Raw genomic sequence first — 71,549 nt, forward strand, 5'->3', positions numbered from 1 at the left:
TGAGTGTCTGCCTTTGGCTCAGGGTACGATCCCGGGGTCCTGGGATTGAATCCCACATCAGACTCCTTGCTGGGAGTCTGCTTCTCCCTCTGCATGTGTCTCTGCTTATCTCTCTGTGTCTCTCATAAAAACAAACAAACAAACAAACAAACAAACAAACAAAAACATCTGGCCCTACTTGTGTGGCTTTATTTCTGTATTCTCTATTCTGTTACATTCTCTTCTCTGTTTGTTACATTTGATTCTCTATTTGTTACATTCTGTCCTCTATACTGTTACATTGGTCTACATGCCTTTCCTTCCCCCCCATGCCACACACTGTCTTAGTCTTTGTAACTATACAGTAAGTCTTAAAGTCAAGTAGTGTTATTCCTGTAACTATCTTCCTTTTCAAGATTGCTGCGACTATTGTAGTTAACCTTTCTTTATAATTTTTTAGAATCAGCTTGTCTGAATCAACAAAGAATCCTGCTGGGATTTTGATGGAACTTTCTCTTTCATTGTAGATCAGGGTGAGAGAATAGACATCTTAGCTATGTTGAGTTTTCCAATCCATGAACATTGTGTATCTCTCTATTTTTATAGATCTTTTTTGGTTTCCTTCATTAGTATTTTGTAGTTTTCAGCACACTGTGTCTATATATTTTTTTGTTACACTTTGCCTATACATTTCATTTTTTGGAGTAACTGTAAATGATATTGTGCTTTAAATTTGGTTTCCAGGTGTTTATTGCTATCAAATAGACATATGGTTGATTTTTTTGTGTTGACCTTGTATCTCATGACTTTACTAGACTCAAAACTCATTTATTGACTCCAAGGGTTTTTTGTTTTGTTTGTAGATTCCTTAGAATTTTTTACTTTTTAGAGTTTTCCTGAGATCCTGAATCCTAATCTTAATCTTTAACTTTTATGCCTTTCTTTCATTCTTTTTCTTTTTCTTTTTCTTTCTTTTCTTTTCTTTTCTTTTCTTTTTTATTTTTTTATTTTTTTTTTAATTTTATTTATTTATGATAGGCACACAGTGAGAGAGAGAGAAGCAGAGACATAGGCAGAGGGAGAAGCAGGCTCCATGCACCGGGAGCCCGACGTGGGATTCGATCCCGGGTCTCCAGGATCGCGCCCCGGGCCAAGGGCAGGCGCCAAACCGCTGCGCCACCCAGGGATCCCACTTTTCTTTTCTTTTTTAAAAGATTTTATTTATTTATTAATGAGAGACTCACAGAAAGAGGCAGAGACATAGGCAGAAGGAGAAGGAGGCTCCCTGCAGGGAGCCCCACGTGGGGCTTGATCTCAGGATCCCAGGATCACGATCTGAGCTGAAGGCAGTTGCTCAACCACTGAGCCACCCAGGTGTCCCTCCTTAGGATTTTTTATACAATCACATCTTCTTGTGTGTAAAGTCCAGGAAAACTCAGCTCCCAGCTCACTGGGCTTCCTTGGAGCTACTCTCAGTCTGTGGCCTCCATGACGGTTCTGTTTCTTCTCACCTTTCATGTACCCAGATGCTCCTGCTCCCCAGGGCTCTGTCCTCAACTGCTCTTCTCTACACCCTATAATCAACCTTAAGCTGTTGCTATCTGGCCTTGCTCATTCCTGGTTTTGTTACCACTGTCATGGTTGGTAGCTTCTGGATCTGCACTCAGGCCCTGCTCATCTGACTGTACTTGGGATGTTTTGAGGTCCTATGGATTCTGTGAATGAGACCTGTCCTCATCTCCCCAAACTTGTCTTTCCTCCTGTGACAGGCAGAAGTAGAAAATGACTCTCAGTGACCCTTGTCCTTATATAACCTCCTCGTGAGTGTGGATGGAGCTGTGGTTAGGGTGAGTTATCACCTTTGTGGTTTTGTTCTGCAATATGGCAAAAGGGATGCTCACAGATGTGATCAAGGCTCCTAATTAGCCGAGTTCATCAAACAGGAGATTATGCTGGGTGGGCCTGCCCTGATCAGGGAGCTCTTAGAAGGGAAGTCTAGATGCTGGAGACAGAAGTCAGAGACGTGCCTCCTGCTGGCCTGAAAGGAACCAGAGAGCCAGGTTGTGAAGTGTATGGGGATCACAGTGCAAGGAACCGTGGGAGGTCTCTAGTGGATGAGAGTGGCCTTGGGCACACAGCTCACAAGGAAATGGGGCCTCAATCCTGCAATCACAAGGAACACTGAGTGGGCTTGGAAGTTCCAGAAGGGAACCATGTGTGGCTGACCCTCATGCTGGCCTTGTGACAGCCTGAGGAGAGGACCCAGCTTTGCTGTGCCTGGACTCTAGAACTTAGGAAATGGAGGTAATAAATGTGTATTATTTTAAGCCTCAGAGTTTATGGTAGTTCATTACACAGGAGTTGGAAACAAATATACCCTCTCTTAGCACTGAGTCTCCACTCGATTCCCCAGAGCCCCATCCTCATCCCTACGCGGCCTTTGTCTGATCCATACCCCTCAGTATCTATTTGCTCCACTGCTCTGCCTGCAAGTTTAGGCTTCCAGTGACCCCCACCCACTGAATGAACTTACAGAAATCCTAGACACTCCCTCACCTGCAATCACCTGCTGGCTCTTTAGCTTCCAGTGAAAGGATCGAGCTCCTGTGTTGGGCCTCAGCCCTCTCCCCTCTCCTGTCTGTGCCCCTTTATGAGCAGGTGTGCTGGCCAGGGTGTTTGCTGTGTACTTGGCATGGACTGAACACTCAGCCTTTACCTCAATGCTGCGAGGTATGAACTATTGACTCCTTTTTACAGATGAGGAAATCGAGGCACCAGGAGGACACATTGCTTGCCAAGGGTCACGCAGCCTCTGATGCTGACTACCAAGCCTGTGTCCTCTGTGTCCTCAGACACGCTCCCCCTGAGCCCTGCATGACTTACCAAATTCTTTTTTTAAAGATTTATTTATTTATTTATTTATTTATTTATTTATTTATTTGAGAGAGAGAGAGAGAGACAGAGAGAGAGAGAGAGACAGAGAACACGTGCAAGGAGGGGCAGGGAGAGGGACAAGCAGACTCCACTCTGAGTGCAGAGCCTGATGCCAGGCTCCATCCCAGGACCCTGAGATCATGACCTAGCCAAAATCAAAAGTTGGATGCTTAACTGTGCCACCCAGGTGCACCCTCACTGAATTCATTATCTGAGGGAACCGTTTGCCCACCTCACGACCCTGTAGTGGGTCCTACACACCCTCCCCTGCAGGGGTGAGCAGGCCAGAGCAAGATACTCCAGGGAGGGGTGATGCGGTAGAGACATAGGTGGGGCTTTCACTTGTTAGAAGGGAGCCAGAGAAAACTGCACCATGAGAAGGTGTCTTGTGCAGATGGAGTGTGTTTATTGCAGGATTTCACAATACCTGGTTTGGACCAAAAAATGCAACAAAAATGGCAGAAGTGACCAAGGACTTGCAGGTGGTCAGGAGGCCTTGGTTTGAGGGGTTCCAGGAGGCTTGATTGAGCTTGAGGCTCAAATATGGGACTCACTTCCAGGTTGTGCTGGAGGATGAGAATGCCAGCTTTCCATTAGGAGGTGATGGATGTGAGGTTGATGCTGTCCCTATCTGCTGTCATCTGTAGCCCGACACTGACCACCCAGCTGAGGAGACTGAAGAAAGAATACTCCAGAGGGTATGATGGCATTACAGCTGTAGGGCTACAGCAGGCAGACCAAGATGCATCCTGGAAATCTGAAGTTGAGTGAATTACCTGAGCCTGTGGCCAGTATCTCAGACCTTGCACTGGCAGCAAACGGGGACACAGCAGCTGGACTGGGAGCAGCAGGGTTTGCAGCAGCAGGACTCACAGCAGCAGGGTTTGCAGCAGCAGGACTGGGAGCAGCAGGGTTTGCAGCAGCTGGACTCACAGCAGCAGGGTTTGCAGCAGCAGGACTGGGAGCAGCAGGGTTTGCAGCAGCAGGACTGGGAGCAGCAGGGTTTGCAGCAGCTGGACTGGCAGCAGCAGGGTTTGCAGCAGCTGGACTGGCAGCAGCAGGGTTTGCAGCAGCTGGACTGGCAGCAAGATGACCCACAGCCCCCTTTGGAGCCCCCACAGGACCCACAGCCCCCCTTGGAGCCCCCGCAGGACCCACAACCTCCCTTGGAGCCCCCGCAGGACCCACAGCTGGAGCAGGGACAGGCCGGCACACAGCAGCACACGGGCTTGCAGCAGCAGACAGGCACACAGCAGCTGGAGCCACAGCCCCCAGAGCAGCCACAGCAGGTCATGGTTCTGGTGGGTGGAGGGTGGAGCAGGTCAGAGGAGCAGGTGCAGAGGGGAGGTGTTCAGGTGTGGAGCCTCCTGGGCCGGGGGCCCTTATATACCTGCCCAGGTATCACATGGTCACTTCCTGTTGCTATTTGTACTTTCTCCAGGGAAATTCTGAATTTTTCCTTGTTTGTTTCAAATAATCACACATTTGTTTACATGCACTTTCTATGTTATCCTTTTCATTGTTTTCATCAAATACTGGCAACATCCCAAGCTGCAGTGTTTCCACACTTAAGGGCTCGGCAGCATAAGGAGAGATGTGTCAGGCAGGCTCCCATGGTGGCAAGGGAGGCTGGTCCTGTCAGGTCCTGTCTGATCCCCCGGGAGGACCATTGCCCCTTGTCCATTCATCTCTGACCCTGGGCTCTTGGTGTGGCCTCTGCTCTTCTCTTGCATCTCATCCCATTGAGCCGCTGCTCCCTCGAGCTGCCTTACCCCTTCTAGTCATGAATGGAGGGGACACTGTCTGTCCACAGGTCCAGAGACCCAGGAGCTATGCGGGAGGGGCCTACACTCTCCACGGACACAGAGGCTTCCAGGTGTGTGTGGATTGGCCTTCCAGGAAGCTAGTGTGCAGAGAGGAGGGGTGGAGGTGGTGACTGGAAGGGGTGCACCTCCTGCACCTCTTATGACAGCTGACCCAGCCCCTGCCCGGTGAAGCCCCTCCAGCTGCCCAGTGCCCTTCCAGCTTGTTTCTCCCCTGGTTGTGGCCATCAGCCACACAGGATAGCCGCCAAAGGCAGGGGATCCAGAGCCAGATTGCCCTCAGCTGGACACCAGGTCTGCTCCTTTCCAGGAGTGGGCCCTTGAGTACTTGGTTCTCTCCTGCCTTGTTCTGCTCCTTTGTACACATGGATGGTCATGGTTCCAGCCCTGCGGAGAAAGTGGGACTTGCCAAGAGCCCTGAGCATGTGTGGACAGTGCATGTGGATCCCGCCTTCCCATCCTTGGGATCTCAGTATGCTTTGGGGGCTTGAGTTGGGCTGGGTCATGCCTGACATTTACACACTCTGAGGTCCTGCCCAGGATGCCCCCCAGCTCACTGGGGTCAGGATGGACCCTCTGGAGGGTGAGAGAGAAGGGCACCCCAGGCAGAGAGCAGACCTTGAGCAAAGCAGGCAACAGGGCCGGGTTTCTGGGGCTTCAGGTGCTGAGCTTTGGTCTCAAGGATTGGCCTGTAGCTGGTGGGACCATGGGAGGGTTGGTGCAGGGAGGACAGTGGTGAGGGACAGGCAGGAGACCCGACCTTCAGGCAGGGTGTACGGTGCTTGTCCAAGCGTTGCAGGAGGCCTGATCTGGGTCCCAGCCATGAGCCATGAGCTGGGGCAGGTAGGGCAGATGCAGGTCTGGAAATGAGATCCCTGGGAAAAGGAACTATCACAGTGTCGTGTGAGTCCCTGCCACTGTTCTCATGAGCACACGCACACCCGCCCATACACTTGCCTACACACGCACATGCACTGCCTGACCTGGAGGATTAATAAGCTACAGGATGTGACACATTGAATTTTAAAAATTTATTTGGGGTGCACTTGGGTGGCTCAGTAGGCGAAGTGTCTGCCTTTGGCTTAGGTCATGCTGTTAGGGTCCTGGGCTTGAGCTCTGCATTGGGCTCCCTGCTGAGCAGGGAATCTGCTTCTCTCTCTCCCTTTGCCGCTCCCTCCAAACACACCTCTCCCCCCATGCCCAGCTTGTGCTCTCTCTCTCTCTCTCAAATAAACAAAATTTTTCAAAAAGTAAAAATGTGTTTGGAGAAAATTGGGCCAGTTTTGTTTTGTATCACATGGCTCTGTAAGGTCCTAGCACAGGAAATCTGAGACAAGACCACATCTGTGTGACAGAGAAATGTCCCACGTGCAATGTAGACGTGCAGGGCGGAAGAGTTCTTGAATCTGGCTGCTCCTGCCACCTTCTTTTCCAGTTGAGGGGAGTGAGTCAGGAAAAAGTCACCTCTTGATTGTGGCCAGCACGAGGACAAGCCCAGGGCACCGGACATCAGGAAGGTCTTCACCCCTGCCCAGGGGCGATCCCGGCTTGGCTTGTGCAGTTTGCAAGAGGATAGTCCCTCTGCACGTTTAGCTGCTCCTCTCCCCCCGCCCCCAGGCCAGGCAAGCATCCCTGGTCAAGACCACAGAGCCGCTCCCCAAGGACATTCCAGGGGCAGCTTGGAACACCCAAGCTCTGGTTGTGCACCTGCGGTTTTGTCTTTATTTTTATTTTTTTAAAGATTTATTTATTTATTCATGAGAGAGACAGACTGAGAAAGAGAGGCAGAGACACAGGCAGAGAGAGAAGCAGGCTCCCTGCAGGGAGCCCGACGCGGGACTCGATCCTGATACCAGGATCAGGACCTGTGCCGAAGGCAGGTGCTCATCCGCTGAGCCACCCAGGCGTCCCTGTGGTTTGTCTTTAAAGCACCACTGCCCACTGTGGAGGCACCTTGGTTCGCTTACCCCGAGGTGGCCCTGGGGGCTTTCCCAGGTGGGGGACACAGCCCCAGCCATGGCTCCGGCCTGTCTCTGCTGCTATTCCATGGAGAGTCGCCTGCCAGTTCCCCTCCTGCTGAAATAGGGTGCGTTTCAAGTCCAGACGTCCCCCACCTGTCAAACACGGTGGAGATGCCTCCTCATTCTCGTGGGTATGACGTCAATAGAAACAGCGTGACAGGTGTTTCAGGGGCGCAGGTGGGGACTCCGGGGGCCCCTGTGTGAGGCAGCCTGGAGAACGGGGTTGCGGCCGCTTTATCCCCTCGGAATTTGTTCTTGATAGACGTCCGCTCAGCCACAGTCATTTGTGCATGTTTGTATGAACGGTGTGGCTGCTGATCACGGGAGACCCCTGTCCCCCCGCCCTGGCTGCGGTCTGCCCACTGCCCCAGCCAGTCCCCCGGGTAGGAGGGGGGGCCCCAGGTCCTGGTCTGCAACTCGCCTCCTCCAGGGCTCCCCTGGTGGCACCCTTCGGCCACGTGATCCACGGGCGTGGGCTCCTCCACGAGCGTGGGCTCCGTCCCTCGCTCTCCCTCGGTGTCTCTCTGTCTCTGTCTCTCTCAGGAGGGACTCTACTTGTTGCCTGTTGTGTTTTATTCATTCACGTTTACCGGTTTGCAGGTGTTCTTTATGTAAAGGGGATGCCGGCCTAAGGTCTGCGGAGCGCTGGGCCTCCCCGCAAACCTTCGTCTGGCCTGTTCCCTCAGGGCTTCCTGATCTGGGCTGATGTCCCTCGAAGAGCTATTTTTCTGTGCCTTTTGCCTACAATCCATCCTCTCTGACCCCTTGAAACGTGTGAGTGTGCACTTTTGCCGCCCGCAGCAGTGGGCTGTGAGCTATGGCAACCGGTGCCGCCCCACTGCTGCCTCTCCTCGCACCGGCCCTCTGCTCCTACCTGCTTTCCTGTTCTCGCAGGGCGCCCGCTTTGTGAGGTTGTCGGGGTTTCCTGTTTGTCTCTCCAATGGGAGCGTAAGACCCATGCGGGCTGTGCCTGGGGCAGGGATGCGAGCAGAGACCCCAGACGGTGCATCTCCGTGCATCAACCAGGGCCGCGTCTCCACCTCCACCCCAGCCTGGTTTCAAGTCTCTGTGGCCTAGGAGAGTACACAACACAGCTGGCGTGTTAACAAGTGGTTACAATGGGCCCAAAAAAGTCTGATGGGACAGAGCATGGCCTTAAATTGTGTCCCCCAGAATGCATGCTTAAGTCCTGACCCCTGGCGCCTGGGAATGTGACCTTAATTGGAAAAAGTCTTTGCGGATATAATCAAATAAAGCCGACGTCACTAGGGTGGGCCCTAATCCAACAGGATGGGTGTCTGAATAGGAAGAGCAGAGACAGACACACAGGAGGCCACATGAGCACGGAGCAGAGACAGGACGATGTGGCCACCGGCACAGGGCCGCCCGGAACCCCAGGAGTGGAAGAGGCAGGAAGCGTCCTCCCCCAGAGCCTCCGGAGCTTGGCCCTGCCCACACCTTGATGTTGGATTTGGCCTCTAGTCATGGGTTGGGGTGGGGGGGAGATCACATGGTTGTCCTAAGCCAGCAGCGACAGCAGCCCCAGGAAGGGACAGCTGTCTCACTGAATGCGTGCCTGTCCTCCAAGCTGTGGCTGTGAGTGGCCCAGTAATGTGTAGTGGTGGATTGAATAGGCACCAAGGAAGATGTCCAAGCTTTGGCCGGTCGCTGCACCACTTGGTGTCTCTCTACGTCGTGATGGAGGATGGAAGACACAAGTCAATACGGAGTCAGGAAGAAAACCATGTCCAAGGGCCTGGGTGGAGCCTGCGTGGAGAGGGAGGTGACAGGTGCGTTGCCTTCAGAGGGAGGTAAGGAGGAGGGTGGAGAGGACTCAGCGAGGGGCTAGGGGAGGGATGGAGGGCTTTGTCTGGGGGAGCGTGTGAGTGGGGACACCTGGTGGGAACCGGTGCCTCTGCCCAGCATGTGGCCCTCTGCTCTCCCTGCCAAGGCCCCTTTGGGACCTGGGTTTGGGTGCATGCAACCCACAGCACTTGTCACCCCTAACTCCATAGCTACCTGCCCCTCTTCATGGATGTGGCGCCCTCTAAAATACATCAGGGATGTTATTTTAAACCTCCCTTCTAGCCAATGGGTTATAACCAGCTTACAGTGTAGTTTTGTTCGCTCAGACAGTCGCGGTACTGCTTTTCCTGGTTATTCTGTGATTCGAAGTGAGTGGACTGGTCATAGCTTTGGGGTCTCAGTCAGCTTCTCCTTGACCCAATAACCCTGTAGTGGGAGGCCATGATGCCATTCCCCAAGGTCACACACTGTCCAGGTGGTGGGCCTGATGCTCGACTCCAGGCCTCTGACTCCAGAACCCACTATCCTCACCACTGTCCTGGTGTTTCTCCAACTGGGGTCTCCAGCACCCCACCAGGGTGTCCAGAAGCCAACACTATCTTCACAATTACAACAAGACACTGGTTTCCCTTTCTCTGTGTCCTTCATGAGTGAATGGTGGAACTTTCTGGAAGCTACATGATGGGTGGTATTGGCACATAGTGACGATGACAGAAGCTGATGAGAATCCAGCTGTCCCCCATTATGCCCTTTTTACCAGGGTTTGGGTGGAGAGGAGGAGGAGGCAGTGACTTAAAAAAAAAGCATCATGTGTAAGCCCATGACACGTCATGTTATTTATTTTTTATTTTATCATTTATTTTTTATTTTTTCAGTGTTAAGCTTTTATTATCCCTGCTTGTAAAATTTAGTTTTATTTCTCCCACCATACATTGAGCTATAACTGACTTATAACATTTATAAGTTTCATAGTGTGGCAGGGTGATCTGATACGTGGATACCTTGTGAAATAATCGCCACAATGAATTTACTTCTTGCACATTTTATTCATTGCGATGAGAACTGAGAACGGTTCAGATCTACTCTCTGCAACTTTCCAACACACAGCACGGCATCGTGAGTGATTGCCACCATGCTGTGGGTCACATCCCCAGGACTTGTGGGTCTTGTAAATGGAAACCTGCGCTTTTGACCACCTTACTGATGTTTTCTTAAACGAACCTGTAAACAAATATTCCAAAACTTGGCCAGCGCCCATTTCTGGCCAGCGCCCATTTCCGCTATCCTATTACACGTGGACCCACATACACAAAAGGGTTTGGGACCCTTGATAGTGGCCAAGGGGTGATGCTATGGGCACCATGTGATTGGGGACAAGTCTTCCCTTTTTTTAAAAAAAATATTTATTTATTCATGAGACACACACACAAACACACACACACACACACACACACACACACAGAGGCAGAGTCACAGGCAGAGGAGAAGCAGGCTCCCTGCAGGGAGCCCGATGTGGGACTCGATCCCGGATCCCAGGATCACGCTCTAAGCCGAAGGCAGATGTTCAATTGCTGAGCCACCCAGGCATCCCCCAGTCTTCACTTCTTGGGGTCACAGTGCTCAGGTCCCTTGGTAGAAATGATGTCCCAATAATAGTTAAACACAAGTTTTCTGTCTTGAAACCTTCCTTTATTCAAAATAAACTCCAGACCAATACAGCAGTGCCCCCTCCATGACTATTTCTGGAGGGTCGTGAAGGGTCTCAGACGTGGTCAGGAATCCTTTGGGTCTTGTCTAGCTTCCAGGTGCTCTCACCAACCCCTGCTGCACTGTGGTGCGCCACCATCGCTTATAATCCAGGAGAGACGAGCAAGGCCACTGGCCACCTCTGCCCAGAGGGCTCCACCTGTACCCCGAGAAACACAACTGATCAGATGAGTGTCTGTGTGTAAAGAGGTTTGTGTGAAGGACTTAACTCACATGCTTGTGGGCCCTGGTGAGTCCAGAATGTATAGGGCCGGCAAGGCAAGATCTCCAAGTTACTGTCGTAAGGGGATTCCTTCCTTCTCAGGAAACCTCAGTCTTTATACTGAGTCTCAGTCTTTATACTCTTAGAGCCTTCGCCTGATTGGATGAGGCCCACCCACATTATGGAAGGTGATCAGTTTTACTTGATTTAAATGTTGATCACATTTACAAAATGTAAATGTACCTTCACAGCAATGTCTAGACCAAGGTTTGACGAAACAGATGCTGGGTACTATGGCCCACTCCCCTTCCAGGTCACTCTGACATGGGTCTGGTATCCCTCGGTAGGGTGGTCTGGACCATAAGATGATACAGGGTTTACTGGGACGGAGCTTTTTGCCCATATATTCCATCTGCCCCCTTTTCTCTCTGGTGGTTGGGTCAGGAGGATAGGGTGGTGGACCCTGACTTTGGCCGTACAGAGCAGACCCTGTCCCGCCAGGATGGCTGCTTCTCAGGGCCCCCAAGCCTCCTTGAAGATGGGGAGAAACACCAACACGGGTCCAGATCAATTTTGCAAGAGGTCCCTGAACATCATGCCTATTGGAAATAAGCAGATGCCCGGAGGAGGGGTTGGGCACACGGGAGAGGTAGTTCTCTGGAAGCTTCCCTGTGTCCACCAGAAAGAGGAGAATGAGAAGAACCATACAGAGCAGAGGGACTGGGGGGACACAGAGTCCAGATGGACGGCAGCAGATCTCAAATAGCAAGGGGACCGTGAAGGAGAGATGCCCACGGGGCGGACACCCTGAGGGCTGGGGAAAGTCGGGTCAGATGGTGGGCACATGGTCACTTCTGCTTCCTGTTTGTGCCACTCCCCCGGGTAAATTTTGTTTGTTTTCTTAAAATTTAAAAACATCCATTGTTTTTCTGGGTGGTTTTGCACTTTGACTTCGGAGCACTGCGTCTTGCCCTGACTGGCTGGTGCTGGTCTACACATCACGGGGGAGACGGGCCAGGGGTGTTGAGACTCAGCTGGAGGCCTGCATGGTTCCTGCCAGGTCCTCTCCCATGGTTGTCCTGACCCCCCTGACCGGACCCCAGGCCATCAGGGAACATCTTAGGGGAAGGAGAGTGAGACAGAGCCTGGGGGGCAGGAGTGCTTGATTGCTGCAGAGAGTGGGACCCTCTTTCCATAACTCAGCTGTGCTCAGCTGAGCTGGGCGTGTGCCAGGCCTGGACCTACTCCCCATCTTGGCTTTTGGGGGACGGGCTCCAGACATACATGCTTCTAAAGGGTTTGTAGCTCGAGCTGCAAGGGCAGGAGGGGTCAGGCTGGGAAGCCTGAGCATTCCCTCCTCTGCTGCTCTGTCCTGCCCCCGCTCCAACACCCCCCGCCCAGGTCGTGGAGTTTGCAGAGACATGAATTTGCACTTAATTGCTCCGAAGCATCAATCAATGAGCTGGCAGGATCCCTTCATTCAGGGGCATAGCACGGTCCCGCAACCTCCACCCCACCTGCCTGCCACCCCCACCCCCTCGGGAGGCACCTGCTCTGGGCCTGGGAAGAGCCTGTTTTGCTTCCTCCACCGGAGACTGTTTGGAGGAGGGGCTCCCACACCAATGGGCTAGTTCGGAAGTGCTGCTACAGCTCTGCTTTGCCTGGAGGTGGCGTTCTAGCACCGTCCATGAGGCCACAGGCTACCTTTAAAGAGGTTTAGGGAGATTTGCAGCACTTTGTTGAGATCTCATGCTCAGCCAGGGCAGCTGCCTTCCTGAGACCACCTGCCACGCCGCAGGTGGTCACTGCGGGCTCATCCCCACAGCCGTAATGCACCCCACTTTACAGATGAGGCACAGAGCTGGGGATACATAGCTGGCAAGTGGGGGGCGGGGTTGGGGGGCTGCCCCTATGTCTGTGCATCCTCAAAGGAAGGCTGGCCCCTGGGCCAGTGATGTTGTGAGGACCCTTGTGAAACCCACCCCGCTGATTGTCCCGGGACTGTGACGATTTTCTTGCCATCAGCCGCTGGGCTGGGCTGGTCTCCCTCGGACGCTGTCAACCGTGTGGAGCCAGAGCGTTTCCCTCTTTGCCCAGAGCTGGGAGCTCAAGATGTTGTTGTGGGAAAAAGAGTTGAGTGTCAAACCATTCAGCTTTGGTTTTTGATCTGGCCTGCCCTCGGAGAAGCTGGCAGATGCATCCCAGCCAGCGCAGGGCTGGATGAGGTCCGGCCGGATGAGGTGACGTGAGGTTAGGGTCGTGGGACCCACAGGGCGGTGGGCTGGGCAGGGGTGAGGGAAGGTGGCAACCAGGATGAACGTGAATTGCACCCACGTGTGAAAGCATCGGGGGCCTGGGGCCCATGGTGTTGCTGGGTCTGCACAGGGCAGGTCTTGGGGCGAGCTTTTGGTCTGAGAGGGGCTGCAGGGCCAGAGCTGCCGTGAGGACAAGGCTTGGTGGGGAGCCCCTTGCAGAGGGTGGTCTCAGGCTGGGCAGGTACATGGTGGTCAGCGTGCTCCTCATCCCAACAGGCCACCCCATGGCAGCAGCTGGCTGGGACCAGGGGGTCGACTCACTCTGGGGTTGGGAGGCTCGGCTGTGCCCTGAGGGGGCAGAGGCTGCTGCCTGGTGGCGAGGTGCCCCGTGTGACTGGCCAGAGCGCAGGACAGCAGTGAGGGCGGCTGACAGTTACAGACGAAGCTGTTTGGGGCCAGGATTGTAGTTGGGCTTCCTGGACTTCTTGCTGGTGTGGTGGGCCTGCCTTCCTGCACCCCTGATGCCCGGGGCAGCGGGCGGCTGTCTCGGGGACTGTGGACGGCGACAGAGGGGCTGACAGTCCCTGAATCGCCCGTGGCCTACATGTCTGTTTGGATGTTTGTCTCCAGCATTTTATCACATTCAATGTAATTGAAATCTTGCCACTTGCAGCAACGTGGACGGTCTTTGGGGGCATGAGGCTGAGTGGAACAGGCCAGATGGAGATGAACCCGCATGACTACCTTCCACGGGGCTGGGAAGTAAACCCGCCGACACCGAGAGAAGCTGCTGCTCGCCAGGGCTGGGGGCCGCGGTGAAGGTGCTCGGGAGGTCCCAACTCCCAGTTATGAGGTAAATAAAGGGGAAAAATCTTGCAAGTTTGTATTTGAAAGGTCAAATAATGCGGGGGGTTTAGAGGGAAAGCAAGACTTGGCCTCGCCCTCCCTCAGCCCTGGGCCCCATGCAGAGGATCTCTCTCTGTCTCTGTCTCTCTGCCTCTGTCTCTTTGTCCCTGTCTGTCTCTCTGACTCTGGCTCTGTCTGTCCTCTATCTGGATCTCCCTACCCCCACCCCTGAGGTCCAGGCTCAGACAGGACGGGTCCTCCTGAGGCCAATCTGTGTGTGTGTGGACAGCTATGCTCTCCCTGGGTCCTCACTGGGTCATCCCTCAGTGAGTGTCTGTGTCCTGATCCCCTCTTGTTGTGAGGACCCTGGTCAAACTGGATCAGGGCCACCTTGGTGACCCCATGTCACCTCTAGCACTTCTGTAAAGGCCTGATCTCCAGCCGTGGTCCCATTCTGAGGTCCAGGGTGTAGGACTCTGACTTATGAATTTGGGGGACACTGTACTTTGAACATCCCTCCTCTTGTGGTAAATTTCCTTCCTGGCTAATTCCCAGAAAGCCACACCAGCACCAGCTCTGAGGGTCTCTAGATCCTGCATTGGTGTAGAACCTGCCCTGACTTTCCGGGTGCCTCTCCAGGGAGGTCTCACCAGAGTCCCAGGGATGGGTGGATCGGCTAATCTGGCCCGAGTTATTCGCCCCTGTTTCTGGGGCTGGGGCCCTCCCTATCACAGGGGGAGCAGGCTGGCACACCCACGCAGGTTCCCAGGTGCCAAGCAGCAGCATCAGGATGCAGGCAGTTGGCTCAGGAGAAGCAGGGCCAGGGCCAGTGGCCAGAACCACGGGGGCAGGAACCCCACCTCTCTGCAGCTACAGAGTGAAGACGGGGATGTGGGTGGATGGTATACTCATCTCTGAAGCCCTGGCACCCAGTTGGGACCCTCAGAGAATCAGGCCAGTGCCATGGGCATGGTCGGTTATGGGAGAGGCCGGGTCAGCTGCTCCGTGGGTGTCCCGGAGCCTGGCGACCTCCCAGGCCTCTGAGCTGGCCTCTGCATGTGGCCTTCCTGTGACGAAGGGTGGGTGGCTGGGGAGGGGGCACAGGGGTCAGGTGGGACGTCGGCTGGGGTGGGGGTGACGGCAGGGTCTCGGCAGGGCCAGGAGGGGACGCTTGTTCCCACCGCTGCTTTCCGGGTGACCTCCTCTTGCACTTTCTACATCCTGTGAGAAGGCCCCTTGCCTGGGTTCTCATGTAAACATGTACGGCTATAAATTCTCTTCAAGTCTCTGCTACTTTGGGGCCTGTCTCCCTGGTTTTGATACAGAATCTTTTCTAAATGTTGTCTAATTGCTGGAATTACTTCTTTAATCTATGCATTATGGGGAGATATGCCTTTAAATTTCCAGAAACGTGGGGCTTTTCCAGCTATCTTTTTGATGTTGGTCTTCAAAAGTCCTGCAGGGGATGGAGAACATTCCCTGCGGCTGTGCTGAGATTAGGCTCATCGTGAGTAAGTGGACAGCTGTCCGGGCTTACGGATGCCCGTTCTTCAACCACGGGGTGCAGAGTCTGTCCACACCCAGAGTCTTTAACCTTTTAGTTGTGTGCTTCAAACTTGCCTGCCTTCCTGGCCATTTTGAATCCGACCAGGACTGAGAGAGATGTGCTGACCGTTCCCCCCTTAGGCATGCACTCACTGAATCCCCCCCGACACTCTCGGCAGCCTCCCGCCTCAGGGCCTTTGCGCTGGCTGGGCAAGAAAGCACTGCCCGGGGGACGGGACGGCTCACTGCTTTGCTGTGTCCTGGTTGACAGATGGACACCTTCCCCAGGAGGTCCACCCTTTAACACAGGCCACCTTCCCTCTGGGAAGTCCTTTCCACTTCCCTATTTTATTGTCCTCCTTGGAACACTCTCTGTCACTCAGTGGTCCCACTTGCTCTCATCCATCCCTCCCCATAGAGGGTCACTCAGTGGTTCCACTTGCTTTTGTCTGTCCCTCCCCATAGAGGGTCACTCAGTGGTCCCGCTTGGTTTCATCCATCCCTCCCCATAGAGGGTCACTCAGTGGTCCTGCTTGCTTTCGTCTGTCCCTCCCCATAGAGGGTCACTCAGTGGTCCTGCTTGGTTTTGACTGTCCCTCCACAGAGAGGGTCACTCAGTGGTCCCACTTGCTTTCATCCGTCCCTCCCCATAGAGGGTCATCTGCCCAGACTGAGATTGTTGTGTGTTTTCTTCCCATCTGCGTCACTGCTCCCAGCCGGTGCCAGAACAAAGCAGATGCCTCGTCGGGGCTGCTCAGAAGGACGGATTCTCCTCGGCTTTACTGTGCCGTGTGTGTGTGTTTCTACAGATCCTGTTTTCAACCCAGAAATCTCAGTGTTAGCATTTCTCATAAACACTCAAAAATTCTCCCACATTATCTCTTCGAACGTTGACCCCCCCGCCCCTCGCTCCCTCTGCCCCCTCCGGCAGCCCTGTGGCCTGCGGGTCCCTATGTGTCTGTATTCCCGTGTGGAAGGAGAGATAACCTATCGGTGTTTACACACCCCGGCACCCACTCTCTTTTCATCTGGCCGAGCCAGACCCGGCAAGTTGTGAAATTCAGTTAGTGTAGTTCTTGTTTGTAGAATTTCCGCGTTCGCTGTCCCGGGTGCATGGCCGTGTTTGTGGGTTCTCCTCTGCTCCCCTTCCAGAGGCTCTGGTATTTCTTTAGAGATTTCCGCAGCACCTCTTCTGTGCCATGTGTGCTCCTTGCAGAGACCGGGGCCTTTGCTGGGTGGGCTCTCCCACCAGTGGCTGCTGCCTCTCCCACCAGGCCTGTGTGTGCGGTTTGTGATTTGTGATTTGGGCTCCCGGGAACTTCATCTGTGAGGTCCATTGACATCTCCTTGCAGGTGACTTTCCTTCTGGGTTGTTTGCTCGCATCCTTGCTCACCTGGCGCGTCCCAGCCTGGGCTGCCTTGACAAGATGTCCCATGTGCCTCCAGTTTTCAGGGGACGCTTGGCAGGGCCAACCTCGAGGCTGCTCTCCCGCCACACCCCTGGCCAGCACTGGTCCCCGCGGCTTCCCTTGGCCAGGCCTGTGAAGGGCCAGCGGCACTCATTCACCTTCCCCTGTGGATCCGAAAGTCCCTCAGGCCTGGGCACTGAGGAGCCGCCTGGTGACCTTCCAAAAATCATAATGTGATCTAGCAGGTGTTTCTTGTGGGAGGGCTGTGGTTGGCGTCTTGTCGGCCTGTCTTACCCAGCAGGCTGCATACAAGTGGAACTCAGCAGAACATTTGGAAATGTGCATATTGTGGAGTTGACGGCTCCGACCATGGTGCTGTTGGGTCTGCTACCCTCAGAGCAGGCCTGGGGCCGGGCCCGGGGGCTCCAATTGTGCAGCCTGCCCCCCAGCATTGGCCTGCCTTGCCCGATGAGCCCATAACACGTGAGCTCCTGGGAGGACAGTTCTTGCACATCAAAGTCCAGAGCCTGGGGCCTCAGAGTGGGGCCTTTTGTGAAATAAGGCTGTGGCAGCCACGGCTCTGGGTCAGGGAGCCCCTGACCCAACAGGACTGGTGTCCTTATTGTGAGTGGACATCAAGACACAGAGAGACGACCCTGTGAGGACCCAGGGAGAGCATGGCTGTCCACACACAAGCTGAGAAGCTTCAGGGGGACCCTGCCTCCCCACACCTGGACCTCGGGCTTTGGCCTCCAGGACCAGGGGACAGTGAGCATCTGTGGCTCAAGCCAGGGTTTGTGGTGCTTTGTTAAGGCCACCTGAGCAAACTCATACAGTAGGGAACACAGTGGAGCTAGGGGTGTTGGTCCCACAAGTACAGGAGTAGAATTATGTAAAAGTTGTACATGTTTTTAATCATGTAGAAGCTGAAACAAAGACTCACAGAGTAAACTTCTGGGAGGTACAGATTGTATTTATTTAGAGATCCAGACTGAACACTTGTCAAAGGGGGAATCCCAGCAACTGAGCAAAGAACCTGAACCATTGACAGAGAAGGAAGGGAAGGGCTTGGAGACCCCGTTCCCTCAGGGAGGACCCCAGGGCACTGATGCCTCAGTGTCTTCCAGCTAGAGATTAGTGGCCATCCCAGTTCAGACAGCCTAGGTGGGTTGGGGAAGGAGGGACGTGGGGAAGCTAGGAGTGGGCAGGGGTGAGGAGAGGGTTGGCAAGGGTCCAGGTCAGAGGGCATCCAGCTCAGGATCCTCCCTGTGAGCTCTCTGGAGGCACCAAGTGGCTTGGTGAGCTCAGGAATGGTGGCAGAGGGGACAGGGCCCTGGGGTTGTTCATGAGTTGAGTCCTGAGGTCTGGCCACGAGGCTGCAGCAGTCCAGGGGACAATAGACCTAGGGTTGTACACCAGGAGCTCAGGACACACTGGCCATTCCAGGAGAGCTCAGATCTGCAGGAGCCAGAGCTCTGCTTTCTGGGTCTAGGATGCAGCACTTGTCACTGCCTAGGGGAGAGACGGGGGTACAAGGGCCACCTGAGGCCTGTGGCCAGCATCTCACACCTTGCACTGGCAGCAAACGGGGACACAGCAGCAGGACTGGGAGCAGCAGGGTTTGCAGCAGCTGGACTGGCAGCAGCAGGGTTTGCAGCAACAGGACTGGGAGCAACAGGGTTTGCAGCTGCAGGACTGGGAGCAGCAGGGTTTGCAGCAGCAGGGCTCACAGCAGCAGGGTTTGCAGCAGCAGGACTGGGAGCAACAGGGTTTGCAGCAACAGGACTGGGAGCAACAGGGTTTGCAGCAGCAGGACTCACAGCAGCAGGGTTTGCAGCAGCAGGACTGAGAGCAGCCACAGGAGCCACAGCCTCCCTTAGAGCCTCTGCAGGACCCACAGCCCCCCTTGGAGCCCCCGCAGGACCCACAGCCCCCCTTGGAGCCCCCACAGGACCCACAGCCCCCCTTGGAGCCCCCACAGGACCCACAGCCCCCCTTGGAGCCCCCACAGTACCCACAGCCCCCCTTGGAGCCCCCACAGGACCCACAGCCCCCCTTGGAGCCCCCACAGGACCCACAGCTGGAGCAGGGACAGGCCGGCACACAGCAGCACACGGGCTTGCAGCAGCAGACAGGCACACAGCAGCTGGAGCCACAGCCCCCAGAGCAGCCACAGCAGGTCATGGTTCTGGTGGGTGGAGGGTGGAGCAGGTCAGAGAAGCAGGTGCAAGGGGAGGGGTTCAGGTGTGGAGCCTGCTGGGCTGGGCCCCCCCTCTATATACCTACCCAAGGTGTTTATACTCAAGACATGATTACTTCCTTTTATGTGTTTACACTATTTCTTATGGACAAGTGTTATTTTTAAACTCTGCAATCCCATGAACTCCTAAGAGCTCAAGCCAGGTCAACTTTCTTTGGCTCCTAAATCTGGCTCCTTCCTCATGAGTATTTTTCTTTGTAAACAGAGACCGAGCTCCTTCCTCAGGAGAGGAGGTCAGTGGTGGGTGGGCTGGGGGGCTGCCATCCGTGGCTTTTCCACTTCTGCTCATTGATAAGGATCCTCCGTCCCCCTGACCCTGGGTGCTGGTGTTTATACTCCTGCTTAAAAATCAGTTGCTGTTCATTTTTGTAAACATAAGTGTCAAGTTGAAGGACAAGACTCTTTGCAGCCACACGGCCCCAAATGGTCAGCACAGATATTTTGTTAAATTGGTAAAACAAAATCTTGAAGTGCTTAGTTTTCATGCACCACCCATAATTCCTCTCTCTTACTCAATCAGCTCCCCAGGCCCCATCTGGCCAGCCCCCAGCACCAGCCACACCCAGAGTTCTCTTCAGGAGGCCCAGTTCACAAATTCCTGCTAGGGCACCCATGCTTTGTAAAAACCCCACACATCCGCTAACATAATTCAAATTCATTGTCTTTGAAGTCTATGCCAGTTTACCAAGTGGGTGGGCCACCATTTGATTAGCCATCCTCTCTGGCAGACTTCCATTGTCTAGAAAATTAATTTAATTTTTTTTTTTATCAAGTTAACATTCACATCCAGTGAAATGCACATATTCCAAGTCCACAGCATTGAATTTTGCTCAGCGTGTGGTGGTGCCACCACCGCGCACCTGGACAGACATCTCTGGCCTTCCAGAAGGTTCCCTCTTCTCTGCCCACTCCTGGTGTTCAGTGTCGGGTGCTGTCCCCTCTCTGCGCATGCGTCCTCATGCAGAGAACCGGCCCTCGTCCTGACCTTGATTTGCATTGCTCTGGTGACTAACGTTGTCTACCCTCTTTTCAGGTGCTTGTTGGTGACACACACATCCTTCTTGGGAAAATGTTCAAAATTTTTGTCCCTTTTTATTGTGTTTTTCTCTTGTCTCTTAGTGATTGATTTGTTGGAGCTCTTCATAGATGGTGGCTACATGAAGGGCTAAGGATGTATGTGTTATGTACAACTATATATAATTATATGTATTATCTTAACAGCGTCCTTGGAGAGGGAGACGTTTAACATCTGGCTTGAAGTGAGCCTGTTGCTCTGACCTCTCTGAAAACTCGGATTTTCTTCTTGGAGCGACGGAGGTATTTTTATGTGTATTTCTATGGTGGGCTTTGGACTGATTTTTGTTGACCATGAAAGGCCAGAGTTCATCTTCAGAGCGATTGTGTAGGTATAGACCAGACTGCAAGAGAGGCCGCACGAGGACGGGATGTGCCAGGTTGGGGGGTAGTGCACCATCAGGCAGGTGAGCTGCTCTACTGGGAAGAGATGTTAGATGTGTCAGCTCCTCTGTGACTATTTTTTCTTTTCTTTTCTTTCTTTTCTCTTCTTTCTCCTTTCCTTTCCTTTCCTTTCCTTTCCTTTCCTTTCCTTTCCTTTCCTTTCCTTTCCTTTCCTTTCCTTAGATTTTATTTATTTATTTGAGAAAGAGGGAGAGCCAGAGAGAGCAGGAGTGGAGGGGAGAGGCAGAGGGAGAAGCAGACTCCCCAGTGAGCAGGGAGCCTGATGTGGGACTTGATCCTAGGACCTAGGATCATGACCTGAGCTGAAGGCAGATGCTTCACCAACTGAGCCACCAGGGGTCCCTCATCTGTGACTGTTTTCAGGACATGATGGCCCTTCCTGGTTCCTGGGGATGTAGGGTCTGGGGTGCTGGCGTAATGAGGACCGGCCTTGACTGGACCTGGGGTCTGGGCTAGGAAGTGGGCTGGATGCTGAACAAGGGTCTTGGTTGTTGAGGAAATTTCCGAGTGGTGGAGGAGCCACTCCTGAAAGCAGAGGGTGATGCAGGGATGGAGCCAGGGCAGCTGCCACCAACTGCCATTGGTTCTGCTTTGGAGGCCCATGTGGGCTCTGATGGGTACCACCTTCACCACCACCACTGACCATGTAGGGCGCTTTCTGTGCACCAGTCACTCAGTTGTGCTCTTTGGAAACGGTGCCTTTGGGAGTCAGAGGATCCCCATTGTAGCTTCTTATTTGGGGAAAACTGTAGGTTCCCAGCCTGTGGACTCACCAAGGGACACCATCAAGGCCAGATATGTTTTAATCTGAATTTTAACCATTCGTGGCTGCTCAGGACCTTCTAAGGATTATCAGTGAGCAGTTGGGGTCGAGAATTCTGTAGTTCCTCACATTTCTGGGCTGATCCCACCCCTATCCTTCTGGCCTGCACAGAGGCCCGTTCTTTGAGTTCACCTCTTTCTCATAATGCTCTGCAAAATGTGGCCACAGTGCACTACGTAGAGGCAGCCCTGAGTTTCCTGAGTTTCCCCCCCAGAGATACATGATCTGGGACTGTGATACCAAACCCATAATAGCCATCTTTCCAGCCTCTGAAAACAATTTCCTTTCCACTCCCGCCCTGGCCACTGAACCAAGGCCACCACTCTCTGCTTTCGTTATATTACCTTTCTGGGTCAAGCAGGATGGGTCAACCAATTATGCTGCTGAGCTAGCTGCCCCCACGGTTCAGTGCTTATTTCGGGCTCGTGCTACACGCCACCGCAGGCCAGCTCCCGGCTCACTGCACTTCCTCCCTTGGGACTCAGGCTGGAGCAGCCGCCGCGCTGGGAATGCTAGTGGTCTGGAGGAAGGAAAAGCGTACGTGGGAAACTGCACTGGGGTCTCTGCTCACGGGCTCATGCAAATCACATGGTCACGTCCAGCTGCCGGGGGACCTCGGGGGCCACTTGCCACCTGCCATCTGACCCTGTCCCCAGGAAAGGAGGAACAAGGGGGCCTGTAAATAGCCTGGATTCAGTGTTCCGTGTGGCAGCCCTGTCAGCACTTTAGATGGTTTTAGCTAATGATCTTAAGCCTGTCTTCTCAACTCACTTATGCATTTAAAGCCAGAAGTTTCCACTACGCCCAACTGGGTTGTGTTCAGTAAATTTAATAGGTAATGATTCACCATCATCACCTACACCCGTCCTTTTGCTGGGGTTACAAAGCGGTGGGTTTCTAATTCTGCGGTTCCTCACTGATGGGCTGGGGTACGTCCTCTCGCCATCTGCTTGCCATACGGTGGAGTTTGTGTATTGAAAACAGGAAAAAGCACGATTCTTTTCCTTATCTCCTCTTGTTCAGAATAACGAATTGATTCCCAACATCCTCCAAGGGCAACTGAAGGCCTTGCATATTTTTCCCAGCTTCACTGAGGGGTGGTTGATAAATGAGGAATGCATAAACTTAGTCTGCACCATGTGATGTTTTGATGCCTGTACACACTGTGATTACCACCATCTAGGTAACAATCCAGCACCTCGCACACTGACCCGTCCCCCCACTTTTCTGTAGTGAGAACATTTAGGATCTGCTCCTTTTGCCACTTTCAAGTGTACACCACACTATAGTCAACTATAGTCCCCGTGGTGTGCCTTACATCCTGGGAACAGTTTGCCCTACAATGGGAAGTTGGTACCCCTTGACTGACGTCTCCTCCCCTTCCCCCAGCCCACCCCGTGGCTGCCACCATTCTGTAATTTATTACTGTGAGTTCTATGCTGTTAGATCCCATCTATAAGTGAGATTATGCAGTATTTGTCCTTCTGGGTCTGGCTCATTTCACTGAGCATAATGTCCTCCAGCTTCATCCATGTTGTCACAAATGGCAGGATTTCCTTCTTTTTAAATATTGTGTAATGGTTCATTGTATATGTAAACTATACCTTCTTTATCCATTCATCTGTTGACAGACACTGAGGTTGCTTCCATATCTCGACCATTGTGAAGAACGCTGTAGTCACCATGGGGGTGCATGCATCCCTTCAAGCTAGTGACTTCATTTCCTTTGGGTAAATACCCAGAAGTGCAATTACTAGATCATAGGGTAGCTCTATTTTTAACTTTTTGAGGACCTCCATACTGTTTTCCAGAGTGGCTGCACCAGCTTGCATTCCCACTAACCGTGCGCAAGGTTCCCCTTTCTCCGCATCCTCACCAGTGCCTGTTGTTTCTTGCCTTTTTGGTACCAGCCATTCTGACAGGTGTGAGGCGGTATCTCACTGTGGTTTTGGTTTGCAGTTCCCTGATGAGTGAGGTTGAGCACTTTTTCATGTACTCATTGGCCATTTGTATGTTTTCTTTGGAAAAATGTCTATCTATTTGGGCCCTTTGCCTATTTTTTAATAGAGTTATTTGTTTTTTGGCAATTGAGTTATATGAGTTCCTTATATGTTTTGGATATTAACCCCTTATCAGATAATATGGTTTACAAATATTCTCTCCCATCCTGTAGGTTGCGTGTTCACTCTGTTGATTGTTTTTTGTTTTGGTTTTCGTTTTTTTTGTTGTTGTTGTTGTTTTTGTTTTTACCCTGTGCAGAATCTATTTAGTTTGATGTGGCCCCACTGTTTATTTTGCTTTTGTTTTCTGTGAAAGCAATCTGTCTTGGATTTTCCTTTGCTGGGAGATTTTAATTCAGTCTCCTGACTGGTTATTGGTCTGTTCATGTTCATATTCTTTCTTTCTTTCTTTCTTTCTTTCTTTCTTTCTTTCTTTCTTTCTTTCTTTCTTTTCTTCCTTCCTTTCCTTTCCTTCCTTCCTTCCTTCTTTCCTTCCTTCCTTCCTTCCTTCCTTCCTTCCTTCCTTCCTTCCTCCCTCTTTTCCTTCCTTCCTTCGAAGGAGAGTACACATGAGCAGGGATGGTGGGAAGGGCAGAGAGAGAGAGAGAGAATCTCAAGCTGACTCCCCACCTACTGCAGAGCCTGACATGGGGGCTTGATCTCACAACCTTGAGACCATGACCTGAGCCAAAATCAAGAGTCAGATGCTTAAAACCGACTGGGCCACCCAGGCTCCCCCAGATTTTCTATTTCTTAATGATTCAGTCTTGGTCGGTTGTATGTTTCTAGGAATTCATTCCTTTCTTCTAGGTTGTTGTGGTATGATAAAAAATATATATATGGTCTTTGTCTCCGGTTTCTGGTAAGAAGCTCCTAAAAACCTTAGGACTTCCTGAGAGGTAAGAATGTCTTTTGTCACTTATTAGAAGTCTCTTTTGAGCACACCTGAGTGAATGCTGATGAGGTGACTCAGGGTGGGGCCCCTAGATAGCCCCAGGGTGGGGCTAGTCTCCAGAAAGACCTTAGAACTTTCAGCCCCACCCACCTGCCTTTGGAAAGGGGAGAGGGTGCCCTACAGATTAGGTTCTATAAAAACTCTTAAACATCAAGACTTGAGGAGATTTCAGGTTAGTGAACATGGGTTCACTATGGTTTGGGAGAGGGTGGTATGCTCGACAGCATGGAAACTGCGCCCTTTCCCCGAACCTTGCTTCCTACATCTCTTCCATCTGCCTGTACCTGAGTTTATCCTTTTATAATCCACCCTTAATCTAGTATAGGTGACATGTTTCTTTGAGTTCTGTGAGCAACTCCAGCAAATCAGTCAAACCCAAGGAAGGTTGTTGGAACCTTAGATCTCTCACTGGTTGGTTAGAAGCACAGGTGACTCTGGGCTTGCGATTGGCATCAGAAGTTGTTGAGGGGTGGCGTTCCCATGGGACTGTGCCCTTCACCTGTGAGATCTGATGCTAGTGCCAGATGGTGGATCATGTCAGAACAGGTTTAACTGAACTTTGTGGGACACTCAGTCTGTGACTGCAGAGAACTGGAGGGGTTTTGGTGGTGTTGAAAAAACACATGCTGGAGGGCTCTGATCTGTTGGTGTGTAATTGCTCACGGTAATCTCTTAGGATAAATTGTGTTTTTGTGGAATCTGATATAATGTCCCCTCTTTCATTTCGGGTTTTATTTGAGTCTAAATTAATCTAGTTAAGGTTTTGTCAACTTTTTTTTTTTTATATTTTCCAAAGCCTAACTCAGTTTCACAGATCTTTTTAGTTGTTTTTCTATAGTCTCTTTCATTTATTTCCACCCTGAACTTTATTATTTACTTCATTCTACTAACCTTGGGCTTGGTTTGCTCTTTTGCTCCCTAGTTCCTTGAGATGTAACATTAGTTGTTTATTTGACATCTTTCTTTTTTCTTAATCTAGGTATTTGTCATGTAAACTTCTGTCTTAGTCTGTTGAGCTGCTGTCGCAAAATATCACAGCCTGGGTGGCTCTTAAACAACAGAGCTTATTTGTTATAGTGGTGGGACTGAGTCCAAGATCATGGTGCTAGCAGATTGGGTGTGGTGGATGGTGAGGGCCCCCCTCCTGGCTCATAGATGATGCCTCCACCTGTGTTCTCCCTGTGGGAGAAGGCGCTGGGGAGCTCAGTGATGTCTCTTGGAAGAACACCAATCCCATTCAGGAGGGCTCCACTCTGATGACCTGGGCCCCTCCCAGAGGTCCGACCTATTAAAACCATCATCTTTGGGAATTAAGATTTTAATATGAATTTTGAGAGGATGGAAACATTCAAGCCATGGCAAGTAACCTCTTATGCTGGATCCCATATATTTTGGTATGACGTGCTTCCATTTTCTTTTGTCTCCAGATATATATTTTTTAAAGATTCTACTTATTTATTCTGAGAGACACAGAGAGAGAGGCAGAGACACAGGCAGAGAGAGAAGCAGGCTCTCTGCAGGGAGCCCGATGCAGGACTCGATCCCAGGACCCCAGGATCACTCTCTGAGCTGAAGGCAGATGCTCAAGGACCCAGGTGTCCCTCAAGATATTTTTTGGTGCTTCTTTTGATTTCCTCTTTGACTCAGTGGTTGTTCAGGAGTGTGTTGCTCACTTTCCATGTACATGTGAACGTTTCCATTTTCTTCCCATGACTGTCCTCTACTTTCCTGCCATTGGCTGTCAGAGAAAATGCTCCATACAATTTCAATCCTCCTGTGTTCAAGATCTGTTTTGTAACCTAACATGTGATCTATCCTGAAGAATGTCCCATGTCACTTGAGAAGCATGTGTTTGCTGTTCTGTAGGTGTCTGTTAGGTCCATTTGCTGTAAAACAGTTCAAGCTCAGTGATGTTCTGTGCGAGTGATCTGTCCATTGATGAAAGGGGGCACTGAGGTTCCCTGCTACTCTTGTGTCTGTCACTACTTTCTGATCTGTTACTATTTGCTCCATACATTTAGGTGTTGTGACGCTGGGTGGGTAAATATTCGTAATTGTTATAGCCTCCTTGTCATCTTCTTTATCATTTATTATTATTATTATTTTAATTAATTTATTTATTCATGAGAGATACCAAGAGAGAAAAAGAGAGAGAGAGAGAGAGAGAGAGTCCCCTGATGTGGGACTCAATCCCGGGATTCCAAGATCATGCCCTGAGCCAAAGGCAGATGCTCAACTGCTGAGCCACCCAGGCATCCCTCCTCTTTGTCATTAATAATGACCTTCCTTGTGTCTTGTTACCATTTTGACTTGAGTCTCTTCTCTGATGGGAGTACAGCTTCCCCGACTCTCTTGCTTTCCATTTGCTGGAAATATCTTTTTCCACCCATTTACTTTCAGCCTATGTGTGATCTGGAAGGTGAAGTGAATCCCTTGTAGGCAGCATAGAGTTGGGTCTTTTTTGTTTTTTTCTTTAAATCTAGTAACTCTGTGTCTTTTGAAGAATTTAATCCATTTATGCTTAAAGTAATTATTGATAGGTAAGAACTTACTATTGTCATCTAATTAATTATTTCCTGACCATTTTGTAGTTCCTTTGTTCCTTTCTTGCTGTCTTCCTCTGGGATTTGATAATTTTCTGTAATGATATACTTTGAACCTCTTTATTTTGTGTATATCTACTGTAAGGTTTTTCTTGTGTGTTTACCTCATGGTACCATGTACCCTGGTTACATGAAACACCTTATAGTTATGACACTATGCATTTTGCATATTATTTGTATTATTATTTGTGCATTATGTGCTCATAGATTTAAGCATACTTTTAAAAAAATATTTTATTTATTTATTCATGAGAGACAGAGAGAGAGAGAGAGAGAGAGAGGCAGAGAGAGGGAGAAGCAGGCTCCATGCAGGGGAGTCCATTGTGGGACTCAATTCCGGGACTCCAGGATCACTCCCTGAGCCAAAGGCAGACGCTCAAGCTCAACCACTGAGCCATCCAGGCATCCCACTGATTTAAGCATACTTGATGCGTATCAGTCCTTTTGTTTTTTGTTTTTAAAGATTTATTTATTTATTTGAGAGAGAGAAAGAGAGAGAGAGAGAAGGAGAGAGAGAGAGGAAGAGAGCAGAAGGAGGAGGAGGGAGAGGGAGAATCTGAAGCAGACTCCTTGCCCAGTACAAAGCCCAATGCAGGGCTCCATCTCATGACCCTGAGATCATGACCTGAGCTGAAACCAAGAGTTGTATGCTTGAGCCACCCAGGTGCCCCTGTATCAGTCCATTTAAACATTTGGTGTTCACATTACCCAAGTTTATCTACTGGAGATCTCTTTGAATTTGACACCCTGCTTCTTTTCGTGACCTGAGTAGTCTTTGTTATCTCCTTGCTTTCTGGGATAATGAGATGTCCAGATTCATCTCGGTTCATTTCCAATCCCATTTATGCAGAGAACTGAGGTTCCACTTATGTACAAGAGATGATATTTAACAACAACAGGCTTGGCACAAGGAGTGCTCCCAGCTACCAGGTTGGCCATTTTTCTAGGTCTTTCAGTGAAATAGAAAACTAATTTTTTTCAAAAGATAGCTTACATTGTAATTTCATAGTGACATCTTTAATTCAAATTCAGCACTGTAGAGTTTTTAGTCAGTTTCATCAACCCCACACCCACAACCACATTTCTGGTACCAACCTAATTTGTTCTCCCCTGGGACACTCAAACTGTCTGAGTGATAATACCAAGCTGCCACCAATAAAACGATTACTGAAAACAGCTTAAGATTTCTGTTTTTGTGTTTTTGTATGCTAAGGGCATATCACACCAGGAGATTACTGTGTTTTCAAATGACTTGAAATAACTCATCTCTATTAATACTGCCTTTTAAGAATTTTGAAAGAATGTGGTTGGAGGTCTCAAAATAACAAGGGAGGCCTCAGAGTATGATTTCCCAAGGCCCTCCGTCTGGGAAATAGCCACTGTTTTTCTTTTTCTTGACAATCCCTTATGTATTATGCAGATTGGAACAGATAGGTTAAGGGCTGGGACGCGGATACAGAAGGTGAACTCCCTTCCTTAGGCCAGTGTGTGAGTTTCCTGTGGCAAGAGGCTGGTTGTACCACGGTCCTCAAATGTGGATGATGAGTGGCAATGTCTGGTTCCCAGGCCCCAGCCACTTGACTAAGACAGGGATTCAGCTCTGCCTGTGGTCAGAGAAGGAGGGAGGTGGCACAGGCCTGGGACAAGAGAAGTGACAGTCTAGAGCCCCAGACTGTCCCACACTGTGAGGCTTCTGTTGGCCTGGCCTTGGGGACTGTCCTGTCTCCATCACATCAATGGCTGGTAAGATGTGAGGAAGAGAGTGTCCTGAGGATAGAAAAGACAGGCCACAGAGGAGATGTGAGGCCAGGCTGACTGCCAGCCGATCCTGGGGGTGGGGTGTTAGCACCCCCCAAAAACAGATCCATCAACCTCCTCAAGTGTGGAATAGGATGAGAATGAGAACAGTAGTGACCATAGTGGAAGTAATGACCAATGATAGAAACACACAAGCCATGGGTTTCAATTTGTCAACATGATGTTTTTATTCATTTGTAACATAAGATTGAAGATAAATCAGAGTGTTTGACATGCAAAGCAGCTCCAAGGAAGTCTCTTTAACCACAACTTTGTTCCCAGTGGAACACCAACACTTACATCCTCTTGGAGTGAAAACAGGACTTCAGCTGGAGCCCATGCCTGTCAGTGGACCAATCAGGGTGAGGTCAGGGGAGAGGAGGGACATGCAGGCAGAAGGTGACTTGGGAATAGATTTGTCAGGAGACAGTGAACATTAGAATGGCTTTTCCTCAGGAACTAGAAACCAAATCTGGCTTCTTTCTACAAGGGTGATGGCCCCCAAGATGTGATTTGGAACTTATCAATGAAGCACAGGACATAGCTGGGGAAACCTGGATCAGCAGGAGTCACAGCCTCAGACCTTGCACTGGCAGCAGATGGGGGCACAACAGCTGGACTGGGAGCAGCAAGGTTTGCAGCAGCAGGACTGGGAGCAGCAAGGCTTACAGCAGCTGGACTCACAGCAGCAGGGTTTGCAGCAGCAGGGTTTGCAGCAGCAGGACTGGGAGCAGCAGGGTTTGCAGCAGCTGGACTCACAGCAGCAGGGTTTGCAGCAGCAGGACTGGGAACAGCAGGGTTTGCAGCAGCAGGACTGGGAGCAGCAGGGTTTACAGCAGCTGGACTCACAGCAGCAGGGTTTGCAGCAGCAGGACTGGGAGCAGCAGGGTTTGCAGCAGCAGGACTGGGAGCAGCAGGGTTTGCAGCAGCTGGACTGGCAGCAGGATGACCCACAGCCTCCCTTGGAGCCCCCACAAGACCCACAGCCCCCCTTGGAGCCCCCACAGGACCCACAGCCCCCCTTGGAGCCCCCACAGGACCCACAGCCCCCCTTGGAGCCCCCACAGGACCCACAGCTAGAGCAGGGACAGGCCGGCACACAGCAGCACACGGGCTTGCAGCAGCAGACAGGCACACAGCAGCTGGAGCCACAGCCCCCAGAGCAGCCACAGCAGGTCATGGTTCTGGTGGGTGGAGGGTGGAGCAGGTCAGAGAAGCAGGTACAGAGGGGAGGTGTTCAGGTGTGGAGCCTCCTGGGCCGGGGGCCCTTATATATCTGCCCAGGGTCAGGTGAGATGCTGGGCACACGGTCATTTCCTGGTTCCTGTTTGTGCCACTTCCCCAGGGAAATCACATCTGCTTGTTTGTCTTCAATCTTACAATAACCTCAGCGCTCTCACAGTTCTGTGCTTCTATAGCCCATGATTTCCTCTCACGTGTTCCCTGAAAACAAGAAAGCTTCTGTGTCTGTTGAAGGCGATGGGAGCAGGGTCCTTGGCTTTGAAGCCGTGTTCATCTTTGCTACCTGTGTTAGTTTTCTGTGGCTCCCAGAACAGATGGCCACAAAGGCAGTAGACGTTGATTGTCCCCCCGTTCTGCTGGAAGTCCACGGTGGAGTCAGCAGGGCCGTGCCCTCCCTGACGGCTCTGGGGGAGGATCCCTCTTGCCTCCTCCAGCTCCTGGGACCGCCAGCATTCTTGATGCTCCCGGCCTCCAGCTGGTGCCCAACTCTGACTTCATGTGGCCTTTCTCCTTGTGTGTCTGCACCTCACCTCTCCTCCTCTTTTCTCTTACAAGGACACCAGCCATTGAATTGGGACCTACCTCAACTTGACTCCACCTGCGAAGACCTGATTTCCAAATAAGGTTGTATTCTGCAGTTCCAGGAAGACACTGTTCAACCCACTGCACTGCCTCATCACATTCCTAATGTGATTCCTGATGCTGCCCTGGCTGTGAAAGCCCAGAAAGTGTCCTAGAAGGCAAGGTGGGATGGAGTCCAGGGAAATACTCTGGACCAGTCAGTCCCATCGTGCCTGTCACCTCTGGGAAGAACAGGACTCAAGGTCAGGACAGGATTCAGGATCAGGATAGGACTCAGGATTAGAATAGGACTTAGGATCATGATAGGACTCAGGGTCAGGACAGTCCAGGATTAGAATAGGGTTCCCGATCAGGACAGGACTCAGGTAATGAGCTGGGATTCCCCTTCTAGGCTTCTAGGATCCTGGGGTATCTTCACTCAGTTGGGCAAATTTTTTAGGGGAGGCTCCTAAAATGTTCCAGCTGAACCATAAACACAGCAGTGGACTCTGCCCTTTGGGATGAGAAACTTCTCAATAAACAGTTTTATTAAATAGCATGCATCCCTGAAATAGGTGTATTTCTGTAGTATGCATACAATCTATCTGGTCACATATTGCATATTTGCTAATTTTTTTCACATTTTTGAGGCTGAAACACAAATATGTTTTAATATGCTTTTCCGTGATCCATGTTGGAGACCATACTTGTAGGCCCATGCTTATGATTCATATACCCCTCTTTGAAATTCAAGTGAGAGGGATCCCTGTGTGGCGCAACGGTTTGGCGCCTGCTTTGGCCCAGGGCGTGATCCTGGAGACCTGGGATCAAATCCCACATCGGGCTCCCGGTGCATGGAACCTGCTTCTCTCTCTGCCTGTGTCTCTGCGCCTCTCTCTCTCTGTGACTATCATAAATAAATAAAAATTTAAAAAAAAAAGAAATTCAAGTGAGAAACTCCTTAGACAAGTCTATATATATGTGCATTTATAAACATAGAATTTTGCATAAAATTTGCAAGAATTCATAAGGTCCTGATGCCCATCCGTGGTCTGTAGCTCCAGATTAGACACCCATTGATTTGTAACATAGGATTTAAGATAAATAAAAAAAAAAAAGGATTTAAGATAAATCAGAGTGTTTTACATGCAAAGCAGAGGAGAAGGAGGAGAGGCTCCAAGGGAGAGGAGGCTCCAAGGGAGAGGAGGCATTTCCCCCAGATAATTACTGTGGGCTTCCCATGAAGCTTGCAGATTGATCACATGAGTTTTTGTGCCTCTCTCACAATAAGAGGAAAGCAAAGGTGCTGGGGCAATATTGTGTCAGTTGGTGAAGTGCTAAGTGACTTAGCAGAGCAAGGAAAGGTAGTCTGAAGCCCTAGGGCAGGGCTGCAGATGAAAATACCAACATAGTGATTCACTTGGAATGAACTGATGGTGTGTGATTTGGAGGAGAGGTCATAAAAGGCATGTAGTCTCTCTCTCGTCACTACCCTTGCTGGTGGGGGGAGTCAGATGCCATGTCACAGCCTACAGAGAGTCCCATATGATGAAGAACTGAGGCCAACAGCAGTGTTTTTTGTTTTTTGTTTTTTTGTTTTTATTTTTTTGGTTTTTTTTTGCCATCTTGGAAATGGCTCCTTCAACCCCACTCAAACCTTCAGATGATGCAGCCCCAGCCAATGCCTTGCTGAGAAGGTCAGAGGAGATCCAGAGCCAGGGCCACCCAGGAAAATGTAGAGCTTGAAAGAAAAGAATGAAAACAGGGCAAGCATTCAAATAGAGGTGCTAGGGATCCCTGGGTGGCGCAGCGGTTTGGCGCCTGCCTTTGGCCCAGGGCGCGATCCTGGAGACCCGGGATCGAATCCCACGTCGGGCTCCCGGTGCATGGAGCCTGCTTCTCCCTCTGCCTGTGTCTCTGCTTCTCTCTCTCTCACTGTGTGCCTATCATAAATAAATAAAATTAAAAAAAAATTAAAAAAAAACAAATAGAGGTGCTAGAAAAAGCACAAAATGGAACCAAAATAAGAAAAAAGTAGAACAAATATGACAGATAAGTAACAGTCAACTCTGCATCTCTGAAAAAATTAATAAGACAAATATCCATAAAACTGAGCCACAGAAGAGGAAGTAAAATGCAGATGAAATATAACTGGGCAAGATTAAATAATCCACAAGTAACAGATTTTACAAAAAGGAATTTGGGGAGCAAATTTGCTGGTAAGTTGAAATCTAAAAGAAATGGGTACATTTCTGAAAAAAAAAAAAAAGAAAACCCATCACATGGCAAACTTCACATGAAAGGATATTGAAAACTTGAACAGATTGGTAACCATCAAAGACAGTGAAATTATTACCAGAAATTTAAGCCCCATAGACCCCAGACCCAGACAGCTTTATGGACGAGTTCTAATAGACCTTCCACCCCTCTTCGAATGTTGGGAATAAAATAGAAGGGAAGGGATGCCCGGGTGGCTCAGCGGTTTGGCGCCACCTTCAGCCCAGGGCGTGATCCTGGAGACCCAGGATCGAGTCCCACGTTGGGCTCCCTGCATGGAGCCTGCTTCTCCCTCTGCCTGTGTCTGTGCCTCTGTCTCTCTCTCATGAATAAATAAATAAAATCTTTAAACAAATGGAAGGGAAGCTGAGCAGGATCTCTCATGAAGCTATTATAACTTTCATTTCAAAAATCAGGCAAGCACTGTAAAACAATAGAAAATTTGTAGATCCACACAATTTCTAAATCCAATATTAGAACAATCAGGTAGATTATTGAAAATAGCCAGTCATAGTCAAGGAGGGTTTATTCTAGGAAGACTAGGGTGGCTCACCATCAGAAAATATATCCTCATAACTCTTTGCTACGGGGCTCAGAGGAGAAAAGAATTTACGCGATCATCTCAGCAGGTGTAACAAAAGGGCCAATGAACAACTTATGACTTTTCTGCTGAAAATGGAGAGACAGAAGGATCTTCTTTAACAATTTGATAAAACCTGCCTGTCCAAACCCCACACCAAATGCGACACTTAGTGAAGGAAGTTCAGATAGGTTCCTTCTAAATTTATATGTAAGATGAAGATATGGCCCATCAAGACTATGGGAAAAAGACAAACCGGTGATTGGCAGATGATGTGGCCGTCTCTAACAGCAACCAGAATGGACAGAGAGAAAATTAGAATAAGAGGGCTGAGCTAGGCTACAGAACTCCTGCCCAGCACTCACAGGGCAAGAGTATTCTTCCTCAGGAGGTAGGAAGTGAGGGGATGGGCACAGGAATGACAAAAGTGCCAGCCACCCGGGAGTGCTCCTGATCCAGACCTGCCCTTCTCCGTGTAAACCCTTCCATGACAACGACATAGCAATGGAAAGGAGAATCTCGTTCTCTCCGAAGTGATCTGGGAAGCCTCTACAATTCCAACAATCTCAGGATGTTACAGGAAAATCATTGCTATTTCTTGAATTATGTGGAAGAAGCAGGTCTCACGGATCGCGAGGAAGGGAGAGTCCGCTCACTGCCTCCGCGAAATGGCAAGGCAGGGCAGAGGTGGGCAGGCCAAGGGACAGGGCATGGCCGGCACCTGGCCCCCGATAGAGAGCATCCCGACTGGGTGATGATAGTTGTAGGTCACACACGCGGCCTCTCCTGTGTGTCAGGAGACGCTCTCAGGGCTTGCTATATGGTGCCGCCGCCGTTAACCCCGCCAGCAGACCTCTGACATGGGGCCTGGCACTGATTTCCTTTCCAGGGGACTAGACCCAGGTGCCCCCTCAGCCCGCACACTTAGGACATGGCCAGGTCGCCACGTAGGACGACGCTTACAGTGGCCATGTCATGGGTAGGCCAGTTGGGAGCCCTGATGGTGTCCAAAACCGAGAGAATAAGCAGAATGAGGCATGTGCTGATGCTGGCAAACCGCATATCAGAGAAAACACGTGTTGGATTTATGGTAAAGAAATGTGGCTTAATTTAAAAAATGCAATACTCAGCAAGAGAAGGCACTGACGTAGATCTGTCGCCAGCATCCACGTCAGTTGAAAAATAAGAATGTAAAAACTACACCATATATTTTTTTCAGGATGTGCCCACATGCATCGATATATTTGAGGTGCATGAGAGGGGTCTTTTTTTTTAGGGGATGGAGGGGATGTGGGAAAACCAAGAGGGGCTTTAGCCCCACCTCGTCAGAGGGGCAGGATGGTAGCAAACAACCGGAAAGTTAAACGAGAAACAGTTTTCAAAGGAACTTGTGATCCCAGATGACTCTAATCCCCTTGCTCACTTGGAAGATAGAAGAAGAATCAGAGCAGGGGAGGAAGATCCTGTAGTTCATAATTCTACACTCGAGGATTACAGTTAAGTTCTCTGTGGCGGCCGTGACTTGTATAATTGCTCCACGTTAATCCTCATCTTGTGGGACTCGGCGCTCACCCCCAGTGCTTATCCGTGCCGCCCTTCATTCCCTGGAGCCGATCCCAGGGGGATGGTTTCCAGTACCGTTTGATCAAGGCGCCCGGGGGTGCCATGGGCTCAGACATGTTTGGGACTGCCTGCCTGTTCTCTTTTGCTTACATGATGTTTTGTAGAGATACACACACCATCCTAGGGTCATGCTTCCTTTTTATCAGGCGTTTGGAGATATTGCTCCAATATGTTTGGGCTTGGGATGTTATGGCAGGACATCTGGAAGCAGCCAGACGTCGGCACCCGCCCCACCACATGCCACAGAGGGCTGGGAATTCGCTGTTGGGACAACATTTTGGGTGGAGGGTTAATCTTTGGAATTCTGTAACTTAATAATCATATGTCTTACTCTGGAGCATTCTGTGTCCATTTTTTTTTCCCCCAGAACATGTCACTCCTTTTTTCCCCCCCAAAGATTTATTTATTTACCTTAGAGAGAGAGAGTGGGGAGGGGGATGCAGAGAGAATCCCAAGCACACTCCCTGCTGAGCATGGAGCCCCCGAGGGGCTCGATCTCACGACCCTGAGATCATGACCCGAGACGAAATCGAGAGTCTGACGCTCAATCGACCGAGTCACTCAGGCGCCCCAACACGTCACTCTTTCAGATTAAACTTTCAGATCTTCCTCGGGCCATGGAGGGTTTCCTGTATTTTTAGCCTAGTTCAGCTCCACTGACCGAGGTCTTCACCACTTTTCAGGGGGCTAGGTCACCCAGCCCCCCCGTGTCCGTCAGCCCCTCTCCCTGTGTTTCCACCCACACTGGGAACTTCCCACACCTTCCTTTTGTGCTTGCTCTTCCGTTTCTGGCCACCCCTGGGCTGCTGCGGGCTCTCTGCTTCATTTATCCCTTCTGCGATGCTCTCTGGTGCTCAGCCACAGGCCTCTGCTCTGCCTTATTTTTTTTTAAATTTTATTTATTTAAAATTTTTAATTAAAATTCCATGTACTTAAAATATAGTGTATTAATAGTTTCAGAGGTAGAATTCAGACATTCATTAGATGCACAGGACACCTAATGCTCATCCCATCACGTGCCTCCTTCATACCAGTCACCCAGTTACCTTGTTCCCCTACCCAGCTCCCCTCCATTCCCTGTTTGTTTCCTGTGGTTAAGAGTCTTTTTATGGTTTGTCTCCCTCTCTGATTTGTCTTATTTTATGTTTCCCTCCCTTCCCCTATGCTCCTCTGTTTTGTTTCTTAAATTCCACATGAGTGAAATCATGCAGTCTTTGTCTTTCTCTGATTGACTTATTTTGCTCAGCATAATACCCTCCAGTTCCATCCACGTCAACATGTCTCCCAAGGCAAGAGAAACAAAAGCAAAAATGAACTATTGGGACGTCATCAAGATAAAAAGCTTTTGCACAGCAAAGGAAACAGACAACAAAACTAAAAGGCAGCCTACAGAATGGGAGAAGGTATCTGCAAACGTCTTATCAGATAAAAGGCTCTATAAAGAACTTATCAATCTTAACACCCAAAACACAAAAAATACAGTTCAGAAATGAGAAGACATGAACACACATTTCTCCAAAGAAGACCTACACATGGCCAACAGACACGTGAAAAAATGCTCCACATCACTCGGCATCAGGGAAATACAAATCAAAACCACAGTGAGATCCCACTTCACAGCAGTCAGAATGGCTAAAATGAACAAGTCAGGAAACAACAGATGCTGGCGATGCGGAGAAAGGGGAACCCCCTGACTCTGCTGGTGGGAATGCAAGCTGGTGCAGCCACTGCGCAAAACTGTATGGAGGGTCCTCAAAAAGTTAAAAATAGAGCCACCCTACGACCCAGCAATTGGTATTCACTCCAAATGATCCACTCTTACTTTTAAAATGTATTCTATAGTTTTACATGTCCCTTGTGAGCCCTATTAAAATTATTACGCATATTTTAATTTGCTACACAGCTCAACCATTTGTAGGAAATGCACTGCGGTTTCCTAGATTGTGTTGAGACTGATTCATCTTTTGTTTACTCCCCCCCTCTTCTCTCTGTGGCCGTTGGCAACATTACCAGGACATCCCTCTACCGTCCTCAAGTTGGGGCAGTCCTGTCTACCTGGACCCTCCGCTTCCGTGGAAACAAAAGGGAAAGTTTCTTGTTTTCTGTGGCCTGGGTTGGAGGAGGATGGGGCCCATATTCTGTGCCCCCCCCAGCCGCCAGGCAGCAGGGGCGCTGGGGAGAGAGCTCTCGGTTAGAACCCCTGGGCTCTGCTGTCACTCTGGGGTCCTGGGATGTCCCCACCTGGCGCTCACTGCACCTGGTGGGCAGTGTAAGCTTTATCGGTGGAAAGCCCCAGCTTCAGACCCAGCCCCCACTGGAAGGCTGTGCTGAGAGGGTGTCCTGGCCTCACAGATAGAGCTGCTGTTTATTTAAACATTTCCTAGGGGCGCCTGGGTGGCTCAGTCGGCTAAGCCTCTGACTCTTGGTTTTGGCTCAGGTCATGATCTCAGGATCCTGAGATAGAGCTCCCTCCCCCTCTCCCTCTCCTTCTGTCCCCCGCCCCGCCCCACTCTCACACTCTGTCTCTCTCTATAAAATAAATAAATAAATCTTAAATAAATAAATACATCCTAACCTGAACTCCCACATAAACACCTGTGGAAAACAAAGTACATTGTTTGAGGGCTAGAAATTCCTTTCCTTGAGATATAAATAACTTCTTAAAGCAATAGCAAATTCAAACAAAATGTAATTTACAGTAAAATGATTTAAAAAATCACCCTCACTAAAAAGAAATGAAAGTAATCAATGAAATTGTGAGTACTCTGATGTCCTGAAGAAGCCAAAAGGCAAAATTAGCCAGGGCTCACTGGTATTTATTTTTATTTTTATTTTTTTTAGTTTTTAAATTAAAAAGAAATTTTTTTTAAGATTTTATTTATTTATTAATGAGAGACCGAGAGACAGAGGGAGAATCAGGCTCCATGCAGGAGCCCGACATAGGACTGGATCCAGGGTCTCCAGGATCACACCCTGGGCCGAAGGCGGCACCAAACCGCTGAGCCACCCGGGCTGCACGGCTCATCGGTATGTTAAGATGGGATAAGGCTATAAAGTCTTCTCTTCAATTGAGCCTCTTTTGTGACATCGATAAAAGTTCGGCAAAAATAACTGAAAACCATAGTTACACATAGATTATAATTTAAAAGGAAATAGAGCTATCTGGGGAACGGGTAAGATAGGGAGAAGTTAATCAAAAGGTTACCATTATGTGATGGGATTACTGGTTATTTTAACATCTTTCCTTATATTTTGAGTTTCTCTTTTTGCACCACCATCTTGTATTTTAAGAGTTGGAAGTGATGTAAAACAATAAGTGCTATTAATTGTATTTGAGAGACTGGCCGATTCAGTGGAAGGTGTTTTTGTTCGGGGAAGGTGATCTTCTAAGAAGCCATCCTCTAAGGGTCACCTGGGGAAAGCAGAGAAGGCAGGTGATCAGGATAATTGCAGAGTCCAGATGCGATGGGGAGGTGGCCAATGAGAACCTGAAGTCCAGCAAACAAATAAGCACATCCCAGGAAGTAGTGTAAACAGCCACAGTGAAGTCAGCAGGTGCTCAGAGACACCCCAGGCAGGTATATAAGGGCCCCCGGTCCAGGAGGCTCCACACCTGAACACCTCCCCTCTGCACCTGCTCCTCTGACCTGCTCCACCCTCCACCCACCAGAACCATGACCTGCTGTGGCTGCTCTGGGGGCTGTGGCTCCAGCTGCTGTGTGCCTGTCTGCTGCTGCAAGCCCGTGTGCTGCTGTGTGCCGGCCTGTCCCTGCTCTAGCTGTGGGGGCTCCAAGGGAGGTTGTGGGTCCTGCGGGGGCTCCAAGGGGGGTTGTGGGTCCTGCGGGGGCTCCAAGGGGGGCTGTGGGTCCTGTGGGGGCTCCAAGGGGGGCTGTGGGTCCTGTGGGGGATCTAAGGGAGGCTGTGGGTCCTGTGGGGGCTCTAAGGGAGGCTGTGGGTCCTGTGGGGGCTCCCAGTCCTGCTGCTGCAAGCCCATGTGCTGCTGTGTGCCGGCCTGTCCCTGCTCCAGCTGTGGGTCCTGCGGGGGCTCCAAGGGGGGCTGTGGTTCATCCTGCTGCCAGTCCAGCTGCTGCAAACCCTGCTGCTCCCAGTCCTGCTGCTGCAAACCCTGCTGCTGTGAGTCCTGCTGCTGCAAACCCTGCTGTTCCCAGTCCTGCTGCTGTAAACCCTGCTGCTGTGACTCCAGCTGCTGCAAACCCTGCTGTTCCCAGTCCAGCTGCTGCAAACCCTGCTGCTCCCAGTCCAGCTGCTGTAAGCCCTGCTGCTGTGAGTCCAGCTGCTGCAAACCCTGCTGCTCCCAGTCCAGCTGCTGCAAACCCTGCTGCTCCCAGTCCAGCTGCTGCAAACCCTGCTGCTCCCAGTCCAGCTGCTGTAAGCCCTGCTGCCCTGAGGCTAGCTGCTGTGTCCCCATTTGCTGTCAGCGCAAGATCTGAGGCTCTGGCCACCAACCTCCAGTGGCCTGTGCTGATGCAGGGGCCCAGGCTGCCCAGCCCACTGCCCTGGGGCTGTTTGACTTCACCTCCCCACGACTTCACCCCCTGACTTCCTCATCTGCACACCGCAGTTTAGGTGACATATTATCGAGATGGGTGGAACCCTGGGACCACCTCCTGGTTCATCGCCTACCTCTTCTCCTGGACCTTCCCTCTCTGCCCCTCACCTGACTGAAGACCCCAACTGGCCCCCAGAGACCCATGAGGCAGCCTGGACCCCTGGGACCGTGAGAGCTGCCCCTCCTTTCAGGAGCTGCAAGGACCCTCTGGCTCCTTGTATATCAAAACCTAATCCCCCGTCTTCCAAATAAACAGTTGACAAGCACAAAGCTCAGTCTTGTCCTTCCTTTCTGTAACTCCCCATCGCATCATTTCTGTGGCTCCATCCCAGGGGCCTGTTCCAGGCCTTTCTCCTCTGACCTCTTTTGTACACTAAGCTGACATTTACGGTTTTCTGCCTTCTGCCCTCATGGTGTTAGGCTCTGAGGGTCAAGTACATGTTGGCGTCCTGAGCCCCATGACCTCAGAATGTGACCTGATTCGGAAGTAAGATTGTAGCAGAGTGGGGTGGGCCCTGATCCGCTGTGACCGGATCCTCTGTACGAGGAGAAACCCACACAGATGTGGAGGCAGGGAGCATGCTGTGAGGACGGAACAGAGGTGGGGTGAGGCTGGTGTCATCAGAGGCTGTTGGGCCGCAGGGACAGACCCTCCCTCGTAGCCTCAGAGAATCAGCCCTGCAGCACCTCATCGCCTGCTCCTGGCCTCCAGACTGCCCCATGAGCATGTGGTCTACACCCCTGGCAGCACTGTGTTTCAGCAGCTCCAGGAAAAGGCGGCATCGGGAGCCTGGAGGGGTTTAATGTGGAAACTGGGTGCTTACAAGGTTGATGGCGGTTCCAGAGGCCACACCCCCAGAAGGACTCCTCAAAGTCCACAGTGCTGGCCCTAGGGGACTTCTTTCTCTAGGACTGACCCAGAGTCCTGATGCCCCCATGAGCATGGCCCAGGCATCAGAGCCATCGGAGATGCTGATCTATGGGTCACACCCCCCTGCGATGCCCACTGTCCATGCGTCTCCGTAGCAATATTCGATTAATATTTGATCGCATGACCTTGGCCTGCTGTACACAGGAGTGTCAGTGCCCCACCTTTGCTTCTGGGGTGCAGGTGGGGAGCCCCATCGGGTGTAGGATGGAGGACCGCTGGCAACGAGGGGCCAGCAGGGGGCGCTGCAGGCCAGGAGATGGTGGTGGAGGTTCCGGGCCGCAGGAGGGCAGCTGGGCTGAGTTCCAGCCCGGGACGCTGGTGACAGCCCTGGCATGGCAGTCTCAAAAGGCCGAGCGGCTGTCAGTGGTTCTGAAGTAAGAATAAGACTTGGTCTTTGTAGAAATACGTGAGCTGAGCATTATTTCCACTTTTCGGGTTGTTGATAGAGCCCAAACAGAGGGACCCCAGGAGAGTCACAGAAGGGAGTGAGGAAGTGAGTGGGCAGAGAGAGCTACGGGGGCAATGCGGGGGGTGGGGGTGGGGTGTGGGGTGAGCGGTCCCCCCCCCCCCCGCCCCGTCCCTGCAACAGCCTCTGTGGGGTCTGGTGTGAAGGGACAGTGGACCTGCAGACCCCCCCACTCCCCCAAGGCCCAGGCACCAAGAGGCTGTAGGGGCCTGCGGCTGAAACAGTGTTTCTGTTTCTGCTGAATCATGTTACTTTTACCTGAAGTGCTTTTAGTTTGTTACTGGATTGAGACCTGAGCTCTCATTCACTGCCCCAGGGCACTCAAGGGGAAGGGGAAGAAGGGCAGCACTTCCCCCCCCTCCCCCCCCACAGTCTCCCCTTCCCCGTCTCCTGCACCCCAGGCCACTCACACCACAGGGACAGTCCTTGGCATCCCCCAGCCTTGGGCTCCTCATTGCCAAAGCTGGTCAATGCCAGATACCCCCAGGATCCACTAGTGGTGGGACAAGTCGGAGGGTCCCCCGTGGAGCATCTCAGTGCTCCAGATAGAACCTGCTGTAGGATTGGGCTTGGGCTGGGAGGTTGGGGAGGGTCTGTGGTTCGGGGCTGCCCACTAGATCGATGCTCCCAGAAAGCAGTCTGCTCAGCGTTGAGCATCTCTGTCTCTTCTGAGAGGAGGTCAGTTGCTCATCCCAGCCCGGGGGAGGGTGTTGGCTACTTTGTGGGTAGCCCAGCGACCTTGGTTTGTCTGTGCTTAGGAGACTTAGGAAGGTGCCTCCTTCTGTCTCATTTCATTGTGGTCTCAGAGTGACCGTCTCTGCAGTGGCCCTGCTGGGGACAGGAGCTTCCACCTTCCCTCCCTCCCCCTCCCCCCTTCCTTCTCTCACTATTTCTAGTGCTCACACCCTCCCCCAGGGTGAGTAGATATCCCCAGGCGCAGCCTTCCTGATATTGCCTCGGCCCCGCAGGGCCCTTCACTTTCATGGACAAGCGGTGACTGCTTTGAGTCGGCATCCTGGGCCCCACAGACACCTCCACCCCCTCATCTCCTTCATCCCCTCTTCCCACAAGAGGATGAGGGGAGACAGGGGCTGGAACACTCCTGAGAGCCCTGCTGCAGGGCTGCCCCCAAGTCCGGGTCAGGTCATTGGGAGCTCCGGGACCCACCCCTTCACCTGAGGCTTCAAAACTCTTGAAACTTCTCTTCAAAGAGTTTTGTTCAACTTCCTTTCCCACTTCCGTTTCTCTTGGTCTGGTATTTATCCACTCACTGCCCCAGGGCCTTTGCAATGATGCCACCTGCCATGCCCAGGCCTTAGCCCCCAGCTGGGGGAAGGGCCCTTCTTTTGCCCCAGGATATCAGGTTCAGATGGGTCCCCAGTCCCTAGAGCTCTTCCCTCTCTACTGCCTGAAGCTGAAATGCAGATCATGGGGTGGGTTGGGGGGGGAAGCTCTGAGGTCAGGCACTGCCCAGCACCTGGGGACTGTGAGTGCAGGTTAGAGCAGCTGGGGGTGAGGCCCCCACTTCCCAAAGGGGTGGAGGGAGGTGCTGCTGTCCTGGGCCTCTGGTCACTCAGCAGTGACCTCCAGAGATGTGCGAAGGTGACACTTGTGCTGTAGAGCTGGGAGATGACAGGTGCTCTGATCCCCACTTACCAAGAGCGTGCCCACTGGGCCCTCCCTGTCCCCTGCACATGCTGGCAGGGCCACCTGAACACCTGAGACCGGACCTGGGGGTGGAGAGGGAGGTGCAGGCAGCCCAGTACCCTCCCTAGGGGGGCACCGCTGGAGAAGGCCAGCTGTCTTGTGGATGGAGCCCATCCCAAGTGTTCCTCTTCCAGGTCCTTCAGACCCCCAGGCTGACAACAGAGGCTCCTTAAGGTCCGGACTTACTTGCGGGGGCACAGCCTTTCCCAGGTGTGGGGCCTCATCCACCACTCTGCTCCTCTCCCTGTACCCTGGGCCTCCTCAATGGCGCCACCTGCTTAGCAGAGGGCCAAGCCACCAGGTGGCAAGTTTGCCTCCAGCGGGAGAACTCTGGGAAAGGTTGGGTGGGTGGGAAAGAGTCATGCCCCTCCCTGCAATCAGCAGCCATCCCCTCCCTCTGAAACCCCAGGGCACTGGTCCCTGTGTCCTACCCACCCCCACCCCCCAACACACCAAAATCAGTAAGGTGGAGCTCACCCACCCACAGGACAGGGAGTTAGGCTGGATGTGCTAGAGCCAAGGCCCGGCTGGGCAGGCGTGGCTGCTCCAGGGACCCCCACGGGATAGCTGGCTGTCCATGTCCCTCTGCTTGTGCCACCCAATGCCCATGGGAGGGATGACCTGGATTGCCACCAAGGAGCCACCTGGAGGATGCGAGACAGAGGGATGCTGCCACCTCTCCTGCCCCACTCCAGGACTTCTGCTGGGCTGGAGAAGTGCTGGGGTTGCTGGACTCTGGGATCCTGACTCGGTGGTCCCACTGATGCCTGAGGCTTCTGCTCACCCAGGGGCTGTCACCACTGCCCCACTGAGCCACATGAGACTACAGGGGTTCACCCCTGAGAGGTCTGGTGGCAGGTCTGAGGACACCAAGAAGGGCTTCCTCCAGCCTGGGGGACTGTATGGGGTCAAGTCCACCATCTGCATCTGGTAAGTCCCTGGGGCCTCCCTGAGGTCACCAGCCATCCAACCTGTAGAAAGGGAGGGGGTAAATCCTCACAACTAAGACCCAGGTCCTGGGGTTCCCTCTTTCAAAAGAAACACTTGGGATCCTTAGTCCCATCAGGAGTGGCAGCCCCCAACTGGGGGACACCCAGACAGGCCACCCAGAGCCCCTGTGAGTAGCTGTCCAGCCCCACATCTGGAGGGTCAAGTGCACCAGTCCTTGCAGAAGGCTATCTTCACCGACCTCAGGGGGCCCACTAGTCCCAGCGCCCCCTTCCTCATCACAGGCTGCTTGAGCACGAGCCAATATCCTGGATTTCAGAAAGGAACCCCTTCCTCAGTGAGCTGCATCTCAGGGACCCGAATAATTGATGACAGGATCTCAGATGAAGATGCAAAGGTAGAGTCAGAAAACAGCCATGTCCTGAGCCCAAGGAGAAGATGGACCTACAGTCATCAACAAGCTGAAAGGAATCAGGTGAATTGAAAGGGACAAGTGACCCCTGAACCATTCATTTGTCTCCAACTTAAGTTAGGACCATGTGACATTGAGCCCTTGTCTAAGTGATGGAGCAGGGAGGGCACAGCCCCCCAAAGAGATAAACCCGACTCTGCTATGAGTCTCCTCCAACCCTATGGACAGTCTGCAGAAATCCAGGACAGGAGAGAACGTGGTCAGCGGCACCTGAAGGTACAATCAGTCAGATTCAGAGAGTAGGGGACCTTATGGGGGAAATAGCCCTGTCCACTTCGACAAGTGATGAGCATTACAAAAGACACACAGAGGTGGCAGTGGTGGTTTAGGCCAGAATATGTGTCCAGAACTGTTGGGATCATCGTAGCACACATCGCTTTGGACTGAGCTGCGGGATTTGAATCCCTGGGGGCAAGCCAACATCATCGAAGCATGTTCACTGCATTAGACAGTGGCCTAATGATGTTGGGGTTGTGTTCTGAGAGGTGGTCCCTGATAGACATGTGCACAGGTGTTCGTGGGAGAAGCAGAATGACGTTTGCTTTATAACATCACAGCAAAGATGTGCACGGGAGAGGGAGAGCTAGCAAATCAGGAAAACAGAGGTGGGAGTGACGGTGTGGCCTGCCTGGGGGCCAGGATTGTGTTCATTGTAAGTTGTAGGTTGAAAAACCTTATGGAAATCCTAAGCTCCAGTACCTTAGAATGTTACCTTATTTGGACATAAAGTCTTACAGAACTAATGCAGTTGGAATGAGGTCATTAGGGTGGGTCCTAGTTTGATAAGACTGTTGTCCTTATTAAAAAAAAAAACATTTTGAAGGACACATGTACACACAAAGAGACCACCATGTGAAGGTACATGCAGAATTGGGGTGGTGTCTCTACATGTCAAGAACCACTGAGATAGACAGCAAAGTCCCAGAAACAAGGAGGGGACACAGAGCAGGTTCCTTCTCCCAGCCTCAGAAGTAGTCCATAGACACTTTGACCTTGGACTCCAGCCTCTAGAATGGGGACTATATATTTCTGGGGTTCCGGTACTCTGCTGTGGCAGCTTTAACAAATTCATACCCAAGTGTGCAGTGAGGCAGTGACACCTAAGGGATACCAGCCAGTTCTAGTAGCCTGGTGCTCTGGCTTCAGAAGGGTGAGTCATGATACGGGACACGTGAGCACAGGACTGAACCCCATGTAGGAGTCTCCTCATGAACACGTGCCCAGTGGGGACAGATGCCCTGGGCTCTCGGTGCACCTGTTGGTTCTGGGTGGATTTGGCTGCCTTCTGATTTCCGAGAAACTGTTTATCATGGGAGTTTTCTTTTACATCCATCCTAGCATTTTACTGCTTGGGGTCCTCACCCTGGAATCTTGGAGTCCGTCTTCTCTGGTGAAGAGGTCCTGCTAAATCCCTCACATCGGCACTCCCGCTTGCCCATCTTCCAGGAGCATATTTAGCCTCAATGCTACCTATGTATGTTGGCCGTGGCTAGCTTCCATTTCTGAAGCGATTGTTGATCTCAAACCTCTCCAGTATTATATTGCTTAGTCATAAGTTTGTGATTTTTTTTTATTTTCTAGCAGATTAAATATATTTAATTTTATTTTTCTAAAGGTCCAAATCCTCGTGAACTTCTTTGACTCTCCCTCCTTTTCTTTTCTTTCCTTTTCTTCTGATGCTCCAAAAGATAGCCTTTCCCTCTGATTTATTTTTGGGTATGTGATTGTTGTCGCTGGGAGCTCACAGGCAACTGGAATACGTTTGTGGAGGTACCAGGGATGTGAGCGTAAAGTAAGGTCTTGCAGGAATCACTTGCATTCGTTTTGGCCCAAGGAGCTCAGGGGGTTCCATGAAGTTGTGGAATCTGAAACCAAATTCTCAGCCAGGATTTGAGCCACGCAGATATTGAAATTCCAACGTTGAGTTCCCATATGGTTATACTTATCATGTCCCTTTTTGGCTGCACCCAGACACACAAGGGGACCCTCAGTTTCCTTGCCTTTGGACACCTTACTTTACAGTTCAGGCTTTCAGTGAAGCTGTCCCCTCTGGGGACACGTGTTCATGTGGAGACTCCGATGTGGGGTTCAGTCCTGTGCTAACGTGTCCTGCATCATGACTTGCCTTTCTGAAGCCAGAGCACCAGGCCACTAGAACTGGCTGGTATCCCTTAGCTGTTGCTGGCTTCACTGCACACTTGGGTGTTAATTTGTTAAAACTGCCACAGTAGAGTACCACAGACTCTGTGGCCAGAACCCCAGAAATATATAGTCCTCATTCTAGAGGCTGGAGTCCAAGGTCAAAGTGTCTATGGGCTCCTTCTGAGGCTGGGAGAGGGAACCTGCTCTGTGTCCTGCTCTTCATTTCTGGAACTTTGCTGTCTATCTCGGTGGTTCTTGACATGTAGAGACACCACCCCAATTCTGCATGTACCTTCACGTGGTGGTCTCTGTGTGTACGTGTGTCCTTCAAAATAATCTTTTTTTTTTTTTTAAATAAGGACAACAGTCTTATCAAACTAGGACCCACCCTAATGACCTCATTCCAACTGCATTAGTTCTGTAAAGACTTTATGTCCAAATAAGGTAACATTCTAAGGTACTGGAGCTTAGGATTTCCATATGTTTTTTTCGGGAAAGAGAGCACCATTCAACCCATAACAACTTACAATGCAATCTCTCTCTCTTTTTTTTTTTTTTCACATCATTGCCTTAGTATGCTGATCTGGAAAAAAGATTTCATACAGTTATGCTTAAAATGAGCACTGAGCCCGAGTGACAGGGTCAAGCAACTAGAACATAATCAGAAACAGATACAGTGAAAGACACACTTGAATGTGATCGAGAGGCATTTCATTACCATAGAACAGTAGGCAGGGGAGGGGTTCTAAAAAACAAGGAAGGATGAACACCTAGGTCTCGAATGTGGGAATATTTCAATTGCCTCTAGAGACCCCAGAAGGGTTTTTATGTTATTATATATATATATATATATATATATATATATATATATATATTTGTGAAAGTAAATGCAACATATAAGCGTTCAGATTGATCCCAGTCTTCTGGAGCCACCTCTTCCAGGGTCTGAGGGGAAATGATTATTTTTATCACCATGCAGGTTACATTCAGCTTCCTCTGGAATGACCAGAGCTCCCAGACAGTCACCTTGACTTGCGAATAGGACAGAACAGGGTCCTGGGAACTCAAAGAGGCTCTCTTGCTTCTCATGTGTCATGCCTCAGCTTGGACTGAGGTCCCGTGTCCCAGAAGTGCTATTCTGATGAGATTATATGAAGGGAAGGGGTGCAAGAGACAAAATGCCTGATGGAATTAGGAGCCATAGGTTCTCATCTGCCACTAAAACTTAAGATGCCCACAGATGTGGTCAGTGTGACATGTGCAGGGAGGAAGTTCAGAGGAATGGGATGGGCAGGGAGGGTGTCCTTGGGAAACAGTCTACCCGCTTGTCTTCCCTTGCTGGCCTTGCCCTGGGCAGCCACAGCTTCCGTGGCTCTTCATCTTCCGCACTCTCTTCATCCCCCCGGAACTGTGTGGGCTTCACCACCTTCACGTTCTCCTCCAGTTCACGGGCTGTGGGAATACCAGTCGGCAGGTTCAGCACCATGACAGCTTCTCCAGAAAGACCCTCCAGATGCCTGATGATGCCCTGAAGTAGGTTGCCATAGGCAGCAATCAGTACCCGTTTCCCCTCCTTGACCTGGGAGGTGATATCTTCATTCCAAAAGGGTAGAACTCCGGCAATCATGTCGTGCAGGCTCTCACAGGAGGGTAGCTGACCTTCAGTGAGGTCTGCATCCTTGAGATCCTTGCTTATGTTGTTCTAGAAGGGATGCTCAGGCTCCTTTGGAGGTGGTGAGACATCACAGGGGCACCTCCAGCTCTTTACCTGGGCCTTGCCATGCTTGGCAGCAGTTTCTGCTTTATCGAGGCCAGTCAGACCCCCTAGTGCCACTCTTTGAGGCTCCAGGTCCTCACTATTGGTAGCCACATTTGGTCAGTGGCAACCAGCACTGTCCCGAGAGTCCAAATGGCTCTTCTCTGCACTGAGGTGAAGCAGGTGTCAAACTCAGAGCCAGCCTCTCAAGGCGCCTGCCCACCACACGTCACCTCCTCATGCCAGGCCAGGCTCAAGTTGGTGTCATTCCAGCTGGTGAAAGGGATTTCTGGGTCCCAAGTGCTAAGACTCCAGAGTTGCTGTTTAGCCTCTGCTGTGCCTGGCGCTTGAACCCCATCGCTGGGCTCCCATACACTTGTTCACCCCAATTTTTAAATGGATTTTGGCATCTAACCATCTTATGTTCTTGCCAGGCCAATCATGCTTTGGGAAAAATTTGTAGTGTAATCAAGAGAAAAAAAAAAAGAGAAAAGTAAATGAAAAGGAATAAAAAAGAACACATGGTTATAGATCCTATAACCATCAAAAAGATTATAAAAGGATCTGGTAATTTCTATAAATGGGTAAACTCCTTCAAGACTATAATTTATATAGTCAATAAAGAAGAAATAGGAAATCTAAATAGTTCTGTCAGTGAAGTCAGATGAATCCATTAGAATCTTCCTACAAAGAAAACCCCAGATCCAGATGATTTCCTCAGTGACATTAAAAAAAAAGGACATTAAAAAAAAAAAGTGAGAGATACCTGGGTGGCTCAGCAGTTGAGTGTCTGCCTTTGACTCAGGGCAGATGCTGGGGTCTGGGATCAAGTCCCACATCAGGCTCCCTGTGAGGAGCCGCCTTCTCCCTCTGCCTGTCTCTCATGAATAAATAAAATCTTTTTTAAAAAAGTGAAGAGTATTAATTTTGTGTATATTTTTTTGGAGTATAGACAAAGTGGAAGACATGATATTTTATGATCCCCCAAACCCTCAAGGCCATTTTGAAAAAGAAATGCTTAAAGCCAACTCTGTTTTAAATACAGACACAAAAATACTTAACAAAGTATTAGATAAGAAATATAACAACATTAAAAAAAATGAGATATCATGACCAAGTGGAATGGACTCCAGGTTTGTGAGGGCAGTTTAACATTGAAGCTCCCAGGTGAGGTTTTGCTCCGGGTGCTGTTCTGTGCATTGTATGATGTTTACAGGCACCTTTGGCTTCTACCCACTAGAGGCCAGGAGCACCACACACTCCAAATTATGACAACAGCAAATGTCTCCAGATAGTGCCAAATGTCCTCGTGGGGGTAAGCTCCACGAGGGTAAGCTTGTCCTCCAAGCTCCCAGTTGGAAACCAAAGCATAATAAAAATTTTAGAATCTATGGCTAGAAGTAAACATTCCTACCTGATTTTTAAAAAATCTATAAGATTAAACTAAATGTTGAATTATTAAACATTTTATTCTAAAATCGCAAACAAGACCTGAATGTGCCTGACCCCTGGGTCAGTTAAATGTTGAATTATACAACCCACTCATTCAATAGGCAAGGAAAAGAAATAGCACTATAAATACATACCGGAAAAGAAGAAATAAAATTGCTAAAATTAATAACATAATTTTTAATGTATAAAATTCAAATTAATCTATTATAACCAAAAAGTTAATATAGCAAGATAGATGGATATAGGATTCACATAAAAGTTAATCATGTTTTATGGCAAGCAACAATCTCTTAAAAATAAAATTTAAAATAGATCAAATAAAATTAAAAATTTTAAACATTAAAATTGATTACCTAGGTATAAAACCAAGGAAAGAACTAATGAAAATTGCGACATATTTTTAAGGAAAATTAAAGATCTAAGTAAATAAAGCCAAATATTACATTTATGGATTTGAAAAGTCACATTTTATAAAGATGTCAATCCTTCCAAAACTTATATATGGAATCCATGCCATTTGTATCAAAATCCCAGAAAGTTAACTTTGTTTACATTGAAAAGCTGATTTTAAAATTTATATGGAGACTCAGAAGACCAAGAGAAGCCAAAGCAGTCTTAAAGAACAAAGCTGGTTTACTTTACCAGATATCAAACCTAGTAGGAACAGAGAATAAGAGAATGTGGCCGGGAGGGAAGGTAGACCAGATGATTATTGGAACAGCCCACAGTCCTGTCCTGTAGAAGCTCTGCAATAATAGACATGTTCTACAGAGATACTAGCTACATGAGTCTGTCGAGCATTTGAAATGTGACTAATGGGTTTGAGGAAATGAATTTTATTTTTAATTAATTTATAATTACTTTATTTATTTTTTAAACATTCTTTATTTTTATTTTTTTTTTATTTATGATAGTCACACAGAGAGAGAGAGAGGCAGAGACAAAGGCAGAGGGAGAAGCAGGCTCCATGCACCGGGAGCCCGATGTGGGATTCGATCCCGGGTCTCCAGGATCGCGCCCTGGGCCAAAGGCAGGCGCTAAACTGCTGGCCACCCAGGGATCCCTAATTTATAATTACTTTAAATGTAAACAGCCACACATGGCTACGATATTGGATGGCACACTTATGGAGTGTCCAGTACTTGTCCTGCATATTGTATAACAACCTTATTTTTAACCTAGGTGATGCTTTAGTTCAATGTGCAATAAATATTTTGAGATAGACTATCCATTTAAATTTTTTTAAATTTTTATTTATTTATGATAGTCACAGAGAGAGAGAGAGAGAGAGAGAGGCAGAGACATAAGCAGATGGAGAAGCAGGCTCCATGCACCAGAAGCCCTACGTGGGATTCAATCCTGGGTCTCCAGGATCACGCCCTGGGCCAAAGGCAGGTGCTAAACCACTGTGCCACCCAGGGATCCCAGACTATCCATTTAAAAAGGTAGTTGACTCTTACATCATACACAGAAGTCAATTCCAGATGCATTGCATTTCTAGGTGTGAAAGATTAAAAGTTATAAAACTTTTATGGGAAACAGAGCAATATTATGTTCCATGTTCTCTTAAAGGGTAAAATATAATAGTTTGGGACATAATAAATTTTAAGATTTCCATCACTAAAAAGAAACCCTTTAAGAAAATGAAAAGGCAAGCAGAAGAGCTGGAGAAGATATTGAAAAAGCATATATTTGATCAAGCACAAGTATCAGGATCCCATGAATAATTTAAGTATAATAATCATAATAATGACTCTCATTAATAATTTCTTTAAGAGACGGATACTCCAATAGAAAAATGAGCAAATGATTTGAATAGACATTTTACAAAGAGAATAGCCAACTGGCTAAACATAATAAAAACTGCCCAGATTCATGAGTCATCAGAAAAGTACAAAATGAGTCACAACATGCTACTACCACACGCGTGTAACAACAGCTAAAGTGAAATGACAAAGTACTGCATGGTGGTAAGGACCTGGGCCAGTTGGGGTTCTTATGCATTGTTGGAAGAAGCAGAACTTGGCGCAATCACCTTTTTAAAAAAAAGACTATATTTATTTATTTATTTGAGAGAGAGAAAGAGAGAGAGAGCGCATGAGCTGGGGAGAGGGGTGGAGGGAGAGGGAGAAGCAGACACTCCGCTGAGCAGGGATTCCAATGTGAGGCCCTATCCCAGGACCTGGGATCATGACCCAAGCTGAAGATTTAACTCACTGCACCACCCAGGTGCCCCAGCACAATCACATTTGAAAATGGTTTCCTTATGACTCAGCAAATCCATTCTGGTTATATATATCCAACAGAAATGAATCCTAATGTCAATCAAAAAACCATGCAGAAATACTCAGTCACTTTATTCCTAATGCTCAGAACTGGAAACACTTCACATGTCCCTGAACTACAGAGCAGATAAGTAAATTGAGATGTATCTGTGTGATGGAACTCTACGTGTCAAGGGAAAGAAAAGAAAAAGAGAAGGCAGAAAAAATATTTCAAGAAATAATGGTGAGAATTTTCCAAAATCAGTGATGGCTACCACACCAATTCAGAGAAGATCAATCATGGTAAATATCCAAACACACACACACACACACACACACACTGAGGTAAATCATATTTAAATTGCTGAAAGCCAGAAATAATGGGGAAAATCTTGAAGGAAGCCAGAGCATAGGAACTACATCATCTGCAGAGTAACAAGGATGAGAAATGCAGCAGGCTGCTCATCAGAAACCACACAAAAAAGATAATGGGGTGATATCTTTAAAGTGTTAACAGAAAATAACAATCAACCCAGAACCTATATCCAACAGAGGTATCTTTCAAAAGGAAAGGAGAAATAAAGACTTCCCTAAATAGAAGCAAAGGGACTTCATTTCCAGTGGGCCTACCCTGTAAAAGATATTTAAGGAAGTTCTTCAGCCAGAAGAAATGTGATATAGGTCAGAGACTTGGGTCTACAAAAAGAAGAATGTTGGAAATGGACAAAATGAAAGTAAAATATATTGTCTTTATTTTTAATGTTTCTACAAGGTAGCTAACTGTTTAAAATAGTAATAGTAACAATGAACTGGATGATCACAGTTTATGTAAAAGTGGGATATATGACAACCACTGCAATGGTATAGGAGGGAGAATCTGGGAACATAAGGCCTTTACCATATACATGAAGCAGTATAATATTATTTATTGGTGGACTTAGATTATTTTAAAGTGTATATTGTAAACCTTAGGGCAAACTCTAAAAAAATGTTTTTAAAAAAGAGATACAAATAAGTCAATAGAAGACATACAATGGAAAAATTTTTTAATTGCTGAATTAAACCTAAAGAAAAGAAAAAAAAAAGAGCAAACATGACAAATATAAAACAGCTACCAAAATAGAGTTTAATCTACGTCAGTAATCACTGCAAATGTGAGTCTTCTAAACACAACAGTTAAAGACAGAGATTGTCAGAGTGGGTAAAGAGGCAATATCCAAGTATACATTCTCTGTAAAAAACCTAGTTTAGTATCACAACTACGCTGGATCAATGGTAAAGGGATGGAGAAAGATATGCCATAGTAACACTAAGAGGGATGTCACACAATGATAAAGGGGTTAATTCACCAAGAAAATAAAATAAGCATAAACACTATGCACGTAATAACAGAGCTCCAAAACACAAGAGGCAAAAGTTGATCTGAAAGACGCATCCTCAATTATAGCTGGACTCTTCGATGCTGCTGTCAGCACGTGATACAGCAAGTGGGCAGAGGGCAGTAGGAATGTAGAAGACCTGACAATACTATCAGCAACTTGACCTAATGACATTTATAGAATATTTTCCCAAGAATAGAGAAAACTTACTTTTTAGTGATTTTTAAAAATTGAAGTCTAGTTAGCACAGTGTTAACACTGGTTTCAGATCTGTGCTCACCACACACCACTGGTACAATACCATTGACTATATTCCTTGTGCTGTACTTTTCATCCCCGTGACTCATTCTCTCCAGAACTGGAAGCCCGTACCCTCACCCCCTTCACCCATTTTGCCCATCTCCCCTTCCCATCCAGCACCCACCAGTTTGTTCTCTGTATTTATGGGTTTGTTTCAGCTTTTTTTATTTGTTTGTTGAGAAAGCTCATTCTTTTCAAGCATGCATGCAGACCATTTGCCAAGATAGATCATATTCTGGGCCATAAAGCAAACCTTAACACATTTAAAAGAATAGAAATCATATGAAGTATGTGTTGAGCAAGTGGCATCTGTTGCTTGTCACCAGGAGTAGACGTCTAAGCACTTCTGTCCCCTGCCTCTCCATATTGGGGTCGCCAAGAAAAACACAAGGCAGTCACGCGCCGGATGGGACAATACTCTGCTCACACGAAGGAGAGACAGAGTGAGGTCAGTTTCAGCAGCGGGTGGTGCTCTCCCACGGCCAGCTGGTCCCTGCTGGCAGCTGGCGTGGGGCCATTGGCCTGCATGCACCCTCTTGTGCCACAGCAGAAGGACCCTTCCTCTCCACCAGACAGATAGAGCAGTGGGTTTGGCCAGCCACCATCAGATACACCATCAGATACACATGTTTAAGCAGAACAAAGGCTCACACAGCGAGTCTGAAACAGGGAAAGATGTTTCCACCCAAGGTGACAAGGCCAGTATAGGATGTGGGACTCCTTAGGTCCCAGGGAAGGAGATGTTGGGGTCCCCACCTGGGCCTATTCCACTGCTGGTGACCACTACAGGCATTTCCTCACAGGGGCTGGTGTCACAGCAGGACCAGCACTGGTGGTCTGTCCTATGTCACAGGACACACTTCAGCACCAGCCATGGGGGAACTTTGGGGAAGCTTTTGCTACTCATGGCTCCTGGAGGGCACATGCACACCTGTGGCCACACAGCAAGGTCACAGGTCAAGAGGGAGGCTACGTGGACCTTGGTCTCTGACTCTTTGGGTTTGGTGGTGCAGGCTGGGGTTTCACAGGTTCACTCTTTATGGATGAACTTAAAGCATAAGAGCAGGAATTCGGGTGCACAGAGGGAAATGCAAGGTCAGTGCTGCAGTCTGCTGCCTCCGTCACATGGGGCTTTCTGGAGCCTAACTTCGCGGGTGGGCGGCCTGGCTCCTTATCTGGCCACGTAGCTGGCAGTGTGATTACCAGAGCTGGATGTCTTTGAAGTGGCTGACTTGGCTGCCAGAGCTGCAGACCAGGCCCCGAGGTGACGCTGAGCCTGTGATTCTGGGTCCCCTCCCTCCTGGATGCCGTGTGGCTGCCCCGGGTTCCCTCCTCCCCCCCGCCCCCCACCGGGTCTGGCTCCAGAAGGAACTGGGGTGACACAGGACTGCCCACTGGCACCCCGCTTGGCCTGCTGGTGCATGTGGACTGTCTCCATGGGCGTCGTTCCCCCTCAGGGCTGCAGTGTGGCCAGAAGCGAGTCCTGTGGAGTCTGTGGAAGACCACGCACTCGAGTCCTCACTCTGACAGCTTGTTCCTAGTCTCTTTACATTTTTATTAGCTTGCATTTCAGAGATTCCACTGGGAGTTTCAAACAGTGTGGATCTACTTGTCACATCAAAACGATGTTTGTTAACTCAGAGCATTAAAATACTAACATCTGGCTGTTTTCATATGAAGGATGGTGGACAGTTAGGCAAGCCAGTGTCAGGCAGTGATGTTTGTCCTTAATCACACTAACTGATAATTGGTGTTGAGGCACTATTCCGGTCAAGGGAGATGAGATCCCAAAAGTGGAGGCTCTGTGTGTCTGTATGGAGTGCAAATTCAGTGAGCACATCAGTGGCAATGTCTCCCCCTACAAAAGAACTGTCATTTTGTACAGTAGTCTTAAACACAGGGAGTGGATCTCACCATAGGTTGTTCTTTTTTTTTTTTTAAGTTTTTATTTATTTATTCATGACACACACACACACACACACACACACACACAGAGGCAGAGACACAGGCAGAGGGAGAAGCAGGCTCCATGCAGGGAGCCCGATGTGGGACTCCATCCCGGGTCTCAGGATCATGCCCTGGGCTGAAGGTGGTGCTAAACCGCTGAGCCACCCGGGCTGCCCACCATAGGTTGTTCTAATGCGATCATCCCCACCCAGTGTCCCTCATGGGGTCAGAGCAGTGGTTCGTCCTGTGGAACCCATCCCTGGCCCCTGTGCCCAGGCCCTGACAGCTGCTTTCCGAGCTCCAGGGAATGTTGGCCTGACTTTTCCGCTGCCATCTGCATGCATAGAGCTTTAAAGGCCAAAAGACCTCTCACTAAAGTGACCTTGGAAACTTTGTATGACTTTATGTCTGAAACTTGTATCTTCAAACACATTTGTCTTGCTTGGAAATCTGTACAATCCAACTCGTGCTTCGTGATGCCACCTAGGTGGGGGGCACTGCTGCTTGCAGACCAGACCCTCTGTCCCTCCAGGATGGGGGGTGCTGCTGCTTGCAGACAAGACCCGCTGTCCCCCTGGCGATGGGGATGGGAGGGTGCAGGAGGAAGTCCCGCGTTTGCTAAGGTGCCAGAGAGGAGCAGCAGGGTCCCAGGCCGGGCACACAGAGGACAGTCACCGCAGTGGAAGGAGACATCCTGTCTTGTAACTTTTCTGGATTCCTGATTTTTGAACGTAAAAGCACCATAAACGATTGTGTTTTAGCTTGAGGTTTTGCTGGTCTTTTAAAGTGATATAAAAATCATTTCAATTTCTCTGTTCCATTTAATGCAGAGACACGGGGAATGAGGACAGACCCAGACAGGGAGGTGGGGAGAAACCCACCCCCCGCCAAAATGCAGAGCCCTGCAGGTTTGGATGCCCCCCTACCCCTGGGAACCCACCTTGCGGGCCGGGGCTGGCGCGCTGCGCCCTCTGGCGGACGACAAGGCCAGCGTGGTCGCCGGGCCTCTGCGTCTCACTGAGCATCAAGCCGCGGCTGGAAGAAAGCTCCTTTAGGGGGAAAACAACACCTGCTTTGGTTTACAGCTGCAGCCTGAGGACCTTGACAGGGTGGGTGGCTGTTTGCAAAGTGGGGAGAAAGGAGTGCAGGTGGTTTGCTGCCCACCAGCCAATGCCCCAGGGTTACTGTTGCGAATCCATCAGTGCCTGTTTCCCATCCCTAGAGTGGTGCAGCCAGCCGTGGGGGTCCCAGGGAGGAACCCGCGTCCTGGGCTCTGTCTCCCTCACTAACCTGCCTGTACCTGCCCGCCCAGGTGGGAGAAGGGACAAATACTCTCCTCTGCTGCTCTGGGCAGGGCTCGGGCCTCACACTCACCCTGCCTTCGGGATCATCAAGCCAGAGACCCGAGAAGAAAGCTGTGCATGGTGATGTATTTCATTAATAACAAGTACAAGATTTCAAGCCAGTTCTAGGATGTAAATAATCAGCAGAACCCGGGGAGGTGATGGGAAGAGGAAATAGAATCTGCGTGACTCCCGTGTAGAGTCAGATGCCCAGGCTCCGAGATGGGCTTGTGTCCTGTCACCTGCTGGCACATCTTTTCAAGAGGTTGTAGGTCAAAGTTTGTAGGGTTCACCCAGGGCCTCCCTGTGGCACCAAATCAAGAAAACCAACACTCTTTCTTTCTTGTTTTGCCAGCGGAGAGCTCACAGTTCAGAGAAAGCACCCAAATCACAAAATTAAAAAATTATAGAGCCATGCTGTGGGTTCCCTGAGTGTGTCGGCTACCAGGTCAGGTGGAGGCATTCAGTGGCCCTCCATAAGTGTATATTGCTAGGTTCACGGAAGGAGTCTCGGGCTTGTGATGCACCTCAGGCTCTGACCTTGCCCTCAGGTGCTCCCGGGCCCTGGCCAGCTCTACTCTTGTCCCGAGTGGACTCTCTTGTTGTTGTTTCTGAGTAGGTATGAGTGTGCATCTGGATTCTGCAGAGACACAGAACCAACAGCGTGTGTCTGCCCTCTTGGTATGTGTACACTCCCTCCCCCTCAATTTATTTTAAGGAATTAGCTCACAAGGCGGTGGGAGCTAGCAGAAGGGAGGTTGGAGCTCCTGATCCTGGATTCAAGCTGCTCTGCAGGCTGGACTGTCCCAAACAGCAGGGGACACAGGACGTCCAGGGCCCCGCTGGTCCTCGCCTTCCACACCAGGACCCACTCTGGCCATGGAGAAAGACAGACTGCCCACTGAGAGGCAAGAGGGTTTTTTTCTGAATTCCCTGCTTGCCCGGGGCACAGTCCCCTTGATGTGGGGAGGAGGATGCTGTGAGTCCAGAGCAGAACCTTGGAGGCTCGTTATTTGAAGTGTGGACTCTGCTGGCCATTCACACCGCTGTACCCACTAGGACACTCCAGGCAGAAAGGATGGGATGACCAGCTTAGGTCTGGACCAACCACAGTTTGTGTGGGTCTTCACGTCCCACCTGTGAAGCTGTACTCAGTTTCTACGCAGGTATCTATGCTTGCACATTTTGTACAAGCACAGATGCATCCTAGCTGCATTTTAAAGAGTGCTCAGAGGGATTTTAACATTTTACTGTTGAATTTGATGTGGGCATCTGAATTTGGCTGAGTGATTAAAAAAAAAAAATCACTTTGCACAGGGTCCTGTGTCCTGAAATGCTCTCTGCAGACGGGAAAGAGTCGGTGTAGAGCTGACCACCAGATGGCACTGCTGTCCGGCAAAAGAAAGAGGTGCCTTGGCTGCAGGGCAGGTGCAGTGGCCACGGCAGCAGCAGAGGGAGGGGCGGGGGATGATCTCCCAGGGAGGGCAGAGGGCCCGTCCTGGTGGGGAAGGGCAGTCTGTGGGAGACCAGACAGCCTGCGCTCCAGGAACTGTGATTGGGTTTTCCCATAAGGTGCTGGGTTGGGATGTTCCCTTTAGAGCAGGCCGACCAGAGAAGTACTGGGACTTTTCCTGGAGGTTCATCATTTGCATTCTGCATGCAGGATGCTGGACCCCATCTCCAGAACCACCCACCCAGACCCTCCCTGCCCCTGGGTGCCTGTGCTGTAGGCACTGTCAGCATGTCACCTATGGTTCCTTCCCACTCACTGTCTGCCCTCAGCTGCTGACATCCAGCCAACAGCCATTGTCCTGAGCTCCGAGCACCGGGCAGGATGTACTGGGCACTTTGGCAGGACAAACCTGAGTGAGGACACAGCGGTCAGTGGGCTTGGACTGAACCCTCCGAAAAGCGTCACACATTTTAAGGGTCCCCTACTTGCCCCCCTCCCAAGGGGAAACGTGCAGGCCCCTGGACGAGAGGTCCTGGACCTGTGATGATCCTTATCTGCTTGTCTATTTGCTTCGTCTTGAGTCAGGTGGTCCGGCGCCCCACACCACACAGCTCGAATCTGGCTGCTGCTCTGGCAAGAGGGAGAAACCAGCTTAGGTCTTGTGTAGGTTCTTGTGATGTTGGAAAGGAAGGAAATGCATGCAAATCAAACACAGGGGCTCCTTCTCTGTGTCTCCATCATGCAGCAGGACACTGACGCCCAGGCCTTGCCCTGGCCATCCTCGGGATTTCCATCCTCCCCTGTGTCCAGTGGCACACAGAGCCCAGATGCCAGATGAGGGTTCCAGCTTCAGATCCAGCAGGGCCACCCTGTCTCTCTGGTGGCCTTCCCTGGCACCGGACCACTAGCCTGACATGGGCTCACAGGAAGGGACAGTGTGATTGTCAGAAGAGAGACCCAAAGCCAGCCTCTGGGTAACGGCCCCGCCGCTATTTACTTCTTCACTTTGGGCTGATCCTGTTTACTTCTTCACTTTGGGTGATCCCTTACCTCAGAAACCCACCAGCACCAAACTTAAACTTTTACACACTTGTTATTGAAAAATAGCCCAAACAAGCAGATTTTCAGCTCTTTTAGAGACGGCCTGCTTTATACAGTTTTACATGCTCTGGGAAACCTCACCCCCCCCCCCCCGCCCCCAGCTGTTGTCTAATGAGAATTCCTTCCTGCCCCTTACTCTGTGCTCTGTCTTCCTCTCTGTCCATCTGTCCATCTGTCTCCCTCTGTCCCATGTGGATGGAAATGATAGACTCCCAATGGCCAAGACCCACGGAGGAAGGAGCGAGGTCTCTGCACATCTGCTTGGAGGAGACCCCTCAGCTTGTGGCATGAATAAGCAGACTAGCAGGAGCTGCTGTCCCTGCCTGCACAGCCGACCCAGCCCAGGCCCTGTCTCCAGGCACAAGCAAGGTCCCTGCAGACCAGGGGCAGAGCCAGGATCCCAGTGCTGGCGGCCTTCATGGAAAGGTGGCCTGATTCTGACGTTTGGTCTGTGTGGACAGACACAAGCGCTGGCCAGCCCTGAGCTCGGCTGCCGGTGCCAGAGCCACAGTGACGGGTTCCAGGAGATGGCCCTGGGGTGGTGGCTGTTGGTAGAGCCCTGACCTGACTGTGTTCATCAGGACTGGAGAGTAGAATGCGACGGGGCCCTCAGCTCTGGGCCTCTCCATCCCTAGTGATGAGCTGATTCCTGCAGTTGCCTGGAAAGGGGGCATCATACCCACAAGCTTCTCAGTGGGACAGAGGGCTACAGGTGCCCCCTTGGCCCATGTCTTGCTGGTGGTGCAACGACTGCAGAAGTGACTGCAGGATCCGCTGGGCCTGCCTTGAGGTGGGTAGGAGCTGACATTTATCTTTTCCCCGTGCTCCCAGCTCTGAGTGGTGCCTGGCCAGGTGTGTTTGTCCCCATGAATTTAGTGTTGGTGATCCCTGCACAACAGTGCCTGTATGAGGCCATGGCTGCCTGGGGAAGACCCGTAGAAGATGTGCAGCACCTCCTTTGAGCAGATCCAGATGAGGTCAGGAGCCCTGGGTCTCCTGCATGGCAAGGGCCCTGGGAAAGGCCAGACACGTTTTGTGCTCACCTATCCCCAGCTGCCGACGTGAAGGGTCTGGCTCCTTTATCTTAAGCACTGGGGAGAAGCTACTGCCCCTCATGAACACTAAGCACACTGGCGGCTTCCCTATAAAGAAATGATGGTGTTGATAGGAAAGACGGCGAGTTGCTGGAAAACAAAGGACGTAACAAATGTTCTCTATCGATAACCCAGGAAGCACCTGATAACACCTAGCAGCCACTTATTACAAAACCCAATGTCAAACAATGGTAGGGAAAAACTACTTATGCATGAGAAATATTATTTTCCAAAAGCCAATGGAGGCATCAATTAAAAATATGCAACCACATACCATGTCATTTAGGAGTTACTGGAGATTCTCAGGCCACCACCATTGCTCATAATGCTGCTGGTGGCGCTGGTGTGGAAGGAGAACGCACCCCCACGTCAGTGTGCCAAGTGGAAGGGCGGATGTGCTCACTGCTTGTTTGCTATGACAAATTACTGGATAGAGGTTCAAACTCACCCCAACCACTGGGGCTGCCTGGCCTGCCCCAGTCCAAGGGGTCTTGGCTGTGGGACGTGGCCTGCGAACGCTGGAACAGTGCTCAGTGAGCACCTGGGATGCATGGGTTGCCCTCGGGCCGTGATGAGTCCCCATCAACCCCGGATAGATGAGCTCATTTGTCGCTTTCCATTCTATTTGCATGACCCCCCGGATTCTCTCCTACGTGCGCTGGCCATCAATATTTCTTCTTGCACGTGAATTTCCCGTTTACATTATTTGTCCCTGGTTCTGCTAGTCCTTTTGTCTTCAGCTTTTTAATTTGAATTGCAGATATGCTCTGGCACTTGAGGCCCATTTTGGATCTTGGTCTGAGCCGAAGCGTGTCCGCATGAGGATATTCAACAAACAAGGACGTCTACGGCTGCATTATGTGTCATGGAAACAGCAAAACAATACAAAACAGATGATCTGGAAATAATGTGATTTTCCACCAACAGGGTCATTGTTTCATGTGCGGTGACACACCTACATGATGGAATATTGTGGGACAGAATGAGCCGCCTTGACATATGTGACCTGAAAGTATTCCGATCTTAGAGACACACGAGGTGTCGGCCTCTGTGTCCACACGAGCAGGAAAACGGGTTGAGGTCAGCAGGGCAAGGTGGGGATTCAAGGAGGCCGGGAGACGTTTTCACTCTTACTTTATTGACCACTCTACCATTCACCTGGTAACCATGATTGTCTAGTCCTTTCGCAAAGAAAGCAATTCACAAAGTGAAGGAATCTTGTCAGGATGTGGGGCAACGTGCACACTGTGATCTTGTTTCGTGAAAAGCACTTCATGGAGGAGTTTGAGACCTTTCTAACTTTATACACGTTAAAAAAAAAAAAGAAAAGAAAAGAAAGAAAGAGCAAGAAAGCAAAAAAGCAGATTGATAAAGATAAAGCCATAAATTAAAGAAATAGGAAAGAAACAGAAAACCAGAAGACTTGATAGAATGGGAGCTGGTGTTTGGTGCTTGACAAGGTCTTGGCAGGTCTGGTTGAGAAAGAGAAGCAGCACGGCCCGGGGGGCTGGATGCCGTGTGTGCCCCTGTCCTCTTCCATCTGGACGGAGACAAGGTTTACACGTGCGGTGGCAGCTGGGACAAGGTAAATACACAAACCCCGAACTTCCTCGCTGCACCTGACATCGCCAACGACACTGGCAGCCACGTATGGAAACAACCAGGCCCACATTGAACAAAGAGGTAGAGATCCACAGGCCATCAGCTCTAACACTGAACTAACTTTATTTATTAATGAGCTACACGGGAGAATCGAAAGTCCGCCCCACACCCCAAATCTGCCCTGGGAGATGTAGCATCACAGAGGGCCGCCACCCCCTGCCCTGTGCATATATTCACACAGACCCCAGGAGAAAACCCACATCACAGCCACCGGTCCGGCCTCTGCGGACGCTTTTAACTTTTATTCTAAGTACAGCAGGAAGCCATTGAGGCTTTGAAGAGGGGAGCGCGAGGGGCTGGTGTGTGTTTGTTAGAGGCCCCAGTCCCTGCCCTGTGAAGACGGGCTGTCAGAACAGGAAGAATAGGGGGCACCGGCCAAGTCCCCGGGCACCCTACAGGTGATGGTGGCTGTGACAGCCCGAGGGGGCCATCAGCCACTACTCCGAGATGAGCATCTCGAAGCAGGAATGACAGGGCCCTCTGATGGATGGGTGTGAAGCTAGCCCCCAGCAGGACAAGCGGGCCAGCGACTCACCAGGGGCCCGTGGCACCAGCTCCCACAATGGGGGGAGGGTGGCTGGAGTGCGTGCGGGGACGCAGGTGTCTGAGAGGCGCCCAGAGTGCCAGGCACAGAGACGGCTGTGCACGTGCTGGGGGGGTGGGGCTGGGGTGGCTGCAGGGGAGCTGGGGTCTCCGGAATACAGATGACAAGTAAAGACAGAGGAGAAGGGACACGGCTGGCAGCAGGGGTGGGGGAAGGAACTCAACACCTAGTAGACAAGGAGAAGCAGTGGAAGGACCAGGCGGAGGGCTGGGCAGGGGGTCTCTTCAAGGGAGGATGACTCTGGGCACTGAGGGCACAAAGCTCAGAAGGGTCTGTGGTGGGTTGGAGGATGCTGATGGCCCAGACCTGTGCTGCGTGACAGGTCCCACCGAGACAGAGGTTAACAGACAACCATACTCCCTAAGCAGCCTCCGGTGACCAGGGGAACTCAGGCCACTGCTGCTTCCCCCAGAAGGACTTTGCTCCAGCCAGGCCTCTGGCCTCTCCCAGGTCAGACAAGGACTCCCTGCAGCACAGCCAGCAGCACACGCATCAGCACACTGGCATCCTGTTCCTTGTCCCTGGGTGCCCAGCAGGGATGGGGACACAGTAATGGGTCCAGATGATGTGGGCACAGTCAGCGGGAGAGAGGCAAGTAGCAAACACTGTAGCAACCTGCACGCCTTGTACCATGGGGTCTAAGGAAGCAGCAAGGTGTGCAGTGGGCAGTGACCCTGCAGTGGGCACAGGTGGGCAGTGACCTGCAGTGGGCATTGAGGTGTGCAGTGGGCAGTGACCCTGCAGTGGGCAGTCAAGTGTGAGGGGGCAGTGACCCTGAGTGAGCAACCAGGTATGGAGTGGGCAGTGACCCTGCATGGGCAGTAGGCCATGAAGCCAGCAGCAAGCAAGTTCACCCCCCTCCCCGCAGGGGCAGGCAGCTGCAGGTAGTCACACTGGGGTCACTTCCACCACGTGGTCACCCGTGTGACCTGGTATAGAAGGGCCCAGCAGCAGGGATGGTCGGGCTTGCTGTCTGGGGCACAGAGCAAGGGCGAGCAGGGAAGCTCAGGGGCCCCTGCTGATCACCCACCTCTACCGTGGACCACAACATATAATAAGCTGAATAAGAAGATTGTGTCAGCAACCTCCTGGTGTCGGGTGCTCCCTGAACGCCGAAGGTGTGTGAGAACACTTGCTGCTCGTGTGCAGGGGCTGCCCATGTGTGCAGGTGTGGGCACTGCAGAGGGGGCTCCTCTGCTCTGGTGTCTGACAGGGCGGGGGCCATGGGAGAGAAGAGCACATGGGCTTCCAGCCGGGCCCACAGCATCGGCCCTACACACCCAGGACCACAGGGTCCCACTGGCCTGAGGATGGGTGTCCTTCTAGAACCTTCACCAGGGATACAGCCACTGGTTCCTGCACGAGAGCCTTCGTGAGCGCCACGGCCCTGACAGCGCACGGCTGCTGGTTCCAGCACAGGCTCCGTGCATCAGTGGGGATGGAGGCAGCGGGACGTATGTGCCTGGGGAATGGTGACCGTGACAGGCGGGGAAGGGGCGAGGACAGAACTCAGCCACCGAAAAACAAAAAAAAATTAAAAAAAAAAAAAAAACTCAGCCACCGCACGACCATGCGAACCGTGTCTCTGATCGGCACCAATGACTCGTGCAGGTTCATCATCCCGTCGCCGTCCACGCTGCAGGTGAGGAACGACATGGAATTCCACTGGCTACCTGAGAGCTCGAAGCATCTGTCCCCCGAGCACATGAGGCTTTATCCTTAAGGAAAACAAATACACGCGTCTAAAAATCATCCAAACCCGGTTCAAGCCCCACAGGTTCCAAGTGTGCTAAAACCGCGTGAGCACAATGTCAGCAGCGTGTGGCCATTCCAGCCCGAGAACTTCAGAATTAGGACACCAAAGCCACCCCAAGGGTCAAAATAAGTGCTGCCCACGTGTGAGAGACGTGGCACCATTTCATGGGCGAGAGAGAAGCCGCGGGAGAGAAGGCACGAGAGACGGGCGACACCGAGGCCCCCGGGGCGAGGCTGCACCCCGGGCACACAGCAGAGGCCCGACCACCGGCCCACGACGGCGCGGGGGCTGCGCCAGGCCGCCTGTCCTCTGCCAGGGCCTGCCCCCCACCTGCACCGCCAGCCCGCGCTCCGGCTGACCACCCGCGTGGCCGGGCCACGGGCTGCTGCGTCCCCCAGATGGGGCCGTGCGGACACGGCGAGCCTTGCGTGATGGCGCAGACCGTCCCGGGGGACCCGAGAGACCTGCGCAACGTTAGCACAAATGAAAGGGAAGGAGAGGGAGACACAGACGCGGTGTCCTGTAAACAGTCTGATTTCTCGATGTAAACCAGATTCTGGCCCGGGACGTCAGGTAAACATCTGTGCCAGAGCCCGGGCCCCCCACCTCCGGGGAGGCCCCGCGGTCTGCATCGCCTACTCTGGGACACGTCAGAGTGACCGCCGAGACATTTCGTAATTAGGCAAAATTGGTCTTGCATTCCTTCCCTAAATCCCCAAGATCTCTGCAATTTCAGGTCTTCTCAAAAATGAAAACATTTGGTAATTCAATGACACAAGTGAAAAAAGCATAGGATGTTCTGTCAACTGGAAAATACCAATTAAGGCAGCAATCCTGATTTTCCACCCACCTCGGGCTGAGCCGGGAGCTTATCTCCCGGGAGAGGAATCTGCCGGGACTGGGGGCCCCTGTGCCACGGCTTCCCCTGAGAGCGCTGCTGGCGGCCCGGCTCCGAGGGCGGGGGGCGGCTGGGGGGCGCGGGGCTGGGGCGAGCCTGGCCCTGCTGTGGGACCGGGGATTTGGGGATGGGGCCCTGACTCTGCGTGGGGCGCTGTGGCAGCACCAAGGACAGTGGCGTGGGCGCGGGGCAGCCCGTGGGGGTGGGCGTCCCTGCAGGCTGGCGGTGTCCCCGCACCTGCTCCTGTCCTGCGACAGCCCCGGCCACCCCGTGGAGGGCGAGGGATCGTCCAGGCCTCAGTCACCAATGTGAAGTCAGTTAAGTGCTGGCAGATTTCTCCCGTCATTCCCATTTGGTTGCCCGCCATCCTTAGCAATTGTGTGGATTCACATTTTTGACAAAATGGGCCATGAGATTGGGGCCAGGGATATGACTTCCCTTCTTGCCTCCTGTCCTTTGTTTCTGGTTTTCCTTCCCTGTGGGTTTTGCAGGAATAAGTACATACCTCCCTGGTCCTACTTTCCTTTCTCACACAGAACAGGGACACGATACGCTCTCATCTTAATACTCAAAATTCAATAAAGAATCTTTTTTATTTTGAAATAGATAAAGATTCATGGGACGTTTCAAAAATAGTACAGGGACATCCCATGCAGCCTTCAACCATTCATCCCACCGGGGGTGTCTTAGCCAGGTGGCAGCTGTATCCACGCTGGGAGCTGGCCTTGCCGAAGCCTCCTGAGGCTCGGGCCGGCATGGTGACACGACTGTCCGTCCTGCCCTAGTCATGGTCCCTTTGCCACCCCTGACCTGCCTCCCGTGGCTCAGATGTAGTCATTCTGAGAATGAGGCATGAATGGAATCACACGGTCTGTGGCTGGTCGTGGTTGGGGTTTTCACCACTCAGTAGAATGACCGTGAGATCCTTCAAGATCACGGTGCGTGTCAACCCCTGATAAGTGCACCCCCCGGTGTCCACATGCTCCGTGTGTGTCTCCATGCACCCATGGAAGGAGACTTATTTCCAGCGACGGGTTATCCCAAAGCTGCTCCAAGCAATCATGTACGGGTGTTTTGTGTGCGAGCATGAGTTTTCATTTCTCCAGGATAAGTGTCCGGGATAAGTGGGACTGCTGGGCCATGTGGTAAGTGTACGCTTTGTTTTTTAAGAAACTGTCAAACTGTTTTGCAGAGTGGCTGTCGCGTTCCGCATTCTGGGCAGCTGTCCGTGAGCTCGTTTCTCTGGACGTCACCGGCGCTGGGCAACATCACAACTTTTTCTCTTTCAGTGGCACTGACGGGCGAGTGGCAGCTTCTCGCAGCGGGGCCCATCCACTCGTCCCGGTGGCGAGCAGGGTCGGGCCCTTCCATGTGTTTGTTCACCACTCACACCCCCTGCGATGGCCAGTGTCCCGTGTCCATCCCCGTTCTGTCTGTCTTGTTACTGTCCTGGCTTGAGCGTCCCGTCTACATTCTGGGTGCACAGCCGCCCATTGTCACATGTGGCCTGTAAACATTTTCTCCTGGTCGGGAGCTCCTAGCCGGGGCTCTAGCAAGACAAAAGTTCTCTATTTACTTTCATTCCAATGTGATTAACAGTGTTCTTCTTGTAAAGCAGAAGTTTTTAATCCTGACAGAGTCTACTTCATTGATTAAAAAAAAAATTGATGTGTCACACTTTTAATGTTACGTTTAAGAGCTCTGCCCAGCGCCAGGTCCTGAAGGTTTTCTCCTATTTTTTTTTTAAGTTTTATATTTTGTGCTTAAATTTATGCTTCACTCTGAGTTAATTTTTTTAACAATGTGATGGGGGGTTTAGGTCAAGGGTCTTTCTTTCCCCTACGGACGTCCACTTGCTGCAGCTCCATTTCCTGAACAGACTGTCCTTCCTCCGTCATTCCTCACCTGTGTAGGACGTTGTTGGCCCTGCCTGTGGGGTCCGGCTGCCACCTCCCTGCTGCTGGGCTTGCTGGTGCACCTGCCTGTCCCGGAGCTGCACACAGTCACTGCCACTTTGCAGGAGTCTTGAGCTCAGCTCTCTGCTCAGTCCTTCCACCTGATTCTTCTCTTAAAAAAAAAAAAAAAAGTTCAGCTATTCTAGCTTTTTTGTCCTTTTCTATAAATTTTATTTTATTTTTGAAGATTTTATGTATTTATTCATGAGAGACACACAGAGAGAAGCAGAGACACAGGCAGAGGGAGAAGCAGGCTCCATGCAGGGAGCCCGATGTGGGACTCAACCCTGGGACTCTGGGATCACGCCCTGGGCCAAAGGCAGGCGCTAAACCACTGAGCCACCCAGGTGTCACCTTTCTCTATGAATTTTAGAATCATTTTGTTTATTTCTATAAAAAAGACTTTCCCTGTGTTTTGATAGGAATTGTGTTAATTCTATGCAGATCAAGTTAGTAAAAATCCAAGCAATTTACTGTGTTAATAAAGATAATGAGGAAAGGTGTGTGGGTATCACTCACGCTGTTCCCCGAAATCGTGCTCCTCCCTGCACAGAATGCTTTCTGTTGAGCTGCTAGCCTCTTACATGTGGATTTCTGTGGCCAAGGTGGATATTGGGGATATTAGTATTTTCATTGTTACATTTGCTAGAGATGTTTTGTTTTTTTTTTGTTTTGTTTTGTTTTTCATTTTTATCTGAATGCTTGCCCTTCACTGGGACTTCGGTGGAGAGATGCTCACTGGGGGGGGCGGGGAGCTGAGCCCACAGCCACTGTGCCCTGTGCTCCTATTTTCCTGCTCTGAGGTGATGTCCACGCCCATCACGCGTCCTGTGGGAGATTTTGTACTTCCCTATGTCTGTTAAGATTTTGGTTCCTCTTTAGCTCACTGCCTTGTTTAAGTCAGGACCTACACATCTTGCTCCAGATGACTTTGCCATCACGGCAATGGCCTTGCAGTGGCGGCCGCGGGCTCTTCCATGGACTTGATCACCTTCCGCCCCTCTGTCCGCCCCTCTGTCTGTCTGCCCCCCAGTTCCACGTGGCCTTGCTTGAATTTGACTCTGAGTCCGTGCACTTGCTGCCTGATCCACGGGCCACCATCCTTTGTGCTCATGTCTGTTTGGAGAATCATTCTGTTACACCTTCTTTTTTTTACACCTGCTTTTCCTTTTGCTTTCAAAACTGTAGCATCTTCAATGAGAGCAGACGCGGACACACTCTTCAAAAAGACTCTGAGGGTAACTTGGTGACATGGAAATTGTCCTTTATTTTAAGTTGGACAGAATTAAATTTGTAGATTCATGGTTGCAGAACTCAAGTATAAAGTCTTTCCAAGTGTAGAACAAAGTGTTTCTTGCTATTTAAATTTGGGGAGGGGCACCTTCGTGGCTCAGTGATTGAGCATGTGCCTTCGGCTCAGGGCATGATCTTGGGGTCCTGAGATCGAGTCCTGCATCGGGTTCCCTATGTGGAGCCTGCTTCTCCTTCTGCCCGTGTCTCTGCCTCTCTCTCTGTGTCTCTCATGAATAAATAAATAGAATCTTTAAAAAAAGATAAATAAATTTGGGGAAAGAGTAGGCTCTTAATATTTTTTTTTACTATTTTTTTCAAATAAAAATTAAATAAAAATAATTTTTACTAAATTATTTTAGTTGTTCTCTTAGGAATTCCCTATAAGCACCCCACGATTTTTAGCTTATGAGTCAGGGATGTCACACATTTTTTATACACAGTGCACAAAGATCTGTTGGTCTGAGGTTTTGAATCCCACGTGGGGTGTTTGCTCACTGTAGTGTCTCTGCCCTTAGATGTTCCCCATCCATTCACTCTCCATCCCGTCGCCGTGCCATGGTGGCAAACAAAACAGTAGCAGCTGCTTTCTTCGAATGTTTCATGTTTATCTGAAGTTTAGCGTCCATCTCTGGTGGCTATCTCTCAGAAGGGAAAAATATTGCCAGCTCTTCAAGTTTTTTTCCTTATTTCTAAAAGCTGGATGTTGAGCTTTGAGTGTTTAGACTTTGAACTTTGTTGAACTTACAGGCCTCTGCAGCTTATGCTGGAGACTCTCATAGATTGATAGTTTGTGAAGTTTCGGGATTGCATAAACAGGTTGTTTACTTTCTTCATCTTCCTGGAATAAAGACATATTAGACTCAGTGCCTGGCACATAATAGATGCTCAGTAAATATTTGTTGCATAAATGAGTGAACGGAGCAGTAAGAATGTGGAAACCACCCCTCTCATGGTCCACGCATGAGCCAGCTCACCAATGGGGGTGGCAGCGGGGACACTGAGGAGACCCCTCTGAAGCCCCAGGCCATGACCACTGCCGAAGATGCACCCCGGACCTGTGTGCCCTGTGGCCAGACCGGTGGAGCCTACCCGAGCGCCCGGCCACAGGGCCTGTAGGCTCACTCTGGACCCAAGGGCGCCTTCGCCTCTGCTGTGCATAACGCACTGCACCAGCGCTCCTGATGGTTTATGAGGTGACAACGAGACAGGTCCAGAGGACCACTGAGTGGCAGGAGCTGCCATCAGGCGGCTGCATAAGGACATGCACACACGTTGAGGCTCTCTCACAGACGTCTGACAATCACTGTAGGCCAGCGACAGGATCCAGTGCGAGAAGTGGGCAGGAATTCCAGGAATTTCATTCCAGGTAAATGAAAATTCGCAGAAAACAGATGAGTGGAAATGACGCAGGAATCCCCGGCAGCCCGTGCAGGATGAGGGAGAGAGCCTCGCACCCGAAGCCCGGTGCACAGAGTTGTCCCAGATGAAGCACAGCTGGAGAACTGCCTGAGCTGAGCGTGCAAGAACTCCTGCATATGCCTGACTACGGTGTCATGAAGAAAAGAGAGCACACGTGCGAGAAAAAGTACTGGAAGAGACAATGGCCACAGTTTCCCCCAAATTAGTGAAAGATGACAAACCATGGATTCCCGAACTTCAGAGAGCCCTGAGCAGGACATGTGCGTGCACCTGTTACAGCTACCCAGCCCGGCTGGCAAAGCTGCAGGGTATGGCGTCCCCAGGCTGAAGTCAACTGAATTTCCCTATGTTAGCAATGAGCACCCTGAATATAAAATTAAGAAACCAGGGGATCCCTGGGTGGCTCAGAGGTTTGGCGCCTGCCTTTGGCTCAGGGCTTGATCCTGGAGTCCTGGGATCGAGTCCCACGTCGGGCTCCCAGCACGGAACCTGCTTCTCCCTCTGCCTGTGTCTCTGCCTCTCTCTCTCTCTCTCTATGTCTATCATGAACAAATAAATAAATCTTAAAAAAAAAAAACAGAAACCAGTTCCATTCGTAACAGCAGCAAAAAGAACTAAATACTTAAGGATAACTGTGGCACAAGAGGTGCGAGACCCGAGGGCTGATGTCTCCGGCGTGGCTGGCAGCTCCAAGGCAGCCAGCACACGGGGCATGCACCGTGTTCCTGGACAATGGAAGTTCATCCCCAAAATGACTTGTACCCTGTCACCATCCCAGCAGGTCTTTGTGCAAAAATTCTCAAATCAACCCTAGTATTTATATGGAAATAGAAAAGACCGTGTACAGACAAATAATTTTGAGAAAGAACGAAGTGAGACTGACTTTCACTTCCCCATCTCAGAACTGGCTACACAGTCACAGCAGCCGAAATGGGGCCACGCTGGTGTCAGAGGACACACACGCAGGAGTGTGTCCAGTGGGACGGGGTGGGGGGGGGATCCAGAAATCAACCTTCGTATTTATTGTCCGTGAGTGTTCGACAAAAGCACGAAGGCAATTCAACGGGGAAAGAATTGTCTTTTCAACAGTGCTGCAGGGACATCTGGATATCCGCACGCAAAAGAATAAGTCCGGAGCCCTCCCTCCGGCGAGTCGCAGAGATTAATGCCAGGTGGACCTAAATGTGAGCGTTAACAGCAAAATTGATAGAAGAAAACACGGGGGGAAGGTATCTGCAGCCTTGGCCGGGGTGCGAGTCCCTAGATACGCACCGAAAAGCATAATCTGTAACAGAAAACACGGGTAAGTTAAAAGTTTGTTATGGTTACAAAGACGCCACTAAGAAAATAAAAAGATAAACCTCAAATTGGGAGACAGTATTTGCAAATCACAGAGCTGGTAAAGGATTGTGTTCAGGATGCATCTATACGTATAAACCTCTCACAACGATGAGACAAACAACCTAACTCGAAACGGGGAAAATAGTTGAGCAGACAGGTCACCAGTCTCATGACTTGCTATTGATTTATTTGATGCCACATTTATTTATTTGATACCGTACATTTCCCGGCAAGGACGGGCTCCGCGTTCTGCATGCCCTTCCTTCTAACATGCAGGGTTTGCAGCAGCAGGACTGGGAGCAGCAGGGTTTGCAGCAGCAGGACTGGGAGCAGCAGGGTTTGCAGCAACAGGACTGGGAGCAGCAGGGTTTGCAGCAGCAGGACTCACAGCAGCAGGGTTTGCAGCAGCAGGACTGGGAGCAGCAGGGTTTGCAGCAGCAGGACTGGGAGCAGCAGGGTTTGCAGCAACAGGACTGGGAGCAGCAGGGTTTGCAGCAACAGGACTGGGA

At 50.5% G+C, this 71,549-nt stretch overlaps 1 long non-coding RNA gene across 1 annotated transcript; it reads left to right on the forward strand.

Annotated features, from left to right (window-relative positions):
- Positions 1-8,130: 8,130 nt before the first annotated feature.
- Positions 8,131-32,207, forward strand: LOC121472311. Its single transcript, XR_005982850.1, has 4 exons — positions 8,131-8,547; positions 13,461-13,640; positions 20,069-20,164; positions 30,302-32,207. It is a non-coding gene; the product is annotated as an uncharacterized LOC121472311 (long non-coding RNA).
- The last annotated feature ends 39,342 nt before the right edge of the window (positions 32,208-71,549 follow it).

Source organism: Vulpes lagopus, chromosome 11, assembly GCF_018345385.1.
Source record: "Vulpes lagopus strain Blue_001 chromosome 11, ASM1834538v1, whole genome shotgun sequence".
Taxonomy (NCBI): domain Eukaryota; kingdom Metazoa; phylum Chordata; class Mammalia; order Carnivora; family Canidae; genus Vulpes; species Vulpes lagopus.